The sequence below is a fragment of the Triticum aestivum genome, chromosome 3B, assembly GCF_018294505.1.
Source record: "Triticum aestivum cultivar Chinese Spring chromosome 3B, IWGSC CS RefSeq v2.1, whole genome shotgun sequence".
NCBI lineage: Eukaryota > Viridiplantae > Streptophyta > Magnoliopsida > Poales > Poaceae > Triticum > Triticum aestivum.
Window position 1 is genome coordinate 334,584,231 of NC_057801.1, and position 72,089 is coordinate 334,656,319.

Consider the following 72,089-nt stretch of genomic DNA (forward strand, 5'->3'; position numbering starts at 1 on the left):
CTGTGCCAACATGGAGCTGACACGTGGATCCGTCAGCCAATGAAAATTTTACACGTGGAAAATCGGCATTGGTCGTGGCTGTTAACGGGTTATCGGATCCAAAATCCGACCCGATAGCTTAACGGCATTCCGTTACGGTGGATGCCACGTGTCAGTCACCCTTGACGAAAGCACTTCTGTGACGCGCGATTTATCGTCATGGAAGTGGACATTTCCGTGATGATAATTTTGGTAATGTCATGGAACACTTCTACGACAGCACATGTATGACTATCTTGATTCTGTCATAAAATCGTCATGGGTGTACATGCATGACAGAAAACGCGACCTACTGTGACAAACACGTATCATCACGCAAGTGTATTTTTTTGTAGTGCTTGTACAAACCCTAGGCCCCTCCATGTGTATATAAACTGGAGGGGTTAGCCCGTAAAAGCTATCCTCATTACCATCATCGGAATATTCATAGGCTAGACATCTAGGGTTTAGCCATTACGATCTCAAGGTAGATCAACTCTTGTAATCTCCATACTCTTTGAATATTGTCAGCGTTCTGGATATGGGGGTACCCAGAGTTGCCTGCCTGCGGCCCACCACATGGCGCCATCAACGGCCTGGTACATCCCAACTTCAGCATCAACGACTCAAGACCCTCGCGAGGGGCCAAGCCTCATGAGGCGGACGACACAAGACCCCCAAGGGAATCGCCTCCTCAGGCTGGCTCCCGAGGGGCAGAGAGTTCTATGCAAGGTGCACCTCACGAGGCTCAGCTGACGTAAGCCATGACAACCAAGGCCAGGCGGGCGCCAGCGGGCTCAGAGCGCCAGTTTCCTCTTCGGTGCAAGGGAGGCAAGCCACAGGCGCGGAGTCCCGAGGAATTAGCCAAAGGTTACCATTCTGGTGCAACAAGACCAATACCGCGAGGACGGCAGGCCGGAGGTCATCACTGAGCCCACCGAAGCGTCACGACCAGAGGCTTTTCATAGGCGAAGACCACTTTAGTTAGGATAGGATGTACTACTTGTCCCCTTTCAAATCTGGCCATTGTGGGATCCCTTCCCGCCAACGTTTGACAAGAGGACCAAGGCCACTATAAATAGGACTTAGCCACCACCATAGAGAGGCATCTAGGGGACATCGGGGGGAAGAGATCCTTTCGATGGAAACGACACCTATGGGATCACAGGAATCCCTACTACGGTTGCGGGGCATGGGGTCGTGAGAAGAGTAGGATCAACAATCAACACAAGCACACGGGTCGTTTACCCATGTTCAGGCCACGAGGATGTGTAATACCATAGTCCTGCTTTTGTATCTATTTGAGTGTTCTTGGAGTTCTTGAGCTAGCTACGATGAGTGTAACTTGGCAAGGATTTGAATCCCTCTCCTAGATGCCTTGGGCCTCCTTTTATAGTCAAGGGGGTCGCCACAGTGGCACAAAGGAGGTGTCATCGGTGTATAGTGGCTAAGCTTATCGCTTAGCCATTAAGGGACAAGACGCATTAAATGCGCCTCTGAGGTGTCCCTCTCACGTTATCGGGGACGAAACCATCCCCTATCCCATCCGCCGCTGTCCCACCTTGCTCTGACACACGTCCAGGCCAGCGGTGCGCATGGTGCCATGTAGGCTGGCAAGCTGCTGAGGTGGCGCGATGGTTGGGCTGTAATGAAGATTTGCATGCCACCATGTAGGCGCGCACTGAGTTGGCCTAGAAGCCTCATGTCGACATGCAGATGCCTGCCTAGCTGGTGGGGTGGCAGCTGCATGGGAGTGGCAGTGGAACCTTGGCAGGTGTGAGCCTGGCTGTGGCTCCATGGATGTCTTCGGCAAGGGCCTTGCTGGGGCCCCGGCACGGGCCTTGCCACGGCACCGTGGTCGTCCCCTGCAAGGATCTTGCCGGAGGTCTCGTGGATGCCCTCGACAAGGGTTTTGCCGAGGCTCATCATCTTCTTATCCTCATCCAACTCTGTGTGCTTCTTGTCTTCACAAAGATCTACATGCCATCATGGAGGTGCCTCCCGAGCCTTGGTTCCAATGTGGTTGTCGGAAACCTTGGGCTCGAGGGTGGCGCGCTCCGTTGGGGTTGGGCAAGTTGTCCCGGCAAGGTTCTTGTCGTGGCTGTGAAGGCTGCCCCGGCAAAGGTCCTGTCGGGGGAGCCTGCTCTGCCCTCTTTGTCCTTGTGTATTCGGCCTTGCCGGCGGAATCGCTTGGATCTCGAGAGTCGGCAAGAAGGAAGCCTATCTGGAGGGAGAGCTCCGTAGCAAGTGGGATGAATGGAGAGCAGAGTGGTGCTGGGTCGTCGAGGAGAACCCGCAGCCATTCACTGCCCTGCACCAAGCCCCAATAGTACGCGGCAACGATTGGAGCAACGTGGCCCCGGAAGACGACAGGCTGAAGATCGCCGTCAGCCAGATCCTTCGCCTCAGGCTTGCCGGGCTCACTGTAGGCGCAGTTGGCGCAGATTTCCTTCGCCACCGCATCGCCCCCCTGTAGGAGAGGGGGAGACCCTCCTGGGAGTTCCAAAACTCGGCGGATATCATGAGGCTGCGCCCAGGCCTCAACTTCAACTTCACTGTTCTGGAGCTGGACGCGATCCTCCTGGAGCTGTTCAAGCGCGATCCCCAGCATCCGTTCATGTTGCCGCGGGATGTCGTTCCGCTGTGCAACAATTCTTCGCTCGACCGCATCCGCGCAATGATGACGTTATGCGACTCTCACGGAATCATTCCAACCTGGCAAGAGCCGGCAGACACCATCGTGCAGGAGTTCTTCGACGGCTTGGTAGAAGTACCGGTCCGCGCCGACGAGCAGAAGAGCCTCACCCGCGACACCACCGATGCGGAGATGCAGCGCATCGCCACCAGGCTGGAAGAGGCGGCAGCAGCCGCTGCCGCAGGCGTGTTTGGGTTCACCGTGGAGGAGGCAGAGGCAGCAGAGGTGGCAAGCCTTGCCGAGCGAGAAGAGTTCTCCGGCGAGGAAGAGCTTGCCGGGCCTGAAGCTGAGCCGAGCAAGCCCGGCGAGGAAGAGCTTGTCGGGCCCGAGCCTTTAGACAGCTTGCCGCAGGCGGAGCCCCCGGCCCCGCCAAGAAGGCGTCTCCGCAAGGCCGCGGACGTAGCGGGGCGGCAGACGGGTCAACAGCCACCGAGCCGCGCGACACGCACTACCGCGGCAAGCACCGTTGCCGCGGGAGCGCCTCACGCCGCCGCGGCAACTGGAGCGGGGTCTTCCCGGTCCACCGCCACTTCTCCTGCCAAGCGGTCGAGGGAGCCTACTCCGCCGCCTCGTCGCACCGTAGGCGAGCCGTACTTCGAGATCTCCGCGCTCAGCTCCGACGAGGAAGAAGAAGAGTAAGATCCCTTGATGTTCTTGTTGTTCTTCAATCTTTGTTATCTTGTCTTGTGTCTGATTTGCTTTACTCTAAACCTGTTCCATTCCAGAACTCTGGCCCAGAGAGCGGCGAAGAGAGCCAAGGCCCTGGTGATCGTTATCGAGGACGACCCCACCACGACGGCAGAGGACATGTCCGAGACCACCTTGTCGGACCCGGCAACCATTCCTCAAAGCAGCCCCCAGCGCAGCCCCCCACGTAAGTATATGGTTTACTTCATGCTGTCAGGCGCACATGGGTGCTCTTCTTTGGCTGATATCTGTCTGTTGGTTCGTGTAGGAGCAGAGCAGCCTCACCAGGAGGACCCGGAGGCCGCTCCCGAAGTGCTATCTTCTTCGACTACACCGCCAAGGGAGGCTTCCCCGGCAAGGGAGCGTTCTCCGGCAAGGGAGAATTCTCCGGCAAGGGGCAGTTCTCCGGCAAGGGGCAGCACCAGTGATCCTCCGGTGGTTGAGACCACGACTGCAGATCCAAGCACAGGTAACCCTTTTGCCTGAAAACTCCCCTTGGGTTCTTCTTCTTCTGATTTTATTTTTTGAATACTAGCTTGACCTTTCTCCCCTCTTCGGTCGTCAGATCCACCCGCCACGGAGCCGATGGAAACCGAGGCCGTGGGCGAGGAGAATGCGCGTGGCAACAACGACAACGCTGCGGCCACCGAAGAAGAGGCCGGTGCTGATGATCCCGCCGGCGAGGAGGCCGCCAAGGCTGCCGCCGCAGAAGCGGGCGAGGGATCCGGCGATCGCACTGACGGCCCCGAGGCCGCAGGAGCGCCAGGCGCTACGCCGACCGCCGATCCCGCCGCCGATGCTGCAGCGCCAGGCTCCGAAGAGCCCCAGCCCGGCGCCTACTTGAAGGCCGGCGACGGTATCTTCATCAAGCTCCCTTGGGCGTCAAGCTCCAGGGCGTCGGTCGAAGGACAAATTTTGGACGGAGAAGTGCTCGCCTCCACTGGGCTGACGCTGGTCGATGCGCCAAGCAGCAGCAGTGACGAGTCTGAGGAGGAGCGGCTGCTGCGGAAGCTGCTGTCGCTCTACCGTGCCCGACAAGCCAAGCTGGCATCCCGAGAGGCGCTTGTCGCGAAGGCGGGAGTGGATATTGAGAAGCGCGCGGAGGAACTCCGGGGTCTGAGGCAGGAAACTCTCCGGTCCCTGGCAGAGGAGCGGGAGCAACTTCTCGAGGAGCGGAAAGCCTTCCTCCTCGCGAAGGCTGAGGTTGAAGAGAAGCAACGGCTTGTCGCCGAAAACCTATTTGCGCAGGAAGGAGAGTTGGCGCAGTGCAAGGTCAACCTGGACAGCCACGAGGAGGAGCTTGCCGTGCGGGAGCAAGCAATTGGCAGGGCTCTCAAGGAAGCAAAGGATGCTGCCGCAGCTGCCGAGGCCGCCAAGAAGGAGCTGGAGATGAAGGTGGCGCAGCTGGAAGCCGATCTCAGGGCGAGCGGCGAGGAGCTTGCCGCTCTCAAGTGTGAGCGCGAGAAGGATGCTGCCGCTCATGGTGAGCTGCAAGGCCTTCTCACAGAGAGGAGCAAGGAGCTTAGCGCCGCCAAGGACTCCAATGCGGATCTTGAGTTGAAGTTGGCTACTTTGACTCAGACGCTGGACGGCGCCAGGGAGCGGGAGGTGGCCTTGTCGGAGAAGATCAAGGCCGACGAGGCGCTGCTGGCGAGTGTTGCTGCCGCCCACGACGCCTTCAGGGACACTGTGGAGCACTGGACTGAGGGTCTGGTGAATATTGCCGCCGCCATCGACGGGAAGTTGGCGCAGCTGGGGGTGGAGGATCTCGGGTACTCCTCCGACGAGCACGTCCAACCTAGCGCCAAGCTCAGCTTGTTCTTCAAGGGCGTGGCGACGGCCCACCAGCGACTCCGGGAGAAGATCCCAAAGCAGCTGGCCGACGAGTCGCGCAAGATCTGCGCAGGAGCTCTCCAGAAGGTGCTGATGAAGGTGGCCTTCCGCAATCTAGGCCTCAACCTCACCAACGTCCTCAAATCCTTGCCGCCGGATGCTGATCTGGATGCGCTCAAGGCCCTTGTCTCACCCATTGTGGACAAGGTGAGCGAGATCAAGAGGGTTGAGGGCGATCGCATAGATTAGGCCGCCCGTTTTTTTTTCTTTTTGTCGCTGCTGGTCATGTTATGAGAACAATCTGTTAGAGCTGCGACAAGCTATCTTGTAATATAACTCTATTTTGGGTAGAGATTTTCTATGTTATTCCCTTTACTTGATTCCTTCCTTTGTATGTCTTTGCCCTACGCTTTTAGGGAACTTGCCGGCGCAGGCACCTTAGCCGCGAGCGCTGAGTGCGGGACGTCAGCAGCCTGCTGGCGGTGCCGCTACCGACAAGAAACCTTATCGCAACTAGTCACAGCTCACTTAAGTTGTTGAGCAGACTCGAAACAAAGTAAGGGCGCAACCAGCTACGAGTTGGTTCCTCCGCGCACAGGTTTTCCATACAAAGTACGGTCGTTCAAGGAATATAACTTAAAATTTTAAAAACTGATTGCTCAAACTTTGGCAACTTAGCTTTTCTGTCGTTTGCTTTCCGGCAAGGCGAAACTTGCTTGAACGATGCCTGGTCCACATCGTAATCTCCTCCTTTCCCCCGGCAAACCTGTGTGCGAGGGAACCTTGCTTTCCTTTATTAGAAAAAGAAAGAAGAGAAAATAAAGATATGGTGCCTTCCGGCTCGTTATTGCTTACCGGGGGTTGCGCTGCACAAAATGTCAGATAATGCATGCAAATATAAGGTAAAAAGCATGAAATTGACAAGATGTGCGGAGCACATGAGCTTTACTTATGCACGGGATCTGCACCCGGCTTTGTACAAAGGATTACATGCAACATCGGCAAGACTTGTACAAAAGGTGGTTGCCGGAACGGGTTCCGGCCACCACGCCCTACGGGTAAAACTTACGAAGATGCTCAATGTTCCAGGAGTTGCTCACCGGAGTGCCATCTTCGGTCTCAAGGCGGACAGCGCCATGCCTAGTGACTCGTTTCACCCGGTAAGGGCCTTCCCACTTCGGCGTCAACTTATTGGAATTCTTGGCGGACTGAACGCGCCGAAGAACAAGGTCGCCTTCCTCGAAGCTTCTGGCATTAACTTTGCGGCTATGGTAGCGGCGCAAAGCTTGCTGGTATCGAGCAGCTCGTACAGCAGCCTGAAGACCGTCCTCCTCAAGGAGCAGCGCGTCATCTTGTCGCAGCTGCTCTTGCTCAAGCTCATCATAGGCGAGCACTCGAGGCGACCCGTATACGAGTTCCGTGGGGAGAACTACCTCTGCTCCATAGACTAGAGCGAAAGGTGTCTGGCCAGTGGCTCGATTTGGCATCGTTCTGATCGACCAAAGAACCACCGGCAGCTCCTTGATCCAGTTTCTTCCGCACTTGCGCAGCCTGTCGAAAGTTCTGGTCTTGAGCCCGCGCAGCACTTCAGCATTTGCCATCTCCGCTTGACCGTTGCTTCTCGGATGAGCAACAGAAGCGAAGCAGACCTTGGCGCCAAGATCCTGGACATACTGCATGAAGGTGCGGCTCGTGAATTGCGTGCCGTTGTCGGTGATGATCCTGTTAGGGTCCCGAAATGGCAAACAATCGACCTGAAGAACTTGACTGCTGATTGTGATGTCACCTTCCTCACTGGTTCCACTTCTGGCCACTTTGTGAACTTGTCGATTGCGACGTACAAGTACTCAAAGCCCCCGACAGCTCGGGGAAAGGGGCCGAGGATATCGAGCCCCCAGACCGAAAATGGCCAGGATAAAGGGATCATCTGGAGAGCTTGAGCTGGCTGGTGTATCTGCTTGGAATGGAACTGGCACACTTCACACTTAGTTACTTGTGCAGTTGCATCCTGGAGGGCTGTCGGCCAAAAGAAACCTTGCCAGAACGCCTTGCCGGCAAGTGCCCTTGCGCCAATGTGGTGACCACATATGCCTCCATGTATATCTGCCAACAGCTTGTGTCCGTCTTCCCGGTGAATACACTTCAATTTCACGCCGTTCAGTCTTCTTCTGTACAGTGTGTTGTCAACTAACTGGTACATACTGGACTGTCGGGCTACTCTTTCCGCTTCTTCTTGTTCTTCGGGAAGTTCTCCTGTCTGAAGGAAAAGGACAATCTGCCGTGCCCATGCTGGAGCTTGCGGCTCGACAACAAGGACTAAAGGCACATCTGCTGCTGCGAGAACATCCGCTTCTACGGCGAGAATCTGCAGCTCAGCCGGAGCTTGACGTTCCCCGGCAAGCTTGCCGGAGCAAAACTTGTCGGGAGCGTCTGCTTCAACGGAACAAACCCTAAGGCTTGTCGGAGCAGACTGCTCCTCAGCATCCTTGGTGTTGATCTTGGGGACCTTCTTGGCGGCGGCTTCGGGGAGCTCTGCCGGAAAGTAGTCATCAGAAATCAACTTCCTCTTCTTGCTCTGTCCATTGGATGGTGTTACAGACGGTTGAGTCAGCTTGAGCACAAAGATCCCTGGTTCCACAGGTAATTTCAGTGCGGCGCACTTTGACAGGCCATCGGCAATGTCGTTCTGAGCTCTTGGAACATGTTTCATCTGCAGGCCGTCAAAGTGCTCTTCTAGCTTTCTCACTTCATCAACATATGCTTCCATCAACGGACTCTAATAGTTCTTGTTCACTTGGCGGACGACAAGCTGTGAGTCACCCCTGACAATGAGCTTCTTGATCCCAAGGTCTGCTGCGATCCTGAGACCGGCAAGCAATCCTTCATACTCTGCAGTATTGTTCGTTGCTTGCTCCTTGGGAAAGTGCATCTGGACTACGTACTTGAGGTGCTCTCCGGTGGGTGCAACAAGTAGCATGCCCGCACCGGCGCCTTGCAGCGAGAAGGCACCGTCAAAGTACATCAGCCACTCTCTGCTTGCCTCCTTGACGGGGATGCTCATCTCTGGAATTTCTTCATCTTGTGTTGGTGTCCATTCTCCTATGAACTCTGCCAATGCTCTGCTTTGGATAGTTGAAGTGCTTTCAAACTTGAGGCCAAAGCATGACAGTTCCAGCGCCCACTCGACAATCCTGCCTGTCGCTTCTGGATTTTGCAGTATCCTCTTCAGCGGAAAACGAGTGACGACTGTGATCTCATGTGCTTGGAAGTAATGGCGCAGCTTTCTCGAGGCCATGAGGAGGCCGAAAAGCAATTTCTGCACACCAGAGTACCTTGACCTAGCCCCCTGCAGAAGGGAACTGACAAAGTAAACTGGGCGCTGCACCATTCTCTTCTGCATCTTCTCATGCTCCTGCGCAGATCCATCCTTCTTGGGACCAGAGCTTGCCGGTGAAGTCCCTTGCTTGTCGCTAGATGTATCCGCCGTGGTTGCTGGCTCATCATCCGCCTCCCTCTCCGCTACTAACGCAGCACTAACCACTTGATTGGTTGCCGCTATATACAGCAGCAACTTCTCTTGTGGTTTAGGTGCGACAAGTGTTGGAGTGGAGGACAGGTATCTCTTCAAGTCCTACAACGCAGCCTCCGCCTCCGGAGTCCATTTCATTGTTCCTGCCTTTTTCAAAATTTTGAAAAATGGCAGGGCGCGCTCAGCAGACCTAGAGATAAACCTGCTGAGAGCAGCTACGCAACCGGCAAGTCTTCGTACATCCTTGACGCGCTTTGGTGCTTCAATCTGCTCAATGGCCTTGATCTTGTCGGGATTGGCTTCAATTCCCCGCTGAGACACGAAGAACCCGAGAAGCTTGCTGGAGGGGACTCCAAACACGCACTTCTCGGGGTTGAGCTTGAGGTTGATCTTGCGCAGATTTGCAAAGGTTTCGTCTAAATCTTGAATCAGAGTCACCTTGTCCTTGCTTTTGACCACTATGTCATCCATGTAGGCTTCCACATTTCTGTGCATTTGCGGTTCAAAAGTGTCATGGACTACCCTTGCAAATGTTGAACCAGCATTCTTCAAACCGAAAGGAATCCGTACGAAACAATATGTGCCACATGGGGTAATGAACGTGGTCTTCTCCTCATCCTCTTCTGCCATGAAGATCTGAGGATATCCTGAGTATGCATCAAGAAATGAAAGCAAGTCACATCCGGCCGGGGAGTCAACAATCTGGTCGATGCGCGGCAAGGGAAATGGGTCTTTGGGGCAAGCTTTATTAACATCGGTAAAGTCAATACAAAGCCTCCATTTCCCGTTTGCCTTGCGCACGACTACAGGATTGGCCAACCACGTAGGATGGAGCACTCCTCTGACAAGGCCTGCTGCTTCCAATTTCTTGATCTCTTCTGCAATGAATTCTTGGCGCTCCAATGCATGTTTCCTGACTTTTTGCTTGACAGGCCGCGCATGAGGGCAGAGGGCGAGATGGTGCTCGATTACTTTCCTGGGAACACCGGGGATGTCAGACGGTTGCCACGCAAACACGTTGACGTTCGCCCGCAGGAAAGCAACGAGTGCGCTTTCCTATTTAGGGTCGAGAGTGGCGCTGATGGTGAAGGTACCACCAGTGCCGTCCTCCTTGGCGGACACCTTCTTGGTCTCTGGTGGAGCTGCCATTGTCTTCTTACACTTGCCGGTGGAGCTTGATGGTGCGTCCTCGACGGTAGCGCAGCACTCCGAAGAGGTGCGCTTGCCGGAGTGGGCATCAGAACTCTTGCCGGACTTGGTCTTCTTCTTCGCCCCGGGAGCTTCAATGGCAAGTGATCTGCGATCAGCTGCGGCTGCTGCTTCCCGGTAGATCTTGTCGGTGCAGATAAGGGCATCCTTCTTGTCGCCAGGGACAGAGATGACACTTATCGGGCCTGGCATCTTCAGTACGTTGTATGCATAGTGAGAGGCTGCCATGAACTTGGCAAGTGCTGGACGGCCGAGTATTCCATTATAAGGCAATGGAAAGTCAGCAACGTCAAAAGTGACCCTCTCAGTTCTGAAGTTCAACTCGCTGCCAAATGTTACCGGCAACGTGATATTTCCCTTCGGCCTACTCCTTCCCGGGTTGATTCCTTGGAATGTGCCGGTCTCTTCGAGCTCGCTATCAGGGATCTGGAGTTTCTGGAGCACCGCGGAAGAGATCAGGTTCAAGCCGGCCCTGCCGTCAACTAGCATCTTAGTGACCTTGAGGTTGCGGATAGTTGGTGAAACCAACATCGGCAAGCACCCGACCGCAGTTATGCGAGCAGGGTGGTCCTCAATATCAAAGATGATAGGCGTGCTGGACCATTTCAGAGGCTTGCATGACTCAACAGGTGGTTCTGCTGCATTGACTTCCCGCACCCACAGAGAAGCACCACCGTCAACACACAGGACCTCTATGGCTTTCTGGAACTCCTGCTCGTCGGTCTCGTCATCATCCATATCTTCATCATCGTCGTCATTTTCATCCTTGTCGCGGCCGCGGGGAGGTCTGTCTCCTTGCCGCTTCTTAGCCTTGCCGCGGCGTCCTCCTCGGCCGGGACGTTTCTTGCTAGCTCCTCCAGCACCTTCCTAGGCTTTCTCCTTGTCGCGCCACTTGTATTCAGCCTTTTGCTGCTCAACAAGCTGCTCGACCTTCTTGCAGCTCTGGAGGTTATGGCCCTTGGTGCGGTGGATCTTGCAGTATTGCTTGTTGGTGCCGTCCTGCTTGTCGGCGATCGCCACATCTGCGGCAACCTCCTTGCCGGAGCTACCAGCTTTGGGCTTCTTGCCGGACTGCTCAACGACCAGCACCTCTTTGCCTCACTTCTTCCTGTTATTCCGCCGCCGGTTTTTCCTTGCCGGGGCAGTCTCCTCACTATCAGATCCTCCTGCTCCTGTATTCTCTCCGGGGAGTTTCCTTCCTTCCTCAGCACGTGCACACTTGTCGGCCAGGGCATATAGCTCACTGACATCTCTGATCTTGCACATCGCCATCTCCTCCCGCATCCTGCGGTTCCACACGTTCTGATGGAACGCGCTGATTACCGCGGCAGGGTGGACATCTGGGATGTTGTGCTGTACACTGCTGAATCTCTGAATGTACTTGCGCAGGGGCTCTCCTTCCTTCTGGGCGAGCAGATGAAGGTCGCTCTCTTGGCCATGAGGCTTGTGGCCGCCTGTAAAGGCGCCGACAAACTGATGGCACAGGTCAGCCCAGGAGGATATGGAGTTGTCCGGCAAGTGCATGAGTCAGGATCTGACATTGGGCTTGAGCACCAGCGGGAAGTAGTTGGCAAGGATCTTGTCGTCCCGCCCCCCAGCAGCTTGCACCGCGATGGTGTAGATGCTGAGGAACTCCGACGGATACGACTTGCCGTCGTACTTCTCTGGTACATCTGGCTTGAAATTCTTCGTGCTGGGCCACTGGACTTGTCGCAGCTCACGAGTGAACGCAGGGCAACCTACCGCGTACGGCAAGTCGCCTGGTTCCCCTGGCGCATGCATGTCAATAGAGGGCCTAGCGCGCTTGTCGGATTGACGTCGCGCTTCTCTTTGGAGCTCGATGTGAGTACGAGCGTCTTCTTGCTGTCGTTTGTGAAGAACTTGGCACTGATCGCGACGAGCTCGTGGATCTGATGAAGCGGTGGAGTCGCTGTCGAGGTGGATCCGACGAGTCGGCGATCTTGGCCTTCGGGGCAGAGAGTGCATGGTGGTTGCACCCCCGCCGGTTTCGTCGCCACCGGCTCGTGTCTGGCAGTCCTGCCGCGGCCGCGATGCACTTGGCTGGCGCGGAGTGTCGCTGTTGGCAAAGCCGATGAGACTCTGAATGGTGGCCCTCCATTGGTCGATCTTGTCTTCCGCCAGAGGGTAATCCAGGAGCAGTTGAGCTCGCGCCAAAGCTTCTACTAGAGTGGTGGGTGGCAGTGGCGAACGGTGCGAGGAGCGGGATATGCTCGGACTTCTAACTATGTTAGAAGGAGCAGTATCCCGTCCAGGCGACCATGCCTCGCTCGTGCCAGCATGTTGGCGTGCATGCTGGTCTTGAGCACCCTGAGATCCACCAGCTCGATCTTGGCCCAACAAACGTATGGTACTGCGAGTACCATGACGCTGTCGGTCATGCGCCTCCTGAGATGGGCGCGGTACATGTACGAACGCCGAGGTTTGTGCAGCCTTGTCCTTGGACCTGGTAGCATCGTGAGCTTCCTCGTCGATGTCCGTTCTTCCGCTGGCGTCTACTCCACCACCCATTTGCTCCGGTGGTGGTGGAAGTGACGTGGACGGAGCAGCTGCCGCCGAAGTTTTCTTCTTCGGTGGCATGTCGATGAAGGGAATGAAGATCTAGCTCGTGTGGACGCCGGATCAGGTTCACACAATCTCGACGCCCCCTACCTGGTGCGCCAAAGATGTCGGGGAAACTGATCCACGAACACCGATGGGGCCGGCGGACCGAGCCCCTTTAGGTTTGGCGGGGGGCGGAGGTCGCACGAAGAGCAGATCAAGGCGAAGCACACGAGCAGTTTACCCAGCTTCGGAGCTCTCCGGAGAGATAACACTCCTACTGCTGCTTGTCTGATTGTATTGTGTTCTTGCTCGGGTGCGCTGAGTGCTACAGTACACACGAGGCCGAGCATGAGTATTCTCTGGTTCCCAACCGAAGCGAACCCCCCCCCTACGTTGCGCATGGGCCTCCTTTTATATGTTCAAAGGGGTCACCGACAGGTGGCAACACAGAGAAGGGTAAAAATGGAAAAGGGGTTGCGGTTGGTACAACCACCTGCACAGTGCATCCTACCTAACCCTGACGACAGGGGACAAAGGCATTAAATGCCCGTCTGCGTCGCCCAAACAGTGTAAAAAGGGACCGTCAGGGGCACCACCGCTCGCCACGATGGCAGTCTTGTCAGCTTCGCATGCCACCGCACACCGCTGGCTGCACAGCCTCCCGCCACGCACGACTGGAAAGGCCCCCAGAGCGACACGTTGGTGGATGTGCTGGAGCGTGGGTACAGAGTGGTAACCTACCGCGGCAAGCGCCTTGCCGCGGCTGTTGTCTTGTCGCGTCCGGAAGCTTGTCGCTCACTGGGCCTTGCCGGGACGCGTGGCGCGTCGCGGCAAGTTCCTCGAAATGCCTTGGTTGGCCTTCCCGGCAAGCTCCTCTTGCCGGGGCCTTGTCTCCTGAGCTTAAATACTTTGTTCTTGAATGGATCCAAAGGAACCACGGAGGACCTTGGCGGTCACCCGGCAAGCCTTGCCGCGGGGTGCTGCAACTGCCCGTGCACAAGTTAGGGATACTAGGGTACCCCTACTCTAGTACATCGACAGTTGCGAGGTTCTTGTTTGTTTGTGTAGGTGCGTGGGACTTTTGAGGAGCCTCCTACTGGATTGATACCTTGGTTCTCAAAAACTGATGGAAATACTTACGCTACTTTGCTGCGTCACCCTTTCCTCTTCAAGGGAAAACCAACGCAGTGCTCAAGAGGTAGCAATTATCTCTATCAGATCTCACTTTTGCAAGTTCCCATCAAGGGATTGAGAACCCCTTTATCACGTTGGTTGCGAGGTTCTTGTTTGTTTGTGTAGGTACGAGGGACTTTTGAGGAGCCTCCTACTGGATTGATACCTTGGTTCTCAAAAACTGATGGAAATACTTACGCTACTTTGCTGCTTCACCCTTTCCTCTTCAAGGGAAAACCAACGCAGTGCTCAAGAGGTAGCAAGAAGGATTTCTGGCGCCGTTTCCGGGGAGGTCTTCACTCAAGTCAATAAGTACCAAGTACCCATCACAAACTCATCTCCCTCGCATTACATTATTTGCCATTTGCCTCTCGTTTTCCTCTCCCCCACTTCACCTTTGACTTTTCTTCACCTTCTTCCTCTATGTCTTTTTGTTTGTGTTTCCACGTACCTTCTATTTGCTTGTATCTTTGCTTGCTAAAAATCTATTGATATGGATCTACTTAAAGTGTTCTACTTGGATCATCTTCGATCCTTATGCGCTCGTGCTAAAAACCCCAACTAGCCTAGTTGATGGGAAATCTTTTGTTGAACATGCTCATTTTGTGCGCCACCGTTTGTCTGAAAAAGGGCGACTCTTATGGGACCAAATAAAAATATTGTTGTGTTATGCTTGTAATCTTTGTGAAACTAATGATTTAACTTATTCTCTAAGAACCCTAAAAAACACCTTCCCTACCTATGTGAGTTTAATGAAAATGAAATCTTATCTTCTTATGCAAGGGGTGTTTATAGTTACTATTATATCAAACAAATTGAAGAATTTGTTGCTTTTAAGGGTTCTTTTGAAGTTGCTTCTTTGATTGAAAAGTATGATATTACTCTCTACGAATCTAAAATTTTTGACATACTTAAATATTGCTATGAAAACTATGCTCATAATGTCTATGTCAAAGAATTTATTGAGAGAATGACTGTTGCTTTGGAATAAAATAATGGTATGCATGAATATATAGATAATGATTCCAGTGATTTGATTGAAATATCCCTTGATGAGCATGATGCTTGCTATTCTTGTGGCCATGATGCCAATATTTATGAAGATTAATTTGCTATAGTTCCTTATGTTAAATATGAGATCGTTGCTATTGCACCCATACTTGGTAGTTCCTTCAATGAAAAGCATGATTGCAATGATGTTACTATAAATTCTCTTGATGTCAGTTCTGATAATTATATGCAAAATCCTAAGCTTGGGGATGCTAGTTTTGCTATGTCTACTACTTGTTGCAATGATCATGATTGGGGTGATTCTTCTTTTGATCTTGAAAATTTATTTAACCCCCATGATGAATATGAGATTGATAATAGTGTTTGGATATTATTGAAAGTGGGTTTGGAAGAATGTCAACTTTAGATCCCACATATTTGTATTTTGATCAATCTTATGAAATTTTAGATAAAGGTGGTCTTGGAGAAGTCATGACTTTAGTTAATGTTAATCCCACTATTTTGGAGGAGTGTCAATTTCGCATGCATGTGGATCGTGTTGAAAATATTTTATGTGATAGCTATTTTGTTGAATTTTCTTATGATCCTACATGTAATTATTATGAAAGAGGAAAATATGGTTGTAGAAATTTTGATGTTACTAAATTACCTCTCTTGATGTTGAGATTGCTACCATCTCTTTGTTCTTCCTTGCATATGCAAGTTTTTTCTTGCCTTGATAATTTGTTTCCTTACAGGATGCCTATGCATAGGAAGTATGTTAAACTTAAGTGCGTTTGTCACATGTTTTATGGTGCTCTCTTTGTGCTTCACTTCTCTTCTTTCATGCGAGCATCATTGAAATCTCAATGCCTAGCTAAAAAGGCTTTAAAGAAAAGCGCTTGTTGATAGGCAACCCAATTTTATTTTTGCTCTTACCTTTTTTATCCTGTTTAGTATTAAATAATTCATCTAGCCTCTGGTTATATGTGGTTTTATGTTTTAATTAGTGTTTGTGCCAAGTAGAACCTATAGGATCATCTTGGGTGATAGTTAATTTGTTCTTGCTGAAAAACAGAAAATTTTACACGCACGAGAATAATTTTAATAAATCACAAAAACGTGATTTGGAGTTGATTCTTTTTGACGTAGATCAATAGACAAATTGCCTAGGACTTCCTAGTTTGGTAGGATTTTTAGAATTCTAGAAGTATTCGGAAGTTACAGATTTCTACAGACTGTTCTGTTTTTGACAGATTCTGTTTTTCGTGCGTTGTTTGCTTATTTTGATGAATCTATGGCTTGTATCGGGGGGTATGAACCATAGAGAAGTTGGAATACAGTAGTTTTAACACCAATATAAATAAATAATGAGTTAATTACAGTACCTTATGTGGTGGTTTTCTTTCTTGCACTAACGGAGCTTATGAGATTTCCTGTTGAGTTTTGTGTAGTGAAGTTTTCAAGTTTTGGGTAAAGATTTGATTGACCATGGAATAAGGAGTGGCAAGAGCCTAAGCTTGGGGATTCCCATGGCACCCCAAGATATTCAAGGACAACCAAAATCCTAAGCTTGGGGATGCCCCGGAAGGCATCCACTCTTTCGTCTTCGTTTATCGGTAACTTTACTTGGAGCTATATTTTTATTCACCACATGATATGTGTTTTGCTTGGAGCATCTTGTATGATATGAGTCTTTGATTTTTAGTTTACCACAATCATCCTTGCTGTACACACATTTTGGGAGAGACACACTTGATTTGGAATTTATTAGAATAATCTATGTGCTTTACTTATATCTTTTGAGCTAGATAATTTTTGCCCTAGTGCTCCACTTATATCTTTTACAGCACGGCGGTGGCTTTATTTTGTAGAAATTTTTGATCTCTCATGCTTCACTTATATTATTTTGAGAGTCTTATAGAACAGCATGGTATTTGCTATGGTTATAAATTTGGTCCTAGAATGATGGGCATCCAAGTTGGGTATAATAAAAACTATCATAGAAAGTGAATTGGATGCTATGATAAATTTGATGCTTGATAATTGTTTTGAGATATGAGGATGGTGATATTAGAGTCATGCTAGTGGAGTAATTATGAATTTGAGGAATACTTGTGTTGAAGGTTGTGATTCCCGTAGCATGCACGTATGGTGAACCGTCTTGTGATGAAGTTGGAGCATAATTTATTTATTGATTGTCTTCCTTATGAGTGGCGGTCGGGGACGAGCGATGGTCTTTTCCTACCAATCTATCCCCCTAGGAGCATGCGCATAGTACTTTGTTTTCAATGACTTGTAGATTTTTACAATAAGTATATGAGTTCTTAATGACTAATGTTGAGTCCATGAATTATACGCACTGTCACCCTTCCACCATTGCTAGCCTCTCTTGTGCCGCACACTTTCACCGGTACCATACACCCACCATATACCTTCCTTAAAACAGCCACCATACCTACCTATTATGGCATTTCCATAGCCATTCCGAGATATATTGCCATGCGACTTTCCACCGTTCCGTTTATTATGACACGCACCATCATTGTCATATTGCTTTGCATGATCATGTAGTTGACATCGTATTTGTGGCAAGGCCACCTTCATAATTATCCCATACATGTCACTCTTGATTCATTGCATATCCCGATGCACCGCCGGAGGCATTCATATAGAGTCATATTTTGTTCTAAGTATCGAGTTGTAATCTTGAGTTGTAAGTAAATAAAAGTGTGATGATCTTCATTATTAGAGCATTGTCGCAAGTGATGAAAGGATAATGGAGACTATGATTCCCCCACAAGTCGGGATGAGACTTCGGACTTTATAAAAAAAAGACAAAATAAAAAAAGAGAAAGGCCAAATAAAAAAAGAGAAAAGAAAAAAAAGAAAAAAATGAGAGAAAAAGAGAGAAGGGACAATGCTACTATCCTTTTACCACACTTGTGCTTCAAAGTAACACCATGATCTTCATGATAGAGAGTCTCCTATGTTGTCACTTTCATATACTAGTTGGAATTTTTCATTATAGAACTTGGCTTGTATATTCCAGTGATGGGCTTCCTCAAAACGCCCTAGGTCTTCGTGAGCAAGCAAGTTGGATGCACACCCACTTAGTTTCTTTTGTTGAGCTTTCATACATTTATAGCTCTAGTGCATCCGTTGCATGGCAATCCCTGCTCACTCAAATTGATTCTATTAATGGGCATCTCCATAGCCCGTTGATACACCTATTTGATGTGAGACTATCTTCTCCTTTTTTGTCTTCTCCACAACCACCATTCTATTCCACATATAGTGTTATGTCCATGGCTCATGCTCATGTATTGCGTGAAAGTTGAAAAAGTTTGAGAATACTAAAGTATGAAACAATTGCTTGGCTTGTCACTGGGGTTGAGCATGATTAAATACTTTGTGTGATGAAGATAGAGCATAGCCAGACTATATGATTTTGTAGGGATAGGTTTCTTTAGCCATGTTATTTTGAGAAGACATGATTGCTTTGTTAGTATGCTTGAAGTATAATTGTTTTTTATGTCAATATGAACTTTTATTTTGAATCATTTGGATCTGAACATTCATGCTACAATAAAGAAAATTACGTTGAGAATTATGCTAGGTAGCATTCCACATCAAAAATTCTGTTTTTATCATTTACCTACTCGAGGACGAGCAGGAATTAAGCTTGGGGATGCTTGATACGTCTCCAACGTATCTATAATTTTTTATTGTTCCATGCTATTATATTAGCCGTTTTGGATGTTTATGGGCTTTACTTTACACTTTTATATCATTTTTGGGACTAACCTACTAACCGGAGGCCCAGCCCGAATTGCTGTTTTTTTGCCTATTTCAGTGTTTTATCAAACGGAGTCCAAACGGGATGAAACCTTCGGGAGCGATCTTTTTGGAACAAATGCAAACCATGAGACTTGGAGTGGATGTCAAGCAGCAAACGAGGCGGCCATGAGGGTGCCCGGCGCGCCCTTAGGGGGTGGGCGCGCCCCCCACCCTCGTGGGCCCCTCGTGGCTCAACCGACTTACTTCTTTCTCCTATATATATCCATGTACACCGAGAACATCCAGGAGCACCACGAAAACCTAATAACCTTCTGTATCCGCGAGATCCCATCTTGGGTCCTTTTTCGGCACTCTGCCAGAGGGGGAATCGATCACGGAGGGCTTCTACATCAACACCATAGCCTCTTCGATGAGTTGTGAGTAGTTTACCATAGACCTTCGGGTCCATAGTTATTAGCTAGATGGCTTCTTCTCTCTCTTTGAATCTCAATACAAAGTTCTCCTTGATCTTCTTGGAGATCTATTCGATGTAACTCTTTTTGCGGTGTGTTTGTCGAGATCCGATGAATTTTTGGTTTATGATCAAGTTTATCTATGAGAAATAATTGAATCTTCTCTGAATTATTTTATGTGTGATTGGTTATCTTTGCAAGTCTCTTCAAATTATCAGTTTGGTTTGGCCTACTAGATTGATCTTTCTTGCAATGGGAGAAGTGCTTAGATTTGGGTTCAATCTTGCGGTGTCCTTAGCAGGGGCCGCAAGGCACGTATTGTATTGTTGCCATCGAGGATAAAATGATGGGGTTTATATCATATTGCATGAGTTTATCCCTCTACATCATGTCATCTGTCTTAATGAGTTACTCTGTTCTTATGAACTTAATACTCTAGATGCAGGCAGGAGTCGGTCGATGTGTGGAGTAATAGTAGTAGATGCAAAATCGTTTTGATCTACTTGTTGCGGACGTGATGCCTATATACATGATCATGCCTAGATAATCTCATAATTGTGCACTTTTCTATCAATTGCTCGACAGTAATTCGTTGACCCACCGTAATACTTATGCTATCTTGAGAGAAGCCACTAGTGAAACCTATGGCCCACGGGTCTATCTTTTATCATATAAGTTTCCCATCTACTTTTATTTGCATCTTTTACTTTTCAATCTATTTCATAAATATTTATCTTATCTTATTATCTCTACCACATCTCACTTCCGCAAGTTTCCGTGAAGGGATTGACAACCCCTTTATCGCGTTGGTTGCAAGGTTCTTGTTTGTTTGTGTAGGTACGAGGGACTTTTGAGGAGCCTCCTACTAGATTGATACCTTGGTTCTCAAAAACTGAGGGAAATACTTACGCTACTTGGCTGCATCACCCTTTCTTCTTCAAGGGAAAACCAACGCAGTGCTCAAGGGGTAGCACTCAACTTCTTCAGCGACCAACCCAACGATGCTAAGGTCGACACGGCTATGGCAAAGAGGTTGTACACTTGTTGCATCACTTACTACTCTACATTCATGTCGATCCATTAGGGCTATTTTGGTTCAACGTAAAAACATAGCAATAGGAAATTTTCCTATGGTACTCTACTATTCAATTATTCATGCATTTTGTTGAAAGGAATGGAGTAGAACATCCACCTGGACCTACTTTTCAAAATCTTATGCATGAAAACAAGACCAAGTGCAATAGTGGCAGAATAACATTCTAACTGTACACGCTTTCATATGGTTTCACTTTATTTTGGCCATGTTTCTTTGCATTCCTCTGCTCTTCCAATTCCTGTGAACCAAACACCCAAGTTGACAGAAATCTTGTGTTTACAAATGCTCTATTTACCATGTGCATTACTATCCTATTCCGGTGTTTTTCCTATCCCTGCGTTTTTAGAATCATGCAAGCCAAATAAGCCCTTATAGAATTACTTCAGATACAGGTAGGTGTCGAAGGGAACTTTGTGTGGTTTGTCCTGCTCCTACTGCAACGTCGTCCACCTCACCTGAGCTGCTCCATCGACAGAAGCATCCACCAAACCATACATCACGACTCTTGACCGTCTTTCGCTGCCTCAGATCTTCTTCCCTGCCGTCGGCACCCACCGCAACGGCATCACCATCATCGACTCAGAAGATGAACCTGAGGAGTACACGGGTCCACAAGAGAGGTCGCACTCTTTTGTTTGTGCTTATGTTATGCATTCCTTAAAATTACCTGCTACTTATCGTCATGTTCACCTCTTAGACTCCAAGTCAGGTCCAAATTAATCTTCAAACTTGAGTTCTAAATTAGTTGTGGGGCACATATCGAGGCAACAGTGAATAGTATCTCTGTCTAATATCTGGTTCACCTAGGGTATGCCTATGTTGTTCATCTTGGGTGGGAAACAAATAGTAAAGCAATCATCATCTGTCTTTTTATTAAATTAAAGCAAGCATTAGCCTGCTATCATTATTTTTGGATCCATCCACTGGTTGTTACCATCACTCTAAATTTCTACATGCTCTCCTTACATAATCTCACCATATTTTTTCATATGCATGTCAGATATTGTACACAGTCATACTGAACATGTAGAGAAAAAGAGAAGAGTTTTGCGCGGCAATACAATGTCATGCAGACATCGCTCCATGGTGGGTTCAATGGAAAACCCTCCCCCCCTCTCTAGATAGTAATCCAGAGGAAGATATCTGTTCTGAGGCGGATTCAGACGTAGATGACCACTCCTATTTACCCCGCAAGGTGTTTGCTCTACCTTGTCATGATGATGTTAGTCATATCATGCATATGTTGCCTTGCAGTGCCTACTTTTGACATCATATATGCCATCTGCTTAGTTTAGACATGTTCTGTAATGCCACCTGTTCAGTTTCTATATCATATATGGGAATTATGCAGTCTCATGTCTTTTAGCCAGCCATAATATATGTGAAATGTGCAATGCCATCCTGTTTAACCAGGCATCATATATTTGAATGATATCTTGCCCATCCTTTTCTTCATTACATTTCCATTTGTCGATAATGTTTGTACATTAAACTACTCTTCCTGTGAATCAGCCATTTGGGTGGGAGATGAAAAAATCTGGAGTGAAAACAAGGCCTTCAGAGCAGATAGTGCTACATGTCGAAGAAGATCTCTTGTTGGGTCCCGATAGCTCCTCAGAGATGGATCCAGAGACAGATGACCAGTCCTATTCCCCAACGAGGTGTATGATCTAACTTGGCATGTTTATACTACTCATATCATGCATATGGTGTCTTGCATTGCATAGTTTAGACATCATATACACAATATTCAACACCATGTTCTTAGTTTAGACATCATATCGAATGCCCTTTGTTTAGCATATAAATCACATATGTGAATTAAATCATGCGATCATGATTACTTAGATAACATGTATGTGAATTATGTCATGCGATCCTCTTTAGTTATTCATCATATCTTTGAATTATGTTATGCTATGTTATCCAGTTTAGATAGACATCATATATGTGAAATTATGTCATGCCATCCGTTTTAGTTAAACAATATACATGTCAACTATTACATGCCCTCTTTTTTCCACACTATCTATTGCATCTGTCTCTCATACAATGTCTGTACATTCAACTATGGTTCTTGTTTATCAGCCATTTGAATTGGAGCGGGTGGTGCCAGTATCTAGCAGAGTAAAAACATGGTCTTCAAGTAAAACAGTGCTACCTCTTGGTGGAGATAGCACCCCGATTACATGCACGAGAACTAGCCCTACCACACATAACCCATACTCTCGCAGATTGTACCCCTACTGCGATGGACAGAGAACCAGCTTCACCCAATCTAACCCCAACCGCAACAGATAGTAACCTAGTTCTTGTTGACACAACACCATCTCCACCATAGAGCTCCAAAACAAGAGCAGTTAGTATGGCAGCTCCAGTGCCCAAAGGGCCAGTACTACCACGGTGAACCCCAACTCCACCAGTTAGTACGCCTATTCCTGTGGAGGAAGCACAACCAGCTAGTCGTATTTTAGTATCTATCGCATTTGATGTTGTTAAATCCTATGTGTGTATCCTCCCATCTTGGAAATATTATACTGAAGATGAAGGAAAATGCCAGTTGCAGGTGTTTGTCCATGGGTTATGTGTAAGTAATGTTATTCATGGCAGTTACTTTGCTTTGTCCCATACATCCTACCTCCATGATGGTTATAATACAACAAATTTTCCCATTTTTCTCTATAGAGAAGGACCGATTTGGAAACTCGGGATGAGATAACCTGTGCTAATGCCTCTGCGATCTTCAAGAATGCTTGGTGGAAATATCGGAATTACTTGAAGAAACGCACTTCACCGGCAAAGAAACTCATCAAATTCCCTTACGTTCTCCTGAGATGCATTTACTGGACGATGACTGGGAACGCCTTGTTTGGTACTGGTCCCGAACCAAGAATGTGGTAAGGTCTACGAGCTCATTTTATATTTTTAAGTACTATATTCTTGCATCTTACTGTACTCTGTTCATGCAGAACAAGTGCTTAAACATGAAGAACAACTGTTCTAATGTAATATTCCATGGCTATCGTGCATACTGCTTTGCTCTTGTATCACTATATTTACTCATATAAACTTATTTTTAAATTGAAGGATCCAATCGAAACTCCAATAGCACAGCAGGTATGTTCACGCATGTTTCTTTAATAGGTTTGCTCTTATCTATAGCTCTGTTGATTTCAATTTCAATTGTGTATACAATTGACTTCTCATATCATGCACATTATTAGCATCACAACAGAGCCAATAGTGTTGTTGTAAATGTAGACCCGTGGTAACCATCTGAAATCTTGTTGTGTCGTGTAGTTTCCCACGCTTTGTATTCTTTCACTGTTGCTTTGTCTTGAACTGATATGATTTGAACTGTGTCTCTATTTTGATTTGGTAAGACAATGTAGTGACCATAGGACATAGATATATGTTTGTTTGATGCTTTTATTATGTACTAGTACTTGGAAATAGAAGACTTGGTAGTTTAATCTTGTCCACCTTACTAATGAACTGGTTCACCAAAATGAGTTTCATATACTAGTACATGCTAAACATGTTATGTGTCTGCTTGTTTCTTCTTTTAGAATGCTGACCGAATATTGGGGAAGAGTGCCTTATTAAGCAATGGTAAAGGAAGTAATGCAGATAAGGTTCAGGATACTGAGACATCCTTGTTGGTCTCCAACAAAGCTGATAAAACAACTAAGGAAGACTATCTTGAAGACAGTGAGACAACCCCAATGTCCTGTCTTGGTTTAGTGTTTGAGTTACTGGCCACTACCGCTTGCACAAGCTATTCAAACTCACTGTCTGAATCAGTTCGGTTTCTTGAGTCTCAACTACAAGCTGAAAGACATCGATCAGTTGTGCTGCGACAAGAAGCGGAAGGACTGCGGAAGTCCCTGGAGCATTCAGATGCATACTTTCTGGTGCAACAGCAAGCGTTGGAGGATTTTATTGCCAAATAGGACAAAGCTAATAAGCTTGGTAAGCTTATTGCCAGCTTGGTGGATACCCAGGATAACGTTTCTTGAGCTCTTTTGAAGTTGTTTCAGTTATGCTCTTGTTTTTCTACCACGTTTATTTGCACTGGTGGCCAATTTTGACGACGAGTGTATGTAATATGCTGCTTTGTTCCCTATATTTGCACTAGTGGCGAACTTTGATGCCCAGTGGATGTAATATGTGTAATAGCGGTAATAGGCTAGCGTTAGTTGCTTGCTTATTTATTTCCTTAGTCTTGTTTAGTTGTTTGCTTGTAGTCACTGCAGTTCTTTTTCCGCGTTTTTCTAGTGGCCACAATAACCTATTTTTGGTAACTAGGCCACAATAATCATGGCAACACATGCACTGTTGTAACCATGGGCCTTCTGCAGGCCGTATGATCCATGGGCCTTCTAAGGGCCGTAGGATCCATTGGTCTTTGATGTCTACTACACAACCTTCTTCTTGTAGACGTTGTTGGGCCTCCAAGTGCAGAGGTTTGTAGGACAGTAGCAAATTTCCCTCAAGTGGATGACCTAAGGTTTATATATCCGTGGGAGGCGTAGGTTGAAGATGGTCTCTCTCAAACAACCCTGCAACCAAATAACAAAGAGTCTCTTGTGTCCCCAACACACCCAATACAATGGTAAATTGTATAGGTGCACTAGTTCGGCGAAGAGATGGTGATACAAGTGCAATATGGATGGTAGATATAGGTTTTTGTAATCTGAAAATATAAAAACATCAAGGTAACTAATGATAAAAGTGAGCGTAAACGGTATTGCAATGGTAGGAAACAAGGCATAGGGTTCATACTTTCACTAGTGCAAGTTCTCTCAACAATAATAACATACTTGGATCATATAACTATCCCTCAATATGCAACAAAGAGTCACTCCAAAGTCACTAATAGCGGAGAACAACCAAAGAGATTATGGTAGGGTACGAAACCACCTCAAAGTTATCCTTTATGTTCTATCTATTCAAGAGTCCGTAGTAAAATAACATGAAGCTATTCTTTCCATTCAATATATCATAGAGTTCATACTAGAATAACACCTTAAGACACAAATCAACCAAAACCCTAATGTCACCTAGATACTCCATTGTCACCTCAAGTATCCGTGGGCATCATTATACGATATGCATAACACAGTCTCAAATTCATCTATTCAACCAACACAAAGTACTTCAAAGAGTGCCCCAAAGTTTCTACCGGAGAGTCAAGACGAAAACGTGTGCCAACCCCTATGCATAGGTTCATGGGCGGAACACGCAAGTTGATCACCAAAACATACATCAATTGGATCATGTGATATCCCATTGTCACCACAGATAAGCACGTCAAGACATACATCAAGTGTTCTCAAATCCTTAAAGACTCAATCCGACAAGATAACTTCAAGAGGAAAAATCAATTCATCACAACAGAGTAGAGGGGGAGAAACATCATAAGATCCAACTATAATAGCAAAGCTTGTGATACATCAAGATCGTGCCATAGAGAGAACACGGGAGAGAAAGAGAGAGAGATCAAACACATAGCTACTAGTACATACCCTCAGCCCCGAAGCTGAACTACTCCCTCCTCGTCATGGAGAGCGCCAGGATGATGAAGATAGCCACCGGTGAGGGATCCCTCCCGGAAGGGTGACGGAACAGGCTCCCGAGAGGTTTTTGGTGGATACAGAGGCTTGCGGCGGCGGAACTCCCGATCTATCTTCATATTCGATGGTTTTAGGGTATAAGGGAATATATAGGCGAAAGAAGTCGGTCGGGGGAGCCATGAGGGGCCCACGAGACAATGGGGCGTGCCCAGGGGGTGGGCGCGCCCTCCTATCTCTTGGCCTCCTCGAAGCTTCCCTGGCTTGTACTCCAGGTCTCCTGGATCATGTTCGTTTTAAAAATCACGCTCCTAAAGGTTTCATTCCATTTGGACTCCGTTTGATATCCCTTTTCTTCGAAACACTGAAATAGGCAATAAAACAACAATATGGGCTGGGCCTCCGGTTAATACGTTAGTCCCAAAAGTAATATAAAAGTGTATAATAAAGCCCGTAATCATTCAAAACATATAATAAAATAGCATGAATGCTTCATAAATTATAGATACGTTGGAGACGTATCAGCATCCCCAAGCTTAATTCCTGCTCGTCCTCGAGTAGGTAAATGATAAAAGAAAGAATTTATGAAGCGTGAATGCTAGAAGGTGCGCAAGTTTGATCAATGATAATTTCAATCACCTTTTCTAGCATGATTATATGTCAAAAGAGTAGTTCATCTCATAAAACTTCTCACGAGCAAGTAACAAGCAATTCACATGTTAAAGCATAGACCATAAACTTTCTTGAAAACTAGCAAACTTCATTCTCAGCCATCAAACAATTACAATTCATCTTATTTTCAGGAAGGGTCTATGTCAGAGCTTTGATTTAGCAAACTCCACATACTCAACTATCATATAGTCTTCTACAATTGCTAACACTCACACAATACTTATGGTTATGGAGTTTTAATCAGATACTAAGAAAGATAGGGGCTTATCATTTCGCCTCCCAACGTATTGACCTTTGGGTGATGTCAACAATAATAGTTCATGCTAACTTACATCCAATTGGATATATATATCAGGATCTTTCCAACACGAGGTGCTTGCCAAAGGATAAAATGAAAAAGGGAAAGGTGAAGACCACCTTGACTCTTGCATAAAAGTAAAAGACATAAAGTAAAAGATAGGCCCTTCGCAGAGGGAAGCAAAGGTCGTCATGCACTTTTATGGTTGGATGCACAAAATCTTAATGCAAAAGAACGTCACTTTATATTGCCACTTGTATATGGACCTTTATTATGCAGTCCGTCGCTTTTATTGCTTCCATAACAAGATCGTATAAAGCTTATTTTCTTCACACTAATAGATCATACATATTTAGAGAGCAATTTTTATTACTTGCACCGATGACAACTTACTTGAAGGATCTTACTCAATCCATAGGTAGGTATGGTGGACTCTCATGGCAAAACTTGATTTAAGGATATTTGGAAGCACGAGTAGTATCTCTACTTGGTGCAAGGAATTTTGGCTAGCATGAGGGGGAAAGGCAAGATCAACATGTTTGAATGATCCATGGCAATATACTTTAACTGAGATGTGAGAAAACATAACCCATTACGTTGTCTTCCTTGTCCAACATCAACTCTTTAGCATGTCATACTCAATGAGTGCTCACAATTATAAAAGATGTCTAGGATAGTATACTTATATGTGGAATCTCTCTTCCTTCAATATTCTTTCATGAATTGTTCAAATGACCAGTACAATGTTTGCTAACCTTCAATAAATTTATAACCTCTACTTCTTAGATGTGAAGTCATTACTCCCCATGGGATAAGCAAATGAGACATATATAATTTCAGATTTGTGGCATTCAACTCATTCAACCATTTACTCATAGGATATAAGTGAAGCACACGAGTAAATGACAAACTACTCCCACAAGATATAAGTGAAGATTAATGAGTAGCTAAATAATTATGTAACTATGTGAAGACTCTCTCTCATTAAAGAATTTCAGATCTTGGAATCTTATTCAAACAGCAAGCAAAGAAAAATAAAATGACATTGCAAAGATAGCACAACTCATGTGAAGAAGCAAAAACTTAGGCTCAACCGATACTAACCGATAGTTGTTGAAGAATAAAGGTGGGATGCCTAACGGGGCATCCCCAAGCTTAGATGCTTGAGACTTCTTCAAATATTATCTTTGGGTGCCTTGGGCATCCCCAATCTTGAACTTTTGTGTCTCCTTAATTCCTCTCATATCATGGTTTCTCTTTTTCTCAAAAGCTTCATCCACAACAAACTCAACAAGAACTCGTGAGATAGGTTAGTATAAACCAATGCAAAACCTTATCATTTTCTACTGTAACAAATCACTAAAATTATTATTCAACATTGCATACTAAATGCCTCTGCATATTTAACACTCCTATCCTCAAATAGAATCACTAAACAAGCAAACATATGCAAACAATGCAACCATAACAGCAATCTGCCAAAACAGTATAGCCTGTAAAGAATGCAAGAGTATCAATACTAACCTAACTCCAAAAATTATGACAAAAATACTAAGCTATAGAAGATTTATCATACCTCAATATGCAAAAAATTTCAACATTATACAATTCTCTGACTTTTCTAGGGAGTTTTTGCAACAGCGGTAAACTTTCTGTTTTCAAACAGCAACATGTATACTAGCAAAATAAGCATGGTAAAGGCTATCCTTGACTTTTTTATTGAAACTAAAGATGCAAAACAATAATCTAAATAACATCAGGAAAAACAAAAGAAAATAACATGACTCTCCAAGCAAAACACATATCATGTGGTGAATAAAAATATAGCTCCAAGTAAAGTTACCGATGAACGAAGACGAAAGAGGGGATGCCTTCCGGGGCATCCCCAAGCTTAGGCTCTTGGTTGTCCTTTAATATTACCTTGGGGTGCCTTGGGCATCCCCAAGCTTAAGCTCTTGCCACTCTTTATTCCATAGTCCATCGAATCTTTACCCAAAACTTGAAAACTTCACAACACAAAACTCAATAGAAAACTCGTAAGCTCCGTTAGTATAAGAAAATAAATCCACCACTTAGGTACTGTAATGCACTCATTATAAATTAATATTGGTGTAATATCTAATGTATTCCAACTTCTCTATGGTTCATACCTTCCGATAATACTCATAGATTCATCAAAATAAGCAAACAACACATAGAAAACAGAATCTGTCAAAAGCAGAACAGTCTGTAGTAATCTGTATAAAACATATACTTCTGGAACTCCCAAAATTCTACCAAATTAGGAAGACCTGATAAATTTCTGTACCAAACCATAGCAAAAAGAATAAGATCAGAATCACGTTTATGTGAATTACCAAAACTAATTTACTGGGTGAAAAAATTTGTGATTTTCAACAGGATCAACACAACTATCACCGTAAGCTATCCTAAAGGTATTACTTGGCACTTTATTGAAACAAAAGCTATAAAACATGATTAATACAGTAGCATAATCATGTGGACACACAAAAACAGTAAGGGTAAATATTGGGTTGTCTCCCAACAAGCACTTTTCTTTAATGCCTTTCTAGCTAGGCATGATGATGACAGTGGTGCTCACATAAAAGATAAGAATTGAAACATAACGGGAGCATCATGAAGCATATGACTAGCACATTTAAGCCTAACCCACTTCCTATGCATAGGGATTTTGTGAGCAAACAACTTATGGGAACAATAATCAACTAGCATAGGAAGGCTAAGCAAGCATAACTTCAAGATTTTAAGCACATAGAGAGGAAACTTGATATTATTGCAATTCCTACAAGCATATGTTCCTTCCTCATAATAATTTTCAGTAGCATCATGAATGAATTCAAAAATATAACCAGCACATAAAGCATTCTTTTCATGATCTACAAGCATAGAAAATTTACTACTCTCCACATAAGCAAATTTCTTCTCATGAATAGTAGTGGGAGCAAACTCAATAAAATAACTATCATGTGAGGCATAATCCAAATCAAAACTAAAATCATGATGAAAAGTTTCATGGTTATCATTATTCTTAATAGCACACAAGTCATCACAATAATCATCATAGATAGCAACTTTGTTCTCATAATCAATTGAAACCTCTTCCAAGATAGTGGAGTCATCACTAAATAAAGTTGACACTCTTCCAATTGCACTTTCATATTCATCACAATAAGATTCAACATCCTCCAAAATAGTGGGATCACCACTTCCTAAAGTTGACACTCTTCCAAACCCACTTTCATCAGTATAATCATAAGTAAGAGGCATGCTATCATCATAACAACTTTGCATATCAAAACATGGGAGGCTAAAAATATCATCTTCATTAAACGTAGCATCCCCAAGCTTGGGACAAACATTAATTTCAGCAAACATATTCTCAAATATTTCATCCTCATCAAACATAGCTTCCCCAAGCTTGAGCCTTTTCATATCATAAGCATCATGGATATTCAAGGAATTCATACTAACAACATTGCAATCGTGCTCATCATCCACATATTTTATGCCAAGCATTCTATGTAATTCTTCTTCTAGCACTTGAGCACAATTTTCATTTCCATCATTCTCACGAAAGATATTAATAAGATGAAGCATATGAGATAAACTCAATTCCATTTTTTTGTAGTTTTCTTTTATAGACTAAACTAGTGATAAAACAAGAAACAAAAAGATTCGATTGCAAGATCTAAAGATATACCTTCAAGCACTCACCTCTCCGGCAACGGCGCCAGAAAAGAGCTTAGTTGACGGGGTGTGAGTGCCGCTTACCTAGCCTCCCCGGCACCGGCTGCAGAAAATAGCTTGATGTCTACTACACAATCTTCTTCTTGTAGACATTGTTGGGCCTCCAAGTGCAGAGGTTTGTAGGATAGTAGAAAATTTCCCTCAAGTGGATGACCTAAGGTTTATCAATCCGTGGGAGGCGTAGGATGAAGATGGTCTCTCTCAAACAACCCTGCAACCAAATAACAAAGAGTCTCTTGTGTCCCCAACACACCCAATACAATGGTAAATTGTATAGGTGCACTAGTTCGGCGAAGAGATGGTGATACAAGTGCAATATGGATGGTAGATATAGGTTTTTATAATATGAAAATATAAAAACAGCAAGGTAAATAATGATAAAAGTGAGCGTAAACGGTATTGCAATGGTAGGAAACAAGGCATAGGGTTCATACTTTCACTAGTGCAAGTTCTCTCAACAATAATAACATACTTGGATCATATAACTATCCCTCAACATGCAACAAAGAGTCACTCCAAAGTCACTAATAGCGGAGAACAAACGAATAGATTATGGTAGGGTACGAAACCACCACAAAGTTATCATTTTTGTTCTATCTATTCAAGAGTCCGTAGTAAAATAACATGAAGCTATTCTTTCCGTTCAATCTATCATAGATTTCATACTAGAATAACACCTTAAGACACAAATCAACCAAAACCCTAATGTCACCTAGATACTCCATTGTCACCTCAAGTATCCGTGGGCATGATTATATGATATGCATCACACAATCTCAAATTCATCTATTCAACCAACACAAAGTACTTCAAAGAGTGCCCCAAAGTTTCTACTGGAGAGTCAAGATGAAAACATGTGCCAACCCCTATGCATTGGTTCATGGGCGGAACCCACAAGTTGATCACCAAAACATACATCAAGTGGATCATGTGATATCCCATTGTCACCACAGATAAGCACGGCAAGACATACATCAAGTGTTCTCAAATCCTTAAAGACTCAATCCGACAAGATAACTTCAAGAGGAAAACTCAATTCATCACAAGAGAGTAGAGGGGGAGAAACATCATAAGATCCAACTATAATAGCAAAGCTCGCGGTACATCAAGATTGTGTCATAAAGAGAACACGAGAGAGAGAGAGATCAAACACATAGCTACTGGTACGTACCCTCAGCCCCGAGGGGCCCACGAGACAGGGGGCACGCCCAGGGGGGTGGTTGCGCCCTCCTATCTCCTAGCCTCCTCGAAGCTTCCCTGGCTTGTACTCCAAGTCTCCCAGATCATGTTCGTTCCAAAAATCACGCTCCTGAAGGTTTCATTCCATTTGGACTCCGTTTGATATCCGTTTTCTTCGAAACACTGAAATAGGCAATAAAACATCAATATGGGTTGGGCCTCCAGTTAATAGGTTAGTCCCAAAAGTAATATAAAAGTGTATAATAAAGCCCGTAATCATTCAAAATAGATAATAAAATAGCATGAATGCTTCATAAATTATAGATACGTTGGAGACGTATCAGTCTTCTATACGGGCCGTAGGATCCATGGGCCTTCTATGGGCCATAGGATCCATGGGCCTTCCATGGGCCATAGGATCCATGGACTTTCTACGGGCCATATGATCCATGGGCTTTCTATGGGCCATAGGGTCCATTGGTCTTCTATGGGCCGTGGGATCCATGGGCCTTCTACGGGGCGTATAATCATTTCGCCAATCATGGGTCATACTATTCGTGGACCATAACAGGCCGTTAATAGGCCCTATTTGATAACTCTACGAAAACAGCCCAATGGGTTTTTTGACATGAAAACAGCCCAACGGGTTAACGGGCCACAAACGGGCCGAATGTAACCACGGGCTGAATTTGGCCCACAAATGGAACATGCCAGTAAAGGACCATAACTAACCGAATTCTAGAAATGAGCCCAAGAATAAATGGGCCCTTAGAAGGTCGAGAGTTAACACGGGCTGGAAACGGCGGACGGAATAATGGGCCATTAATGGGTATAAAGCGATACAGTGTTCATTATGGGCCAGTTTCCTCTCGGGCCTTTAATGGGACCAGAATTATGAAGGGCCTCATATGGGACGAAAGATATCATGGGCTATACATGGGTCAGAAGTTACACCAGGCTAGAATCTTATTGGAAGGCCCAGATGAAGCTACTGGCCTTAATTCCAATAGGCCGTAATGGGCTAGGTGTTAGCGAGCCGTAAATGGGCGATATACGAACAGGCCGTTAACAGGCTTTCTGTCGGCCGGCCCGTTACCATTTGACCAAGTCAAACGGGCCGGCCTTTTCACCGGAATGGGCCTCTGTTGGGTCGTGCCATGTGTCGACGTATCATAGGCGCCTCCTGTCAATGAGTGGATGACATCTGTCCCAATGGTGAGCCAACACGTGTTTCCTCCGGCCAATGAGAATTTTACACGTGGAAAATCCCCATTAGTCCGGGCTATTAACGGGTTATCAGATCCAAAACCGGACCCAATAGCTTAACTGCAAGCCATTATGGTGGATGCCACGTGTGAGTCGCCCTTGACGAAAGCACTTCTATGACGCGCGATTTATCATCATGGAAGTGGACACTTCCGTGATGATAATTTTGGTAATGTCATGGAACACTTCTACGATAGCACAGGTATGACTCTCTTGATTCTGTCATAAAATCGTCATGGATGTACATGCATGACAGAAAACGTGACCTATTGTGACAAATACGTATCATCACGGAAGTGTATTTTTTTTGTAGTGCTAGCTCATGGGGCATTGCTTCATTTTAGGTGAACTGCACAAAAAGGTCCCATGAATTGAATCATCCATGTTGGTGACCAGTGTCATCCCTTCTATGATGGCGTTGACTGCAAATATGGTTCCCATCACGAGGTATGTTCCTTTTTGTTTCGACCGTTTGCCAAAGATCCTGCATATTTTGTCTGCTCTTGTGCTACTGTTTTGGCACTGCCATGATAAAGCAGTAATGTTATTATTTTGCACCTTAATCTAGTGGCACTATTAATTTGAGGCAATGGTTTGGTACCGCTAGTGCCACTGAATTTATATATATATCGAAGTAGGGAGTTTCCTCCAATTTCATTAAAGAAACCCAACCATAGAGAACCATTTTCCGACAACATCTCAGTGTAAATGGGCAGTTATGCAACTACTACTAGAACGGACTGAGTACTAGAAGGAGAAGTTTGCCACATAAGCTAGGCAGGTAGGGCGACGCAGCACCAGCTCGACCAAGTTTGGATTACAACCCAAATGGTACCACAGAAACATCAGGGGGAATATAGGGACTGAAAGAGCCAGCTTCAGCATCCCAGTCTAAGCACCCCCGCCCTCCATCCTTGCGACGCATGGTACACCTCGCTTGCCACCTGCTCGACCCTAATGCCACTGATAAAATGAAGTAATAATACAGTTAAAATAGAGCGAGTGTCCTCTCTATCATTTCATTTCCAATGTAGATAAAGAAAGAGCTTCTCTTTGTTAGTATATATTTCATCAACTAGTCCCATTGTTAATGTCTAAGTGTTTCTGCAAAGTGGGGTGCTTAATTTTAGTTGATCTGAACAAAAATAGAGATTGTGATGTCTCAAGGCCCCTCCTTGTACTACTGATGTACACTGATGTTCGTCACTGGCAGAAGGTGTATCGGGGAGAATTGGGTCGATTTCCAGTATGAGGCCTACCTTATGAGGCGTCGCAGGGCCCATCTTGCCCTCGCTGCATGGCATACTATGATACTGTCACAATATTTTCTTCTATTTATCAGTGTATGTTTCATCAACTAGTGCCACTATAACGTAATCACGCTTTTTCATCATTTGTGCAAATAGGGTTATTCAGCTGCATTTTGGTGAAACTGCACAAATGTACGGATGGAACCGACATATATGCATAGTGTGAGGTGTGCCAAGTAAAAATTACCGACACCAACCATGCTCCATGTAAGCATTGGCATCCACCACCACCAGTGGGATGTGTGGCGCTCTCTATGGACGGATCTTTCTCGGCAGCAAATCCTCTAACCAAATACTTGTAGCTTATATTGGCACTTTTCTAAGGAGTACTCTTTTTTGAAAGAAGCACCAATCTATTTTTCTTTATTTGTACACTATGTTATATGTTGCAAAAATAATATAATTTGAAAGTACATTCAGATATGAACCAAATGATACAATTTTTGGTGACATGCGTTCACATTTTGCTTCAAATACAGTACGTGGTCAAACTTTGACCCAAAATACGCAAAACAAAAAATACTTCCAAGACCAGCGTCGCTCCTCTCCTCTTAAACCACCGCCGTTCCTCTCCCATTCCAATATAAATCCAGCGCCGCTTCTCTCCTCTTACGTTTCAAAACCACCTCCCCTCCTCTCTTGTTCTAATCCAAAACCAGCGCCGCTCCTCTCCTCTTCCATTCAAAAACCACTGCCGGCGAGTGAAGGTGTTGTGGAGAAGTAGCTCGATGGAGGAGTACAACTGATACATGAGGATCGCAGACGGCGACCCTGTGAAGCTAGCTAGGATGTTGGAGATACAGTCTTGGTTTGACAACAAGGACCAACTAGTGGCGACGGCGACATCCATGGCCAAATATCTGCAACAGTGCGAAAAGGCGGCGATACTACCGAAGGGAGTCGCGCGGGAGTACATAGAGGTGCTCCTCTGGGCCATGGAGCAAACAGATTCGTCGAACCCGATCGTGAGGCAGTGGTGGTGGGAGTATCGATCCAAGATGGGGCATCCACTAGAGATTGAAGGATCGAGCATCTACAGGGTGTCATGCCAGAGCGAGCCGGTGGAGTCTTCGTCGACCGAACCCAGCTGCAAGAGGAGAAAAGCAGTTGGTCTGACAACGCTTCCCAGCCATCCTCTCCCTCGTCTTCCACATCGTCTCACGGGGCGGCTGTCTGTCGCTGAGGAATAGGAGGGGACTGCCCGCCCCTCCCAACCCAATAGTCGGGCAGGTTGTGAATTGTTAGGAGGAGCTTAGGGTTGTCAATATTTGTAGGTTGTGAATTGTGTTTTGTGTTGTGTATTTTGAGAGTACTTTCAGATATGAATGTATTTTCAATTTTAGATTTGCAGTATTGAGCATATGAAGTATTTTATGATATCTAGATATCTAATTTTAGCACTTCAAAAAATGTAGTTTCATATAAAACTGTAGACAATGTGATCCTCAGAGAAGAAACTGCAAGTTTAAGTTTCAGATAAGAAACTGCAAGTTTCAGAGGCAAAGAATTTATATTAACATGCCCTTTTCAAACAGGGATAACATCATGTTGGAAGTTTTATTCATGGTCGAAAATGGAACTACCAGCTAGTTAACATCATGATGATCAACATTCATGCATAGCACATCTTCGTATGATGCACAATTAGAAAGATATGCTATTTTCAAAATGCCCACACAATGTCGAGTGTGCGAAAAAATAGATAAAACAAGGGACGAAGTTTTGGCAAGTGTTGGACGTGGTGTGCGTAGATGACAATGGGGACCCACATGTCAACAATGGAAGGGGCAAAAAATTTGGAGATATTTCACTGCATTAGGTGGAATCAAACCCGGGCAGAACAGCGGTCAGGTAGTGTCACTTGGCCACTGGCTAGTTCAGTTGTTTCGATAGAAATAAGGCACACCATCTACCATTACTATAGCATGCCTTCCCCGGCTCCGGTGGTTCGTTGTCGTCCTCCGCCTTTGTGCGCTCGCCGCGGCGTCGCTGTCTGCTGTTGTGAACATGCTGAACAAGCGAGAGGGGTCTGGGGACGACTATACGAGGAGAGGCGGATATTCGGGACCCACCAGGTCTATGGATGTACGCAAGCAAGTGCCTCATTGAAAAAGTACTTCCTCCTAATGCTATACTAACATTGGGGCCCACGGGTTTGTCAACATAGTTAAAAAAAATTTGAGGTCCTTCAACATAGTTACTAAAGGTGATAAATTTACAACGAAGTCGGGGAGCTGGCAGGTATCATTTATTATCAGTGGGCCAGCAAGTATCAGTTGGGTTGTGGGCTTCCCCGTCTGGGCTTTGTATTTTAAGATGCGCAGCCCATGACATGTCGGTTTTTATTTTCTTGAGGGTCGTCATGTATCGACCGGCTTATGTACCTCCCATCCTAGATTTTATTTTTTCCTGAAACATCCACAGCCCAACTTATGTTTTTTTTTGAAGAAAGCGCAAAGGTCTGTTCTATTTTTCATATATATATATATATAATTTTATATGTTATTATATATTATCGTTATTGTCACCATATATTTAACACATACTTACATATATAAGAAAACAATATCCCACATCTTATTAACTTATAAAAATAATTTTTTAACAATGAAATCCTGGTTTTTTACATTAAGGCAACGAAAATCCTGGTGATTGTGTACAAAAGCTTGGTAAGATTTAAGGACCAATGTAATAATAAAGCACTTATTATTTAAATATATTTAATACAAAATGCTCGGTCCCTGTTTATTTTTTGATAACATTGTTGTGCCCAACCCAACATTATAATTAGAACCAGCCCAGCAAAATCGTGTATTTTGAGAAAGTGCAAATGGGCTGTAATTTTTGAGGAAAAAATAAATGGGCCGCATGGATGCTACATTATTTCTTCAGCCAGCCCAGCAAATTTGTGTATTTCGAGAAACTGAAAATGGGTTGTAGCTTTAAAAAATGGGCCGCATGGACGCTACATTATTTGTTCAACCAGCCCAACAAATGGATTGTAATTCTAAAAAAAGATCAAATGGACTGTAAATTCTGGAAAAAAAAGGGTTGAATATGTGCCACATTTTTGGAGGATGAAATGTGGGCCAATAGGTCGAAGCCAACACAATTCATTGTCAACTTAGTCAACAAATGATTCTGACATCGATAGTCGTTGGATTTACATCTAACGATCGGCATCCATCTTCAATCTCTCATCTTCTTCCTCCAGCACCGCCGGGACCACCTGATCCCGCCTCCTGCTGGTAGCAGCTCTGCTTAGCACGCTTTGCTATGAAGCGCTACCCCACTGCCGGCCAGGCCATCCCTCCACCCCTCCACACCTCATGTTCTTCTCCACCAATTGCCGAACCACGCCGCACCAGAACCAGTTAACCCTCGTACACCTCTCCGTCTTTGACTCCACTCCCGCGTCTTCCCATGTCCGGCTCGTTGTTGTCCGGGGCCTCGCCATCATCCACCACCTTGAATGCGCTCGGTGCGGCATGGTCAACACAAAAAAAATGAATACTCCCCCTGCTAGCTGGGACCCACCATGGTGGGAGGCTGACTTGTGGGCCTACTAACTTGACGCGGACAGAGGCTTTGTCAACTTAGTCAATATGAACAATTCTAGCTCCAGTAATCGTATGATGTCCATCCAACGTCCGTGGTGCTTCTTCAACCTCTGGTCTTCTTGCTCCAGCCGCCCAAAACAGCACCGGCCGTGCCGCCTGCTCCTGCCTCCCATGGCTGGCTCTGCTACCGCGCAGGCCTCACTGCCCCACTCTACTCCAACCTCTAGCCAAGCCATCCCTCTACTCACCCACAACCCCTATTATTCTATGGCGATGGAAGCCTCACACTTTAGTCGAACCAGTCAACCCTCGTACTCCTCTCCGCATGGGCATCCACTACCGCGTCTTCCTCGGCTCCATGTCGTCCCCTTCCTAGGCCTCATCATCGTCCACCGCCTTGGTGCTCTCGGCGCGGCGTGGTCAATGTGGTCAAGGAACAACTTCCATCGGAAGAGTACTGTATGTGGAGAGGCTGACAGCTGGGTCCATGGCCTCAGCAAGGAAGTGCAACCTTATTACGCGTAAAAAAAATATTCCTCCACCTGACAGCAGGGACCCACCGGAAGGGCCACCATATTTTACAAAAAAACATTTCCCCCTGACTGCTGGGACCCACCCGCTACATCTTCGCACCCAAGGAAGTGCGTCCATATTACGGGCAAAAAAATGATTCTCCCCCTGACAGCTGGGACCCACCAGCAATAACTTCGCACGCAAGGAAGTGCCTCCTTATCCTCCTGGATAGTCAAGACCCACCTGGTCAAACCGTACGTAGCATTGTCATACTGGTCGATCGTTCTGTCTGCAGGCTGCAGTGATGAACCGTGGTCGAGTAAGGAAGGGCACATGCCGTAGTAGAGGCGCGGACATAGCATGTCACGCAGTCTCGTCAATATCATGTACACATATGTACAGCTAGGGTGCAAGAAAGTAAATACGGCCACGTATATACATACGGACGGGGTCTCGAACGCCTACTCGCGCAGACGTACGGCCAGGGCTCGTGTACATGGAGAGGCAACGGAGAGTAGCGACGGCATCCTGTTCATCGGCTGCCACCGGCTCGGTCAGAACGGAGAAATTGCGTCATCGTATTCATCGGGAGGCAATGGAATGCATCGTGTTAATCGGAGCCAACTGGCTTGGACGAAACAGCTGAAACGAGGCATGGCGTACCACAGAACGGAGGAAACGACCTTCTGTTCGACCGCCTACGATTGAAACGGGATCCTGTTCATCGGGAGGGGTGTGGCATACCGCAAAACGGAGGAAACGGACTTCTCTTCGACCTCCTATGGTCGAAACGGGGTCCTGTTGATCGGGAGGAGTGTGGCGTACCACAAAACGGAGGAAACAGACTTCTCTTCGACCTCCTACGGTCTAAACGGGGAGCCTGTTCATCAGGGGGGCTATGGCATACCGCAAAACAGGACTCCATGGGATACTATTCATCCACCGTCTACTGCCTCGCCCCAGCCTCCACAAGCTACTGTTCATCCACCATCGACCTCATCCAGCCTCCACCTGTGACTGTTCATCCACGACGTCTCCCTCCTGCCTCCACCAGCTACTGTTCATCCACAGGCTCCTATTCATCCAGCCTCCATCGGCTACTGTTCAACCACCCCTCCATGGGCTACTGTTCATCCAGCCCCCCACAGGCTACTGTTCAACCAGCCCTCCACGGGGTCGTGTTCATCCACCCCCAACCGGCTCGATCGGGGTCCTGTTCATCCAGCGGCAACGACCTCTACTACCATGGGGTCATGTTCATCCAACCCCCAACAACGCTCACTGTTCATCAAGAGGCAGCAGCTTCGATCGGCTTCAGTTAGCAGCAGTAGCAAAGGAATTGCTTAATCGGGTTCAGTTAACAGCCAGGGATCGATCGATCGATCGATCGCTCGGGTTCAGTAATGCGTAGCCAGTGCAATCGCTCGGGTTCAATAGGCGAATGCCTCACCTGGGTTCAGTTAGAGCCCAATACCTCGCACCCACGTGTGTACGTGTACGAGAGAAACACGGAATCCCTCCGTGCAACGCTTAGCCCTGACCACCCATCGTAACCGAGACACTGGTACGCGTCGGTACTATACAAATGGTTTTTAACCTCTTTCCGCGACGGCGTTCGGAACCATCGCCAAGTGAGTGACTGCGATAGGGGGGTCCTTCCAACACGACCTAGAAACCATCAGGGATATGCCCTCCTAGCACAGACGCTCGTCAAAATGAGGTCGTGTGCGACCGGCGAGCGCTCATACGGTTATACGTATAGTAGTACTAAAAAATACAATTATACATGCAGAATCGTTTACCGATGTAAGTACATCCCACACAGTCAGTCCCCGCTAAACGTTTCCGTTCGTATGTACATTCCACACAGTCCATCCAAGGAATATGTTACCGTTAGTATGTACATCCCACACAGTTAATCCAAGAAGTATCAAACGTTTGTGATGCGCACAACATCACAAACAGTCTATAAATTCGAAGCGTGTGTGATAAGGTGACTATTGCAAACATTTAATAAGAAAGAACTATGTGCGATGCTGTTGTTAATCGCACACATTTTTTCTTGGTTGATCGTGTGTGCAATGGAGATTGATGGGACACATTTTTTCTTGGTTGATCGTGTGTGCTGTGGAGATTGATCGCACACGTAGAGGATCCTAGAAACATGTCTGATCTCCATGTCTATCGCATGTGTTTCGCTTTTGCCAACCATGTGCAGTGTAATCCCTAATTAATCCCTATTTAATCCCTAATTTAAAAATCATATGTTTTGAATTTGGTAGTAGGCAATCACTTATTTCATATCCAACCATGTTTATTACAAATATAGGTTCAACCACGAATGCATAATTTGATGCACAGGTACATATACCGAAGAACTACAGAAGCACCAAGAAAGAATGATGAACCATAGTTGTACTAAAGACTGTAAAGAGAGAGGTGAAATACATTCTGGTTGCTGGAGAAGCTGAAGCAGAATGCCCATATTGTGCCCTCCTCCATGCGTAATGCATGCACGACTCTAGGCCAACCCCTTGTGATGGCTTCCCGTCCATCCTTCACTGTCTTCATTACGACTTCTCGATGCTCATTGTAGTATGGATGAAATACTTTAACCTTCATTGCATGTCCACCAATCATGTACTTTACGAGGTAATCTTGAGTGAACTGCTTCAGGAACCACTGCAAACGAAAATGATTCAGACATTGTTGTCTAACAACTCATTATGGGCATTAAAAAGAGAAGGCTGGAGAGTTTGTAGTTACCATCCTACAGCTCACTGTTGTGTAGGATAGAGCATAAACAAATAATTTGCTTGCCACCATTCGTATCTTTTTGCTAATAATCCTTATCAGTTTCCTCACTTGATGCTTGTTCATGAATATCTCATTGCCCCATACGTAAAAAGGGTCGATGCGTGGATCCTTGCCAAGGGCATATGTACCTACAACCAACAAGTCAATATTAGAAGCTGACAAGTGTCCAGGCCTGGATCTATATGCACTACATTATGGAACGACGGGGGAGTACAAGCCGGGGGATAAAGCTAACCTCGGCGGAAAATGGTGGCCACTCCTGTTGTTGTACTGCATAAGTAGTGGAAAGGCATGATAAGTACAACAACCTTAACATCAAACAAATATAGCAAAGGTAAACAACATCATCTCCAAATGATAGCTTGAATGTGTTTGTTTCAACATACTGTTAATGCATATATAAAATGGAAGGCAATGTTACCGACAGCAGGCTTAATAGCCATCAAATATTGCAATTCAAACTGGTATTGATGAAAATTAATAGAATGTAGGTAATGCTTAAACATCACACTGGGTAAATGTGTAAAACTGAAATAAAGGGCATGTGTTAACTACACTAGGAATAACTGGAACCAAATATAGCCGTTCAAACGGGTATTGATGCAGTAGAGCGGCACAGTTCCAACTTGCACATAATGAACAACACATTGTGAATGACTGAAATGAACAAGGCATAAATGATCAGTATAACGACAAAATATAGCCATTGAAAACTGGACAGTCTGACTGCAACCAACCTAACAAGAAAATACAGATAAATAGGGCATATGCTTGAAAACTGGACAAATGCTCACTGCAACCAACCTAACAAGCAAATACAGATAAACAAGGCATCTGCTTGAAAACTGGACAAATGCTAAAAAAAGCAACCTAACAACCAAATACAGATAAACAAGGCATCTGCTTGATAACTGAAGAAATGCTCACAGCAACCAAACTAAGAACCAAATACATATAAACAAGGCATCGGCTCGATAACTGGAAAAATGCTCAAAGCAATCAACCTAACAACCAAACACAGATAAACAAGGCATCTACTCACTATAAACAACCAAACATAGCCATTCGTGAAAATGATGTGGACAATTCATACTTAAACATCACATAGCCCTATTGGACAATACATTTTTGCATAACTAAAATAAATTAAACATGGCACAGTTATAGCACCGCACAGCAAATGCTACTACAACAAAGGGTACGGGTTGGCAAGCTAGAAAAGGTAAGATTTGCTGATAGGATATTGCCTCACATTTCATGGATGGGATCCTTCTAGTTGGAAGAGCACAGACCCGTGGTGCGCTCTCTGATTTCACAAATGGGCTATTTCACCTTGGAAGAACCTTTGTGGGTGCCCTCCTCGTGGTCCTGGTCATGGTCGATGAGATCTGACTTGGCAATTGAGGATCCCAAGCCGCCGTCGTAGAACGTGTCCTTTAGAAATGACAAAATGGGCTTGATTTGCATGTAAGGATCGCAAATCCTTGACCACTTAGCGGAGGAGATCAGCGGTAGGGCCACAAAAGAGATTGATGGCGGTTGAACTAGATGGGTTGGGGATGGACCACGTAACCTATGACATGGCCCACGTGAAGCTGTCGCTGTTGATGAGCTTGATGTCGTAGCCAGCTTTCCCGAGATTCAGTAATACGCAAACCTGCTGACATGAAGCCTTCCACATGGCAACGTACTCAACGTCTTCGCTTCCGCGGTGACGTGTTGCTCCGGGATCGACAGGTCGGGGCAAACGGCGGCCACCTCGCCAACGTCCGCCGGAGAGGCCATGATAAACATCTTCTTGGCCGAACGCTCGTTGGGCTCCCGGGATACGTGGTCAAGCTTAGGCTGTGACATTCTGGAGAAGTGGGATGTGGATCTGGAGGGGAGGGACACCGCAGGCCTCATCTAAAAATTCAAGGGAGTGGGGCGACGGTATGGGAATTGCTGGGTAACCTGAACTTTATTATCTAAGCTAGGAGGAACTGGAAGACCGGCATGGGTTGGCGGTAGCGGCGGCGGCGGCCGCGAGCTAGGGTTCGAGGGGGGAGGGGGAGGGTGGGGAGACTGTGGAGGGGGGATGGTGGTGTTTGAGGATACGCCACGGCTACTGAAAATTTTAGTAATGGTGGGTGGAGATGGTGGTGGACAAGGGAGGGCGATGGTTCAAATGCCTCGGCTACTGCAATTTTACTATAAGGTCAGTGCTGGAGGAGTGTGGGTGATGGTTGAAGTACGGCGGCTACTAAAATTTGGGTACAGGAATAGATGTGGGGCGGGAGTGCCCAAGATCGCACACGGTCTAATATGCGTGTTTGATAATAAGGAAAAGTGGTGGAGCTGCCGATTTTTGCAATGCTCAAGGCGGGTAGTTTGTTTATATATTTCTAGCTAGCTGGTCTATTGCACACGGTTCATCCTAATTTCTAAATAAACTTATCCGCCTTTAGCTTGCGCAGTCGTGGTGATTTTACAGCGCACTTGCATGGCACACGGTTAAGCCAGTACCTCCACCATTTGCTCGCACTTGAGCAGTCATGGTGATTTTACAACGCACTTGCATCGCACATGGTTAAGCCAGTACCTACACCATTTGCTCGCGCTTGCGCAGTCATGGTGATTTTATAGCAAAAAATAACCTATAAAAACATAGTCTACAAATTAGCAAAACAAGGATCCCAAGGTTTATATAATCATCACGTCAGGTCACTATAGAGATATTTATCTATAGATATATTTATCTCTTTATCTCTATAATGACTGTATATGGCAATTAAATGAATCTTGAGATATGCAACTTCCCAACGGGTCACTCATCCTTGGACTACTCCAGTCCGAGCACACTTAACTTTTGTGTTCTATTTGACTAGGCTAGCGGATGGGAAGCGACACCTTGCTAATAGGAATCACCTCCTTGGCTTTAAGGCATTTCACGCTGGTCACCCTATGGGACCTACTCCCTCCTATGACGCACATTTGTTCTTTAAGAAACTGTGTGTGATATTTACATGGGTGATGTGTCGCCACCTAGTCTTCAATGAGCACTGACACTGGTAGCGGGAAACCGATGAGAGGAGTGGGGGGAAACGGTAGCCTGTTTAGAAAGCGTAGAAGAGAAGGAAGCGTGAGCTAGAACGATGCATGCGCACAGTGGTTACCCATGTACTGCATGTGCTATCGAAAGAGCTGAGGGTTGCTGTTCGATCTGGGAGAATCCAACGGTGCAGACATACGATCCATGGCGTTTGGGTTCTGGCCAATCAGAACACACGACTCAGATCGCACGCGCAGAAAGTGGAGGGGGGCATCGGCCATGGTTTGATAGGCACACAACTTTCGTGAGTGAATCATGTGCTATTTGAAAATATTTCGTGAGAAGAATCTCGGTTTTTAAATCCTAGTGCATCCAAAACTCACCCGAAAATCGTGAAAGATGGCATGGTGTCACGACATGGCACATATATGTCATGGAAAAAACATTGTCTAATTTGGGCCAAGCTTTATTACAAGCCTCTTACAAACCGGAGCTTCTCTCAAAGAAAGCCTCGTGGTTCCGATAGGCAAACGTGTCCCCCTTGTGGGGGAAACGATAATCACTACCTCTTTTCGCCTTGTATTTTCTTCTACCGGCAACATGGAACGACAAGATATCCGTGCTAAAATTTAAACTTATTCAAGGTTCATTTGCCCTCTTTATACACTAATTGAGTTCCCTAGGCATTTAATGTCCATAATTCAAATCTGAACCTCAAATACATGCTCTAGTTCACCAAAATGGCAAAAAAATATACATGCATGTGTCCTTGGGTGCATGTTTAGGTCCCATGCCAGGAATGGGAACGAATTACAACCGTACCGGCATCCTGGCTCGTCCTCAAACATTTAGAATCTCGGTTGTTAAATCCCGTAAATCCTAAACTCACCAGAAAGTCATGAAAGTTGGCATGGTGTCACGTCATGGTGCATATATATCATGGTAAAAACATTGTCCAATTTGGGACAAGCTTTATTACCAACCTCTTACAAACCGGAGCTTCTCTCAAGAAAGCCTCGTGGTTTCGATAGGGAAACATGTTCCCCTTGTGGCGAAACATAATCACTGCCTCTTTTCGCCTTGTATTTTCTTCTATGGGCAACATGGAACGAAAGGATATCCATGCTGAAATTTAAACTTATTCAGCGTTCGTTTGGACTTTTTATACACTGATTGAGTTCCCTAGGCATTTAATGTCCATAATTCAAATCTGAACCTCAAACACATGCTCTAGTTTACCAAAATGTCTAGAAAAAATTATACATGCATGTGTCCTTGGGTGCATGTTTAGATCTCATCACTGGTACGCGTCGGTGCTATACAAATGGTTTTTAACCCCTTTCCGCGATGGCATATGGAACCGTCGCCAAGTGAGTGTGGGCGATAGGGGGGTCCTTCCCACACTACCCAGAAACTGTCCGGGATATGCCCTCCTAGCACACACGCTCAGGAAAATGAGGTCGTGTGCGATCAGCGAGCGAGCAAATACGGTTATACGTACAGTAGTGCTAAAAAATACAATTATATAGGCAAAATCGTTTCCGGTCCTAAGTACATCTCGCACAGTCACTACCCGCTAAACGTTTCCATTCGTATATACATCCCACACAGTCGCTCCGAGGAAAACGTTTCCGTTCGCATGTACATCACACACAATTTTCCCTGTTAAATCGTTTGTGATAGCGTTGACATTGCACACAACATTACAATTTTATCGTTTACGTTATTGAATGCATCACACACGGTGCGTAGAAGAAACTGTGTGGCAAAGGTTGTCCATCACACATAGTTTTTATGCAGTAAACGTTTGCGGAAGGTGGCCTAACGCAAACGGTTTGGAAGAGAATGTCGTGTGTGAATGTTCATCGATCCAACACAGTTTATTCCTAGAAACTGTGTGCATTGCCTTAGGTCATCGCCCACGGTATTTTCTCAATAACTGTTTGCAATAGCAAAAACCAATTAGTAGGCTAATTCGTCATTAGCAGGCTAATTGCCCTATTATTAATAATCAATTTATTGATCTAATTGACATTCATATTAAACACATAATATATTTCATTCCCATATTAAGGAAGCAGGATTTCATAATTGAAATACATCAGAGTACAACATGATATAGCTTGAGCACTCAGATACCCCATTACACAACTGCACCAGCACCAAGTTTCACATGCAACATCTAGAAGCTTTCAAAATTAGCACCATAGACAGTACATAAACAGATGCATCTCATCGAGAAAACTGCTGAAGCGGAAGGCGAATATTGAGCCTTCATTGATGTTGAAGGTCTTTGCAACTTTAGGCCAGTGCCTGTGGATGATTGACCGTCCATCCTTTGTCCTCTTCAGGAACACTTCAATATTGAACCATGGGTGTTGTATGAATACCTTCCTCGCCTCCTGACCATACTGGTGGTTTGAGAGGTAATCATCAGTGAACTGCTTTGGAAAGGCCTGAAAACAAGGATGTGCATAAATATCTTCTCTATATTGGTAATGGGGCAAAGGAATAAAAAAAGGCAAGGTATAATAGTTAGTACCATCTTGTAGTGAACTGATGTCTTATTCATTGTGCAGACAAAGATCCTGTTGTTTTTTGTCGCTAATTTCTTTATCCTAACAATCTTTCTGAGTTTCTTGACTTGATTGATATTCATGGACAACTCATTTCCCCATATGCAAAAAGGGTTGAATAGTGGGTCAAAACCTCTGACAGCGGGACCTACATGTGCAAGACCAAATTGTTAAAAACTTAAATATTAGAATGGTTCCTGCAATTGCACAATAATGTGCTATTAGACAACAGCCCATGCACATGCTAACCTCGATTGTAAACCTCAGTGCTTCCCAATGTTTCCCTACAACACATATATATAGTTAGTCATCAGGTTAAGTAAGGGTTCGCATGCTATCAGTAAAATATGCCGATGAAAAATAAGCACACTGCAGATTCATCAGATTAATTCAAGCCACATGGAAAACCCATTTATCCAAACCAAGCATGATTAAGAACTTGGAAATATAGCACTTGTATATGTTTCTCATGTATTAAGTGCAGCCAAATTTGATTTATTCCTCACATGCACAACAATTGGACATCGCATTGCAGAATTGAACCAAGAAGTTAATTAAACACAACAAATGAACCAAACATTAACTCAGCACCATATTACACAATATAACATACTCCTTATAGAAGATCAGACAGTTAACCGAACCAAGCATGCTTAACAACTTGGAAATATAGCAATTCTATTTGTTTCTCATGTATTTAGTACAACCAAATTTGATTTACTTCTCACATGGTATACAATAACTGAATGCACCCACAACTATTGAACATCGCATTGTAGAATTGAACCAAACAGTTAACTAAACACCACAACACAAATGAACGAAACATTAACTGAGCACCACATTGCACAATGTATAACCAAACGAAGCATGCTTGATAACTTGGAAATATAGCAATTTTATTCGTTTCTCGTGTATTTTGTAAAGATAAATTCGATTTATTTCTCACATGGAAGACAATACAAAATTGCAGCCTGAAGAATTGAACATCACATTTGCAGAATTGAACCAAACAGTTACCTGAAGACGAAAACTAATTAACCAAACAGTTAATAAGTGAGCACCACACTACACGACATATAGAACATATACACAGGAGCAACAGATTGCATGGTAAAATAAGATAGCACAATTCAATAGAATTTGTTAAGTAAAGGCAGGAGCAGCACACGCAATGGGTAAACCGAGCATGCTTAACCGGCGTAGCTAGCAAATGGCAAGGTGCTCCTCCAAGATTTGGGGGTCAGCATGAATGGTAGCCATCGCGACCTCATCCGCGCGTGCGGCCACGATTTGCTTCTCCGCTGCCAAATGCTCCTTGAGCTCCTAGCTATACTACATGCACCATGGCTTAGGGAGGCACTTAGTTGGTGGAGGGGTCGGTGATTTGGGTGGAAGGTGCCGCGCTCACGCCAGCGGTCGGGTCATGTGAGATGTGGAAGGAGGAGGAGGATGGGGGTCTGGTGTGGATTACCTGCCTAGATAGACGAGGCCGAGCAGCGTGAAGGAGGATCGCCGGCGAGGGGGCAGCGCTGCAAGCAAGGAGTGAAGGTTTCAATTTGGAAAGGAAGGCAGAAATAGGGGAAATGTGGCTTTTGGTAAGGGGGAGGGGCGGGGAGGTAGATATTTCTATGGAAGCTGAAAATTTGGAATCTCTTCAGCGAAAAAACTGGCGCGCAAAGTGTCATCAGACACGGTCCCTAATTTAGAATTGTGTATGATATGTGAAAATCACAAATGATTCAGATAGCTTAACCCGTGTGTGATGAGTTTGAACGTCAAAATTTTTGGTTCCAATTTCCCTGGTTGCAGTGCTCATCCACGTCATTGCATAATTTGGGTACCCAAAGGAGACTACAGCACACCCACACTTCTTAATAGAGCAAGTTCAGCAATTAAACAGAGCTAGCTGGCCTAAACATTACCTTACCAAATTAAATACCGGTGCTCTTAATTAAACAAAACAATGAGTACTACTACTACTAGTGCTCTTCGATCTCCGCCACCTCCTCCATGCCCAGGTCGTGCCCGACGGTCTCCTGGGGAAGGAGCTCCATGGCATCCATCGCACCATATTTGGCAAGCATGTCGCCATCCGCGTCTGCCATCTCTTTGGAAAAGTCCGCCACGAGATGGGCGTGGGTGGCCGCGATCTGGGCTTGGACGGGCTCAGTCGTCGCAAGGTATGCGGCAGAGGAACGGACGGCTACTCGAACGCTCTCGGCGATTGCTAACTCTTCGACCGTGGGTTGCCGACCGTTGTCACAGAGCTTCGTTCGATTTGTGCGGTGAGCGCCATGAGCTCGGCGTGGTCGGCATCGACATGGTCGTGGGCGGCCTCCATCAGGGCTAAGGCCGCCGTTGTGGAACGTACAGCTGCTATGCCTCTCTCGCCAGTTACTATCCCCGAGGCAGATGCTGCTGCTGCCACCTGAGAAGCAACAACGGCCGTTTGGGCTGCCTTGGCGGCCCAATTTTAGATTGCATTCGCGCTCATGCACCTTGTTAGCACGCGCATGGCGGCTGCGGCCGCGCTCTCGTTGGAGAGGGCCGCTGAACTTGCCCTCACGATGCAGGTCCACGTCCCCATCTTTCACTGGCGATGATTGAACAGTGAAATGATATTTGAGGAGCGAGCTAGTGTGCTTGACACGCCGGCTGTCGACTGTAGCCGACGCACCTTCTCGCGTAAGCCATAGGCGTACTATACACCGATGGTGCACCAGGATATTTTGTACTGCATCTCACATGGTTGGTCATAATAAACTATGTGGGATCTACTTGATTTTTCATTTTGATTTGAATTACATAATGGGGTCACAGCGGCAATGGACGGTGTTTGAATTGCTAGACCTTTTATCTGTAGTGAACATGCAACTATATTTGTGTGGTAAAAAAATTGGAATTATTCAGGGTTTGTTTGGAAAATTTATATATTAAATTGGTTTTCTAGCCATTTTCAGGTGCACAATTCAAAATTGAAGCACATGCTCCAGTCCATCAAAATGGGTTGCAAAATCAAATGTTTGTCCTTGGTTGCAAGCTTAGGTCACATGCAAGAAATGAGAATGAATGTCAAACACCTTGACACTATCGCTCAGTCGCTAACATTGAGATACATGCTTTAACATTCTAGTAAATTGAAAACTAACCTGAAATTCATGAAACTTGACATGATATCATGGAATGGCAGCTACATGCCGTTGTAAAAATATTCTCCCAGTTAAGGTAGGTCTGGGTATAAGCTTCTCGCAAACCAGAGCTTCTCTCACAACAAGCCTGATGGTTTCAGTAGGGTACGTGCTACCTTGGGGGACGAAACGATATATGTTGCCTCTTACTTTTAAAATGTTTCTCGTGTCAACATAGAACAACATGAGTGGTGTGTCAATTTTTGAGATTTTTTGAGGTTCACTTGGACATTTTTATACATTAACTGAGTTTTCTATGCATTCATGTGCATAATTCAAATTTAAACTACAGGCACATGCTCTAATGCATATAAATTAGTTCAAAATTCAAATTTGTGTCCTTGGTTGCATCCTTAGGTCTCATGCAAGAAATGCGAATGAATGTCAAACACCCTGCCACCGTCACTCGGTCACAAACATTGAGATACCTGGTTTTTAAATTCTAGTAAATCCAAAACTCATCTGAAATTCATGAAACTTGGCATGCCATCATGGAGCGGCATCAACATGCCGTGGTAAATTTTTTGTCCCATTTGGGGCAGGTTTGGGGATATGCTTCTCACAAACCATAGCTTCTCTCACAACAAGCCTGGTGGTTTCGGTACGGAACGTCCCACCTTTGGGGATGTAACGATATCCATTGCCTCTTATTGCTTTCAAAAATATTCTCGTGTTAACATAGAACAACAGGAGTGTTGTGTCAATTTTTGGGATTTTTCGGGGTTCGTTTTGACATTTTTATGCATAAATTGAGTTTTCAATGCATTTATGAGCATAATTCAAATTTGAACTACATGCACATGCTTGAATGCATATAAATTGGTTGAAAATTCAAATTTGTGTCCTTGGTTGCATGCTTAGGTCCCATGCAAGAAATGGGAATGAATGTCAAACACCCTGCCACCGTCGCTCGGCTGCAAACATTGAGATTCTTGGTTTTTAAATTCTAGTAAATCCAAAACTCGTATGAAATTTATGAAACTTGGCATGCTATCATGGAGTGGCATCAACATGCCATGGTAAATTATTTATCCCATTTGGGGCAGTTTTGGGGATATGCTTCTCACAAACCAAAGGTTCTCACAACAAGCCTGATGGTTCGGTAGGGAACGTCCCAGCTTTGGGGACGAAACGATATCCGCTGCCTCTTATTGCTTTCAAAAAATTTCTAGTATCAACATAGAACTACAGGAGTGTTGTGTCAATTTTTGGGATTTTTTTTTGGGTTCGTTTGGACATTTTATGCATTAATTGAGTTTTCAATGCATCTATGTGCATAATTCAAAGTTGAACTACATGAACATGCTCTAATGCATATAAATTGGTTGAAAATTAAAATTTGTGTCCTTGGTTTCATGCTTAGGTCCCATGCAAGAAATGGGAATGAATGTCAAACACCCTGCCACCTTCACTCGGCCGCAAACATTGAGATTCCTGGTTCTTAATTTCTAGTAAATCTAAAACTTGTCTGAAATTCATGCAACTTGGCATGCTATCATGGAGCAGCATCAACATACCGTAGAAAATCTTTTTGTCCCATTTGGGGCAGGTTTTGGTATAAGCTTCTCACAAACCAGAGCTTCTCACAACAATCCTGATGGTTTCGGTAGGGAACGTCCCACCTTTGGGGACGAAATGATATCAACTGCCTCTTATTGCTTTCAAAAAAATTCTAGTGTCAACATAAAACAACAGGAGTGTTGTGTCAAATTTTGGGATTTTTCGGGATTCATTTAGACATTTTTATGCATTAATTGAGTTCTCGATGCATTTATGTGCATAATTCAAATTTGAACTACATGTACATGCTCTAATGCATATAAATTGGTTGAAAATTCAAACCTGTGTCCTTTGTTGCATGCTTAGGTCCCTTGCAAGAAATGGGAATGAATGTCAAACACCCTGCCACCGTCACTCAGCCGCAAACATTGAGATTCCTGGTTTTTAAATTCTAGTAAATCTTAAACTCGTCTTAATTTCATGAAACTTGGCATGCTATCATGGAGCGACATCAACATGTCGTGGTAATTTCTTTGTCCCATTTGGGGCGGGTTTGGGTATAAGCTTCTCACAAACCAGAGCTTCTCACAACAAGCCTGATGGTTTCGGTAGGGAACGTCCCACCTTCGGGGACGAAATGATATCCGCTACCTCTTATTGCTTTCAAAAAATTTCTAGTGTCAACATAGAACAACAGGAGTGTTGTGTTAAATTTTGCAATTTTTTGGGGTTCGTTTGGACATTTTTATACATTAACTAGGTTTTCTAGGCATTTTATGTGCATAATTCAAATTTGAATTACATGCACATGCTCCAGTGCATATAAATTGGTTGAAAAATCAAATTGTTGTCCTTGGGTGCATGCTTAGGTCCCATGCAAGAAATGGGAATGAATTTCAAACACCAGGGCACTATTGATTGCGAGCAAAACGTTGAGATACTTTGTTTTAAAATTCTAGCAAATCCAAAACTTGTCTGAAATTCATGAAACTTGGCATGCTATCATGGAATGGCACCCGACATGTTGTGGTATTGTTCGTGTCCATTTTGAGAGAAGAAGCACTCGAATAACAGCCAACAAAGGCATTTTCAAACAAATAGCTGCCACTCTAACCTCACAAACGTTTGTATAATTCAAATCGTGTGCTTATGTTAACCATTCGTGTGATGCCACGTGTCTTGGTTTTAATGGCTATAGGAGGTGTCGTGCAGACAGTTGCTTGACTGGCCGGGTAGCATGCGAGCGTAGTCCGGTGCGCAGGCTGACCGAGAGGTGTGCAAGCTGTCCTCCAATGCGCATGCTTACCGGGAAGCGTGCGAGCTGTATGTTGCGCAGGCTCACTAGGAATCAAGCCCTTTGACTTCCATGGCCGCCCGCCTTCCTCTCCATTAATGGCGCCCGAGACGCTGCTTAATATGGGCGGCCTTACTATTCGCCTTCCATTCCCCTCCCTCCCGCAAACCTCCACCAACGCCATGGCGCAGAAGGATCATCTGCCACTAGTCTTGAAGTTTGGTGAAGTCGACTCTGAGTCGGAGGAGATGGAAAATAAGTAGGGATGGGGCCTCATGGACATGGCCCAGAACGAGCTGGCTGCAGCTGTTGCTCTCCCCGCTCCCGTCCCAGCTCCCATCCCCGTGCCCGCGCCAGCGACCATCCCCGTAGCATTGACGGGATTGTCGCCGAGCACTATCACAGAGCTGGAAGCCGCGGGCGTCACCGAGGTCTCCCGGGACCCGCGTGAGCTCGTGTACATGCCAGCGCCAGCGCCCGTGCCCGTGCGCGCCCCTCCACCAACCGCGGCGCCGGTCCCCGTGCGTTTGGCTGCACCCGCCGCGCCCATGCCCGTGCGCGCGTCCTCCTCAGCGGCATGGGACGCCGCCGTCGACCGCTACCTCTCAGTGCCGCCAGCTGTCGTCCTCCCGCGCCCCGCCCGTCGATCGAGCGACTACATGATGTTTGATTTACATGTGAAGAACATTCTGTGCTGCCTTGAAGACTTCAACAACAGCCCCGGATGACGACAATGACAAGGACAAATAGTTTTCTCTTCTTGGGTTTAATATTGTATCTCGATCGCAAACGTTTTAGTTAGAACACCCATATGCAAACCGATAGCTTCCCCGGGAAGCCAATGGAAAATGTGTCGAGCAGGATTTGTGCAGCTCTTGATCGCAAACATTTTAGATAGAACACTCGTATGCAAAGCGAGAGCAGGATTTGTGCATCTCTTCAACGCAATCTTTTTGTTTTGGATGACCCTGTGCAACCACTTACAAACAATTTGGTGAGATTTGCTTCTGTCATATTGAGTATGTTGCCATTTGTCAAACTTGAAAGATTGACATTTGTTGATCTAGTAAGATTGCCATTTTTTGACCTTGTAACACTGCGATTTGTCAAAATATGCAGCTAAAAATCACTAGCAGTATCTAATTTTTGCAACTAAAATTTTGTAATTAAGCATAGATTTGATTCATAGATTAAGAAGTTGTGCTTAATTTATACAAATAGTTCAACTCTACAACTGAACCAATCAAACTTTTCCCCAATTGTTGCCAACCACGTACTGAAATAGCTAGTTCTACTTTATATACTTGCTAATTTTAAGTACGTTGTACAGTTACACCACATCTATAGTCAGATGAACTGAAAAAAACAGCCTCTAAATACTACTATGGAGGGGATTTGTACTACTTCCAGCAGCCTCTCCTTTGCCGAGCATGCTCAGTAAGAAGCAGAGGAGGAGGAACCTACCGACGAGCTGGACAACTGCAATACGGTGCCTGCCGCTGCTGCAACTTCAGCGACGCTCACCTCGAACGCCCTCTGCCACTCCAGACGACCCCTCTCGAAGCGGTGGTTCTCCTTGTAGATCTCCTAATTCCTTGCCTCTGAGACGGTGTGTGATGCAGCCACGACGGCGGTAAGGCACTTTGCGTGCTCAACGAGGCGCTCCTTGATACGTATCCAATGTATCTATAATTTATGAAGCATTCATGCTATTTTATTATCTCTTTTGAATGATTACGGGATTTATTATACACTTTTATATTACTTTTGGGACTAACCTATTAACCGGAGGCCCAGCCCATATTGCTGTTTTATTGCCTGTTTGAGTATTTCGAAGAAAAGGAATATCAAACAGAGTCCAAACGGAATGAAACCTTCGGGAGCGTGATTTTTAGGAAGAATATGATCTGGGAGACTTGGAGTGCAAGCCAGGGGATCGTCGAGGAGGCCACGAGACAGGGGGGCGCGCCCACCCCCCTGGGCGCGCCCTACTCTCTCGTGGGCCCCTCGAGGCTCCCACGACCAACTTCTTTCACCTATATAAGCCTACATACCCTAAAAACATAGAAACAGAAGATAGATCGGGAGTTCCGCCGCCGCATGCCTCTGTAGCCACCAAAAACCTCTCGGGAGCCCTTTCTGGCACCCTGCCAGAGGGGAACCCAACACCGGTGGCCATCTTCATCATCCCGGCGCTCTCCATGATGAGGAGGGAGTAGTTCACCCTCGAGGTTGAGGGTATGTACCAGTAGCTATGTGTTTGGTCTCTCTCTCTCGTGTTCTCTCTATGGCACGATCTTGATGTATCGCGAGCTTTGCTATTATAGTTGGATCTTATGATGTTACTCCCCCTCTACTCCCTTGTGATGAATTGAGTTTCCCTCTTGAAGTTATCTTATCGGATTGGGTCTTTAATTTGAGAACACTTGATGTATGTCTTGCCGTGTTTATCTGTGGTGACAATGGGATTTCACGTGCCACTTGATGTATGTTTTGGTGACCAACTTGCGGGTTCCTCCCATGAACCTATGCATAGGGGTTGGCACACGTTTTCGTCTTGACTCTCTGGTAGAAACTTTGGGGCACTCTTTGAAGTACTTTGTGTTGGTTGGATGAATCTGAGATTGTGTGATGCATATCGTATAATCATGCCCACGGATACTTGAGGTGACAATGGAGTATCTAGGTGACATTAGGGTTTTGGTTGATTTGTATCTCAAGGTGTTATTCTAGTATGAACTCTATGATAGATTGAGCGGAAAGAATAGCTTCATGTTATTTTACTACGAACTCTTGAATAGATAGAACAGAAAGGATAACTTTGAGGTGGTTTCATACCCTACCATAATCTCTTCGTTTGTTCTCCACTATTAGTGGCTTTGGAGTGACTCTTTGTTGCATGTTGAGGGATTGTTATATGATCTATCTATGTTATTATTTTTGAGAGAACTTGCACTAGTGAAAGTATGAACCCTATGCCTTGTTTCCTATCATTGCAATACCGTTTACGCTCACTTTTATCATTAGTTACCTTGCTGTTTTTATATTTTCAGATTACAAAAACCTATATCTACCATCCATATTGCACTTGTATCACCATCTCTTCGCTGAACTAGTGCACCTATACAATTTACCATTGTATTGGGTGTGTTGGGGACACAAAAGACTCTCTGTTATTTGGTTGCAGGGTTGTTTGAGAGAGACCATCTTCATCCTACGCCTCCCACGGATTGATAAACCTTAGGTCATCCACTTAAGGGAAATTTGCTACTGTCCTACAAACCTGTGCACTTGCAGGCCCAAGAACGTCTACAAGAAGAAGGTTGTGTAGTAGACATCACTCCTCCTCCTCCCGCAGGAACTCTGTGTAGCACACAAGGTTGCTAACGCACGTGCCGGCATCCACCTCCGCCTCCTGCCTTCGGGTGGCAGTGGCGGAGCGGGTGATGACCCCGACGGTCGACGGTGGGCTGGCAGCCATGAAGGCCAACAATGGGGTGGCGGCCACGACCACCACCTCCCGCCTTCGGGCCACGGTGGCGGAGCATGTGATGGCCACGGTGGTCGGCAGTGAGGTGGCGGCCACGACGGCCACCTCCCGCCTTCAGGCCATGGCGGCGAAGCAGGCGATGGCCCTGGCTTTCGACGGTGGTGTGGTGGCAACGGTGGCCGGCAACAGCTGCCGACGGGCACCGGCGGGAGATCGTGTGGTGGGTGTTCCACGCAAACCCAACCCTGACGCCACATGCACTACACTACATCGGGAACTGCTCCGCAGCCGCAGTGTAGCCTCCCAGCTAGAGCTATCGTCTGATGACAACGGAGTGGCTGAGCGACCACAACGGACCGGTGCCATTGGCAATTGTGGGAGAAGTAGACGAGATAAGCTGCAGGGAGGGAGGGGAAAATGCGACATAGGACTTACCGGCCATGAGGGTTTTTATAGCAGGCCGGTAAGCATTGGGATTTTGGGGGATTTCACCCAGTTGGGCAGGAATCTTGCGCGGGAACCTGTGAGGTTGCGCAGGAAAGGGCTCACCGACGATTCATTGGCGCCACCATTTGTCCAAAAGAACGCTCCCGCGCGCTGCGCAAGCTTGCGATGGAAGCCGTCTGCGGCAGCAGGGTGACAAGACGTCCGAGAGGAGGACGAAAGGCCACGTACACATACGGTTAATAAAAAAGTTTGCGGTTGAATTACCTAGTATACACCCATCCTGGTTTATAAGTGGGATTTAACTAATAAAATATGAATGCATGTCGCCAAAGATTATATAGTTGGATTCGTATTTGAACATAGTTTGTACTTATATAATTTTTATAACATGCATTAACATTTTGTTGGTTAAATTTGAGGGTAAAGTATGGCACATAATATAAAGGGGACTATAGACCAAGACGCAGATAGTATCACACGGCCGCTCTCTACGCAGCGACGCAAGTGTCGGCTGGCTTGTAGGCGACCATTTCCTGCGTGTTCAACTGCTCTATGTGTGTGGTTGCTTGTGGTTGAGGCGGCCGCGGCGCGCTCTGCTCGTGTCCCGCCATGCGTGCTCTGCTTTGCGTCCCTCCGGGTGCTCTGCCCTCGTCCCTTCACGCGCGCTGCCAGTGTTTGGGGCCGGCGCAGGATCACGCGCGTTCGTGTGCATGCGGTTGCGCCGGGCGAGGCTTGACAATGCAGTTACCCACTGCAAAAACTGCCATGCGGACGCACCGAGAATCCAGGCCGCCCGACCCCCATTTATTCCTGCGGCCATTTACCTTCATCTCTTGCATCACACGACACAATAAGCACCTCCACGACGACACATACATAGAGGACATCCAGCGGTTCCAATGGCGATCCCCGTGGCTCCAATGGCGCTCCTAGCGGCCGACGATGACAACAATGGGCAGTTCACCATGCATCACGTAGTGGACACCCACGTGAGGGGGAACGCCCTCTCGGTGGTGTACATGAACTATCCGGTGTCGGTGGAGAGCTCCATCCAAACTATGGAGCAGTTCCTTCCCGAGGACAAGTACCAAGTGGTCGGCTTCGACCTCGAGTACACCATCGACCATGCCGGGCACGATTAGAAGGTTGTCGTTGCCCAGTTGTGCGTGTGACATGATGTCCTCGTCTACCACTACCACCTGGACACAAGGCCATGCAAGCGTTTCTCCAGGTTTATCAATAGCTCCGACTACAATTTCGCTATGGTGGACACCACCAACGATCTAAAAGCGCTCAAGGTTTGGAGCTTGAAATGACGGAATCTTGTCCACATCCAGGACCATTACAAGGTCTGGGGCAATGACAACAACGAACTGAACTCCCTGGTTGACCTCGCCTCAGCCATCATTGACCCTTACTACATGAAGATGATGGATGAGAGCAAGAAGGACTAGATTGCCTGGCACAGTGTTTGGCATGAGAGACTAGATGAACAACACGTCAAGTACGCGGCCAAGGACGCGTACACAAGCTACGAGATGTACAGGCGGATCATTGACATGAGGAAGTGTCTTCTTCCTGCCCCAGACGAGGGATCGAGCCACAGAGTAGTGGCGGGAGTGTCACAAGAAGTATATGACTAGACGATCGTTTCTCCTACTTTAGAATGCATGCAATTGTTTATTGAGGTGTGTGCGAATGATCTGTATAGTCACTTATGTAATTGGATGTTTATTTCAGTTATATATATACATGTTATTCTTCTCTAGACAGAGCAAATCACACGGCTTATTAGTAGCAATCATCTGTGTTATTATTGGTCTTCGCACACATTTCCGATCACGGACCTATTTGCCGATTATCACACACATATTGTTCAGTTGAACCGTTTCCATTGTGTTGCGTAATAAAGGCTGCAAAGAGGGATCTACCGCAGCAAGGTCTATCGAGGTCTTTGTTTTGTAATTTTTGACATTTTTTTGTTTTTGAACACATGTTGATTGGCTTGAAGAAGGTCTATGTCGTTACTTTTTGATAATTGTTTATATGCAAGCAACTAGTTTGTATTTTTCAAAGTTTTTTGTATGAACACAATCGCACATGAACTTACTATAGTAACTGTCTGTGTTATAATTTCTCATCGCAAACAGTTCATCTGAGTGGGATGTTTGCTGTGTATCACACACATCTGGTTTACATGAAACGTTTGTGTTCTTTTGGCTAATCGCAAATGCCGCATATCACACACATCTTGTTAAGATGAACCATTCCCATTCTCTTGCCTAATCGAAAACAGTTTGTCCGAGTGAACCGTATGCTATATATCACACACACCTTGATCTGGCTGACTATTTCAGTTGCATTCCCTAATAGCACACAGTTCATCGGAGCGAATTGTATGTCGTATATCGCACACACATTGATAAGGCTGCCCATTTCTGTTGTTCTTCCTCATCGCAAACAGTTCTGCTGGATCAACCGTATGCCCAGCATCACACATGCAAGTAAAATCTGAACCGTGTTTGATGTCTCCGCCATCGCAAACGTTTTACACCTTTTTGAGGGTTTTTTACACCACCATTTCGATTATTGCATCGCACACAGTTTCGTCGAAGGGTCTCTGATCGTAGTGTCGCGTTAGGAGCATCCTGCAGTAGTGTATGCCAGGAATGGGAATGAATTACAACTGTACCAGCATCCTGGCTCGTCCTCAAACATTTGGAATCTTGGTTTTTAATTCCCCATAAATCCAAAACTCACCAAAAAGTCATCAAAGGTGGCATGGTGTCACGTTATGGCACATATATGTCGTGGTAAAAATATTTCCAATTTGGGCCAACCTTTATTACAAACCTCTTACAAACCGTAGCTTCTCTCAAGGAAGCCTGGTGGTTCCGATAGGGAAACGTGTTCCCCTTGTGGCGAAACGTAGTCGCTCCCTGTATTCACCTTGTATTTTCTTCTACGGGCAACATGGAACGACATGATATCCATGCTGAAATTTATACTTATTCAGGGTTCGTTTGGCCTTTTTATACACTAATTGAGTTTCCTAGGCATTTAATGTCCATAATTCAAATCTTAACTACAAATACATACTCTAGTTCACAAAATGGCTAGAAAATTATACATGTGTCCTTGGGTGCATGTTTACGTTCCATGCCAGGAATGGGAACGAATTACAACCTTACCGGCGTCCTCACTCGTCCTCAAACATTTGGAATCTCGGTTTTTAAATCCCCATAAATCCAAAACACATCAAAAATTCATCAAAGGTGGCATGGTGTCACGTCATGGCACATATATGTCGTGGTAAAAACATTGCCAATTTGGGCCAAGCTTTATTACAAACCTCTTACAAACCGGAGCCTGTCGCAAGAACCCTCGTGGTTTTGATAGGGAAACATGTCCCCTTGTGTGCCAAATGATAATCGCTCCCTCTTATAGCCTCGTATTTCTTTCTACACGCAACACCGAACAACGGGAGATTCACGCTGAACTTTGAAATTATTCAAGGTTCGTTTGACACTTTTTATTCATTAATTGAGTTTTCTAGGCATTTAATGTCCATAATTCAAATCCGAACTACAAATACATGCTCTAGTGCAACAAAATGGCTAGAAGAAACGTACATGTGTCCTTGGGGTGCATGTTTATCTCCCATGGAACGAATGGGAATGAATTCAACCATCTCGCCGTCCTGCGTTGGCCAGAAACATTGCGAATCTCGGTTTATAAATCCCTGTAAATCCTAAACTCACCAGGAAATTATGAAACTTGGCAGGGTGTCACTACATGGTACATATAATTGTCCAATTAGGGCGAAGCTATATTACAAGCCTCTTACAAATCGAAGCTTCTCGCAACCCTCATGGTTTCGGTGGGCGAAAAACGATAATCGCTGCCTCTTCAAGCCTTGGACTTTGTTTTCTATACGCAACATAGAATAACAGGAGTGTCGTGCTGAAATTCGAAACTGTTCAGGGTTCGTTTGGCCATTGTATATATTACTAATTAAGTTTTCTACGCATTTACTACAGTCAATAATTCAAATTTGAACTACAAGCACATGCTCCAGTGAAGCAAAATGGGTGGGAAATCGTAGATGTGTCATTGGGTGCATGTTTAGGTCTCATTTAAGGAATGGGAATGAATTGCAAACTTGTCGCCATCCTGAAACATTGAGAATCTCGGTTTTTAAAGCCTAATAAATCAAAAACTCACCCCAAAAACATGAAACTTGGCATGGTTTCATGACATGGCACATATATGCTGTGGTAAAAAAAATTGTCCAATTTGAGAAGAGGCGCACACATTAGTAGCCAGCGAAGTACTTTTTGAAACAAAAAGCTGACATGTTAATATCGCGTGCATCCTGTCCACCTCGCAGGCTCGACGAGACACGTGCGAGCAGCAAGGCCGCCCATGTGTAGGATCGAAAGTATGTCTAGATGGGGTGATTAGACTACTTGACCAAATAAAAACCTAGCCTTTTTCCCAATTTTAAGTCTTGGCTGATTTAGCAACTTAGCACAAGTCAAGCAATCAACCTACACATGCAATTTTAAGAGTATAGCAGCGGAATGTAAATCATTGCATATGAAGGTAAAGGAGATGAGTTTTGGAGGGAGAAAACACAATGTAGACACAGAGATTTTTTGTGTGGTTCCAATAGGTGGTGCTATCGTACATCCACGTTGATAGAGACTTCAACCCACAAAGGGTAATGGTTGCGCGAGTCCACGGAGGGCTCCACCCACGAACGGTCCACAAAGAAGCAACCTTGTCTATCCCACCATGGCCATCGCCCACGGAGGACTTGCCTCACTTGGGTATATCTTCACGAAGTAGGTAATCTCCTTGCCCTTACAAACTCCTTGGTTCAACTCCACAATCTTGACAGAGGCTTCCAAGTGACACCTAACCAATATAGGAGACACCACTCTCCAAAAGGTAATAGATGGTGTGTTGATGATGAACTCCTTGCTCTTGTGCTTCAAATGATAGTCTCCCCAACACTCAACTATCTCTCTCACGGATTTGGCTATGGTGGAAGGGTGATCTGAGTGGAAAGCAACTTGGGGAAGGCTAGAGATCAAGATTCTTGTAGTTGGATTGGAATGTCTTGGTCTCAACACATTAGTAGGTGGTTCTCTCTCAAAAAAATGAGTAGTGGAAGAGTAGGCATGTTCTGATGGCTCTCTCTCAAATGGAGAAGGGGGTGGAGGGGTATATATAGCCTCTACACAAAATCTAACCATTACACACAATTTACCAAACTCGATGGGACCGAATAGTGAAACTCGGTGAGATAGACTTGGTTCAAAATGTGAACATTAGGCTTTTCGATGGGACCGACAACATCAACTTGGTGAGACTGATGTGCTAGGGTTAGGTCAAAACCACATCTCGGTGAGACCGATCACATCAACTCCGTGAGACCGATTTCAGTAATAAGCAAACATAGACTTGGTCAGGCAAACTCAATGGGACCGATCTCTCATCTCGGTTAGACCGAAACATTACGAAAAGGAAATAGAGAGTTTGCACTGTGAACTCGGTGGGACCAATCTCTCATCTCGGTTAGACCGAAATGTTATGAAGGGAAACAGAGAGTTTGCAATCCCATCTCGGTGAGACCGAGATCCCTATCCGTAAGACCGAACTGATTAGGGTTTGTGGATATGGCTATGTCAAGTGAACTCGGTGGAGCCGGATAGATCAAATCAGTGGGGCCAAGTTTGACTTTAGATTTATGACATATGTGGAAATGAGAAAGTGGTTGAGGGTTTTTGGAGCATATCACTAATCATTTTGAGCAAGCAAGCCATTAAGCAACACCTCATCCCCTTTTAATAGTATTGGCTTTTCCTATGGACTCAAGCTGATCTTGGATCACTAAAATGAAAATGTAGAGTCTTGAGCATTTGCCAATATGTGTCCTTAGCATTTTGAGGGATACACATCTCTAGTCCATGCCATACCAACCATTGAACTTTCTGAAACATTGATCTTGAAAGAGTATTAGTTCAGTGAGTTATATGTTGTTATGAATTACCAAAACCACCCGGGGATTAGTTGCACTTTCAATCTCGCCCTTTTTGGTAATTGATGACAACGTATAGAACAAAGCTTTGAAAAATGATAACATAAATGAAGTACATCATCGCTTTGAGAAGTATGTGATAAGCAAGAGCTCCCCCTAAATTTGTGCATTTGTTGAAATTTTCTTTTGAATGCAATTGCACAATCGATTAGGATCATGGGTCACTCTTCCATGTCATATACATCTTGATGGAGCGCTCAAAATGATAGAATATGAAATGTGCACTCATCACCAACAAGATATGAATGATCATACATGAGAGATAGAATATCATCATTAAGCACAAACATTAAAGTATGATATGATCAAACATATGACCATAGGAGTATCTCAGACATAGGCAAGAAAATCAAATAGAGTAGCCAGAGAGGCAAAAAGAAGTAAACACTCTCTCTCTCTCTCTCTCTCTCTCTCTCTCTCTCAGCCTATGATCTATACACTTTCTCCCACTTTGGCAACAAGTTACCAAAAAGCTTGAAAATGCATAGTGCTATGCGGCTCTCTAAGCATGATCTCCGGGAGCTCCAGAGTGCGAAGGTGGCATGGAGAGGAGTCCTGCAATGAATGCATTCGAAGAAGTCTGAGGTGCTAGTGGATTTTCAACTAGAGGAGCAACTGAAGTTGTAGCTGCAGGTGTTGACACTGTAGGTCTAAGATCAGTCACAACTGGCACAGCTGATGACCTTGATCCACTTGGGACTTGCTGAAAAGCATCTGTAGTAGGTCCCTCATCACTTTCTTCAAGCTCTTCTTGAATCCTCTCCACGGTTGACTGAATTTCTGTGACCTTCACATCTAAGTCATGAATTTTTGTCTCAGTTATCCTCTCAAGACTCTCTTGATTTTGAGTCAGGGTGGTCAATCCTTTCTCAATCCTCAAAGTGGCTTGAATGAGATAACCAAGTTGATCTTGCTTGGACTTCAGAAATATCTGGGAGGCTTCTTCAACACTTGGTGTCTTGGCTGCCTTCTCTACTTTTGCTTTTCCTTCTTCTCCTGAGCCTGCACAGAAGTGGGATGTGATGGATCCATGACAACCACATTGTCTTCAAACTCTGGTAGCAGGGGAAGATGTTCCTTGTCCAAGAGATACATGCCCTTGCCCATCTTGGAGTTAATGAGCATCTGAATATGTGGAGCATAGCCACATGATCTCTTTTGTTCTGCATCTGTCCTCTTGATTGTCTCAACAATTAGTGTCATCACTTTGAATTTTTCAGGCACATCAAACATATGCAGAAGATTTATTGAGTGCCTGATAATCCCCAAGTGCAGGGAATCATCATAGCAATTCCCAAAGGTGGAAGTGATAAGTATGGAGTGTAGAACCCACAAGGAGCTAAAGGTAAGATCAATATTCTCTCAAGTCATATCTGCCACTGATACGACTCTACGTACACCGAACGGTTGCTTCCAACTAGAAACGAGAAATAAAACTACGTTATGGGTATGAAGAGGATAACTTTGCATGATATCGGAGAGCTAAAATATAAAAGTAGGTGCTGTTATCATAAATTTAGAATATATTACTAAATATTATAAATAGCGAGTGTGGAATAATGATGGGTTGGTGTGTGGAATTATCCTAGGAAATTGTTAACAAGACTGGTGGTCGTCATTGCAATTTCATATGAGGGAGAGGCATAAGCTAACATACTTTCTCTTCTTGGATCATATGCACTTATGATTGGAACTCTAGCAAGCATCCGCAACTACTAAAGATCATTAAGGTAAAAGCCAACCATAGCATTAAAGCATCAAGTCCTCTTTATTCCCATATGCCATGACCCACTTATCTGTCTTTGTGTTTCAGTCACTCACGCGACACAGACAATAAGTAAACCATGGACATATTGCAACACCCTACAGCAGGAAGCCCTCACGCTTGCGCGACACGGAGGGCACCATAGGACAGCACCAAAATAAAATGTGCAACCCATACCAATCTTGATCATCAATCAACCCAAAGAAAAAAGATATCTACTCAAAACATCATAGGATGGCAACACATCATTGGATCATAATATGTGTCATAAAGAACCATGTTCAAGTAGTGATTACAACGGGGTGCGGGAGAGTGGACCACGTAAAAGAGATGAGGATGGTGATGATGATGGTGATGTTGATGAAGACGATCACCGCGGCAATGATTCCCCTCCCGATGGCACTCTGGTGCCATCGAGAGAGAGGAGGAGAGGTTCTCCCCCTTGTGCTTCCTCCTCCATGGCCTCCCTCCTGGACGGGGAGAGGTTCCCCCTTTGGTCCTTGGTCTTCATTGGAATGATGGCCCCTCCGAGATCCTTCCCCATGGCCTCCGGTGATGATGGCCGCCTCCGGCAGGGTGCCAGAGAGGGCCTAGACTGATTTCTCGTGGCTACGGAGGCTTACGGCGGCGGAACTTTCGATCTATGTTATTTTCTGGAGGTTTACGTATTTATAGGAATTTTGGCATCGGTCTCACGTTAGGGGGGTCTCCGAATCGTCCACGAGATAGGGGCCCACGCCCAGGGGGCTAAGCACGCCCCCACCCTCGTGGAAAGCCCGGGACTCTTTTGGCCCAACTCTTTTACTCCAGGGGCTTCTTTTGGTCCATAAAAATCATCAAAAATTGGCACGTCAATTGGACTCCGTTTGGTATTTCTTTTCTTTAAAACTCAAAAACAAGGAAAAAACAAAAACTGGAACTAGGCTCTAGGTTAATAGGTTAGTCCCAAAATCATATAAAATAGCATATAAATGCATATAAAACATCTACGATAGGTAATATAATAGCATGAATACTTCATAAATTATAGATACGTTGGAGATGTATCAGTGCCTTCTAATCATTCTGTCATCTCCAGACTTGGGCATCAAAGTGTGTCTGAGAATTGTGTTGATAGTTGGCAGACCTGACAGCAGATAGTAAACTGACCCAAACTTGTGGGTGTCCAAGGCAGCATCTGGATTTTCCTTGTACATGTGAGCCATAGAGTCATGTCCTTTTCTTGGCTTAGCATATACATCAGTGTCCTCCTCATGCTCTTCTGGGGCATTAATTATCTTTGCCCACTCAGCAACTAATGATTGGTACCTAGTACCCTCAGTCATCCAAACAATTTTACCATCAGGGTAAATGTTTGCTGTGGAGTAAAACTGCATGATCAACTCATCATTCCATTTTGTCAATTTCTAACCAATAAATGCATCAACTCCTGTTGATATGAAACTCTCATGAACTCTTGGGAAATGATCTTCATTGCTATCAATGAACTTCCAGTCAACCCATCTCATGTCACTTACTATTGGCTTCTTGTCCAGGAGCACAGTCTCATAGAAGTCTTGATGTTCCATTGTATGGAACCTGTAGTCAACAACAGTCCTCCTTCTTATGACATATGGGTCATTCTGCCTCCATTGCCTGAGACCTGCATCCTTTCTCAGCTTCATGTTCTCAGCCACTGGATGGGTGTTATCATGGTCAGGAATCTTGGGCTTCAACTTCCTAAGCACTTGCCCTTCCTATTCTTCTTCCACTTCAGGCACTAGGGCCTTGTTCTTCTCAGCTGCTGGAATGTTTCTGGTGGATCTCTTGGGGGCTTGAGCAGCAGCCTTGGGGGTAGTCTTGGGCTTTGATGGAGCAGCCCCTGATTTGATTGCATCCCCCATCAACATCTGAGTTTTTGTAGGAGGTGCATCTTGCTCTTCTTCCTCATCTGGGTCTCTGATCATTGAAGATCTCCCAATAACTCTGGCCATGGTCTTTTTGACCCTTTCCTTCCTCTTCTTGCCCTCACCAGCCTCTTTTGGTTCAAGTGTGAACTCCATGGTTTCTTGGGTTGAGGCTCTGGCTTTGGACATAGGAACTCTTCTAGCAGGAGCTTTCTTCTTCATCCCTGGCTTGGTGTTAGCAGCAGTGCCAAGCTCTTTCTTGTCTCACTTCCTTTTGGAAGAGACTTCCTCATCAATCTTCAAATCTTCATCCTCAGAATCTGATGCCTTCTTCTTCCTCTGCCTAGTTGCAGCTTTTGGCAGGTTGCTGGGAGTGCTTCTGCTCCCATCATCAAACTGCTCACAGAGGGATTAGTGCCCTCACTCATCTGAACATGTTCCTTAGACTGATTCTGGCTGTCACTATTATCAGACATTGCTCAAAGCTGAAGGCTGACCCTGTGAATAGATATAGATGAGACAGAGCAGATGAGCATCACAAAGTGCAAAGATTTTGCAAAACAAACGAGACAAAAACTTTGTTTTAGTTTTCTATAGAAGGCATTTCAGAGCTACCGATTTGTTGAACTCGGTGACACCAAAGAAATGTTCAGAGTCTAAACTGGTGACATCGTTCAGACCAAGACACAGTTTGGTGACTCCGAGACTGTTAGGGTTTCACAGAGATCTGAACTCGGTCACACCAATGTGCAAGATTCGGTCAGACCGAAAATCACAAGTACTATGGCATGGGCCAAATCGGTGAGACCGATTTCTACAACTCGGTCAGTCCGAGATGAATTCGGCGGAAACCTAACCCTAAGTTTTCGAATCAAAACTAATCTAATGAGGTTTTTGATTGGATAGAAGTGTTTCAGACTTCGTAAGATTCATGGCATTGACCTAAGTGCAGGAATCAGAGCTGGACAGCGCAGGCGAAGTGTTTTGGAGAAGTTTCCAAAAATTCGACCCGTGGTATATATATCCAGACCCTATCGGTGTGACCGAGTGGAACAACTCGGTGGCACTGAGATGCAGAATAGCAACAGTTACTACAACTCGGTGAGACCGAAGTGTTCAAATCGGTTACACCGAGATTGAAACCTAGCTCAGCTTAATGAACTCGGTATGACTGAAAGGAATGGATCGGTCAGACCGAAATGCATCAAGAGGTTTTGGAAGTTTAAGCCTACGATGAATCGGTGGCTCTGAGTGCTCCTCACCCAGAGGGTTCGAATCTGACTTGATCAAAATTTGTGATGTAGCATGAATAGAGTTTGAGATGGGAAAATCATAGATACCTAGAGGGAGTACTTAGGCATTCTTGTCCATCCATTTGGCAAAAGAAAAGACCAAACAATCAAAACAACAAATGGATGTCCTTGATGGAGAAAATTATGCAACCAACATGCTCACACAATAAGATAGCAAATGAAATATGTGGCAAAGCATGCACAAACACTCAAGCATATATCACGCAATTGGTGATGACTAGGTCAGCTATATATGAGTATATTGACTTAGGAGTCAAATGAGAACATTTGATCATAGTTCATATTCATCGTTTAAGCACAAGTGAGGCTACCACTTTTACATAAAGCATTGCTGTGTTCACACCATTATAGTTGCTTTAGCTCAATTCTTAGAGTAAAGCTCCCCCTAGATGTTATTTCCCCTTTAAGAGGGATGAATTAACCTTGGGTTTTGTCGATGATGACTTCATGTAGATGTTAAAGATGTGGATGCTCAATGTTGATGTAGATCATTTGGAGCAAACCATTGGAGTGAGTTGCACTTTCAATACCTACATGGGTTAGTCCCACAAGAAACAAACAAGGATATCCATAGACATAGAATGAAGTACACACAAGATAATGTCCATGAAAGCACTAGGTTACCTTGTCCCTTGACTTACTAACAAGATGGTTTGTGACACCTTGAACTAGTGCAAGATGTGGAAGTTGATTGCACTTGTTTTTGCCAATATGAATAAGAGTGAAGTATGTTGGCGGAGTCACCGATATGTCCACTTTGCATCATGCTTTTATATCTATGTTTATTGCATTATGGGCTGTTATTACACATTATGACACAATACTTATGCCTTTTCTCTCTTATTTTACAAGGTTTACATGGAGAGGGAGAATGCCGACAGCTGGAATTCTGGGCTGGAAAAAGGAGCAAATATGAGAGACCTATTCTGCACAACTCCAAAAGTCCTGAAACTCCATGGAAGTTATTTTTGGAATAAATAAAAAACTACTGAGACGACCTCTGGAAGCAAAGGAACGCTAGGGTGTTCCATAGAGACGACCAAGTGAGACCGGCCACTAGTCTTGTGCATACTATCCTTGATGAGCTTAAACAATGGGTATCGGCGGGAGTTGGAGTTGAGGGTCTGGCTAGGTTTGTTAGAGAGTAGGCTTTAGTTTTCTTTGTGTGGAGTTGGAGCCCACCGCCGTGACGCCTCGTCGTCTAGCGTGGCCTCTTGTAATCAATTTTTCTGCCTTCTATAAAAATATGGTACGCTTTTGGCGTTCTCTCGGAAAACAATACTGAGCGAAGAAAATACCAGAGGGGGGCCACCCACCGTCCACGAGGGTGGGAGGCGCGCCCTACCCCCCTGAGCGTCCCACCTGCCTCATGGGCCCCCTAGGAGGCCTTCGGTGCCCATCTTCTGCTATATGAAGTCTTTTCACTGGAAAAAAATCATAAGCAAGCTTCGGGACGAAACACCGCCGCCACGAGGCGGAACCTTGGCGTAACCAATCTAGGGCTCCGGCGGAGCTGTTCTGCCGGGGAAACATCCCTTCAGGTGGGGGAAATCATCGTCATCGTCAACACGAACGATCCTCTCAACAGGAGGTGGTCAATCTCCATCAACATCTTCACCAGCACCATCTCCTCCCAAACCCTAGTTCATCTCTTGTATCCAATCTTTGTCCCAAAACCTCAGATTGGTACATGTGGGTTGCAAGTAGTGTTGATTACTCCTTGTAGTCAATGCTAGTTGGTTTATTTGGTGGAAGATCATATGTTCAGAACCTTTATGCATATTAATACCCCTCTGATTATGAACATGAATATGATTTGTGAGTAGTTACTTTTGTTCCTGAGGACATGAGGGAAGTCTTGCTATAAGTAGTCATGTGAATTTGGTATTCGTTTCTTATTTTGATGACATGTATGTTGTCTTTCCTCTAATGGTGTTATGTGAACATCGACTACATGACACTTCACCATTATTTGGGCCTAGAGGAAGGCATTGGGAAGTAATAAGTAGATGATGGGTTGCTAGAGTGACAGAGCTTAAACCCTAGTTTATGAGTTGCTTCATAAGGGGCTGATTTGGATCCACATGTTTCATGCTATGGTTAGGTTTACCTTAATACTTCTTTTGTAGTTGCGTATGCTTGCAATAAGGGTTAATCATAAGTGGTATGCTTGTCCAAGGAAGGGCAGCACCCAAGCACCGATCCACCCACATGTCAAATTATCAAAGTAATGAACGTGAATCATATGAGCATGATGAAAACTAGCTTGACGATAATTCCCATGTGTCCTCGGGAGCGTTTTCCTTCATATAAGAATTTGTCCAGGCTTGTCCTTTGATAAAAAAGGATTGGGCCACCTTGATGCACCTTATTTACTCTTGTTACTTGTTACCCGTTACGAATTACCTTATGACAAAACTATTTGTTACCGATAATTTCAGTGCTTGCAGAGAATACCTTACTGAAAACCGCTTCCCATTTCCTTCCGCTCCTCGTTGGGTTCGACACTCTTACTTATCGAAAGGACAATGGTAGATCCCCTAATTTTGTGGATTATCAAGATTCTTTTCTGGCGCTGATGCCGGGGAGTGAAGCGCCTTTGGTAAGTGGAACTTGGTAAGGAAAAATTTATATAGTGTGCTGAAATTTACTATCACTTGTTACTATGGAAAGTAACCCTTTGAGGGGTTTATTCGGGGTATCTTCACCCCGACCAGTAGAGCAAAGAGTTGCTTCTCAACCTACTAAAACTACTGAAAATGTTTACATTGAAATTCCTTCGGGTATGATAGAGAAACTGCTAGCTAATCCTTTTACACGAGATGGAACATTGCATCCCGATTTGCACCTAATCTATGTGGATGAAGTTTGTGGATTATTTAAGCTTTCAGGTATGCCCGAGGATGTTATCAAGAAGAAGGTCTTCCCTTTATATTTGAAGGGAAAGGCATTGACATGGTTTAGGCTATGTGATGATATGGGATCATGGAACTACAACTGATTGAAATTGGAATTTCATCAGAAGTTTTATCCTATGCATCTTGTTCATCGTGATCATAATTATATATATAACTTTTGGCCTCGCGAAGGAGAAAGCATCGCTCAAGCTTTGGGGAGGCTTAAGTCAATGTTATATTCATGCCCCAATCATGAGCTCTCAAGAGAAATTATTATTCAAAAAATTTATGCTCGGTTTTCTCTCAACAATTGCTCCATGCTCGATGCTTCTTATACTGGCTCTTTCATGATGAAGACTATTGAATTCAGATGGGATTTATTGGAAATAATTAAATGCCACTCTGAAGATTGGGATCTCGACGAAGGTAAGGAGTCAGGTATAACACCTAAGTTTGATTGTGTTAAATCTTTTATGGATACCAATGCGTTTCATGAATTTAGCACTAAATATGGACTTGACTCTAAGATAGTGGCTTCTTTTTGTGAATCGTTTGCTACTCATGTTGACCTCCCTAAGGAGAAGTGGTTTAAATATAATCCTCCCATTGAAGTAAAAGTAGTTGCACCTATTAAAGTCAAAGAAAAGACTATCACTTATAATGATCCTATTGTTCCTACTACCTATATTGAGAAACCCCCTTTCCCTATTAGGATAAGGGTCATGCTAAAGCTTCAACTGTGGTTTGTAAGAGTAATACTAGAACACCTACACCACATGAGCAAATTAAAGTTTAACCTAGTATTGCTATGGTTAAAGATCTCTTGGCTGAAATTATTGATGGGCATGTTATTTGCTTCTGTGATGAAGCTGCTAGAATTGCTAGACCCGATACTAAAAATAAACATAGACCAGTTCTAGGCATGTCTGTTATTTCTGTTAAAATAGGAGATCATTGTTATCATGGCTTATGTGATATGGGTGCTAGTGCAAGTGCAATACCTCATTCCTTATACAAAAAAATTATGCATGATATTGCACCTGCTGAGATAGAAGAAATCGATGTTACAATTAAGCTTGCCAATAGAGATACTATTTCACCAATTGGGATTGTTAGAGATGTTGAGGTCTTGTGTGGTAAAGTTAAATATCCTACTGATTTTCTTGTTCTTGGCTCCCCACAAGATGAATTTTGTCCCATTATATTTGGTAGACCCTTATTGAATATTGTTAATGCTAAGATAGACTGCAAAAAGGATAGTGTTAAGATTGGTTTAGGGGATATGTCTCATGACTTTAACTTTGCTAAATTTCGTAGACAACCCCATGATAAAGAATTGCCTAGAAAGGATGAAATTATTGGTCTTACTTCTATTGTTGTGCCTCCTAATTATCCTTTAGAACAATATTTGCTAGATCATGAAAATGATATGTTTATGAATGAAAGAAGGGAGATAGATGAAGTATTCTTTAAACATGGACCTATTTTGAAACACAACTTGCCTGTTGAAATTCTAGGGGATCCTCCACCACCCAAGGGTGATCCCGTGTTTGAGCTTAGACCACTACCTGATACTATTAAATATGCTGACC